The following is a 72,089-nucleotide window of genomic DNA, read 5'->3' on the forward strand; positions in this document are numbered from 1 at the left end:
CTGTGGCTCCACAGTTGGTTAGAACAGTGGTCGGCAAACTCATTAGTCAACAGAGCCAAATATCAACAGTACAACGATTGAAATTTATTTTGAGAGCCAAATTTTCTAAACTTCAACTTCTTCTAACGCCACTTCTTCAAAATAGACTTATCCAGGCTGTGGTATTTTGTGGAAGAGCCACACTCAAGGGGCCAAAGAGCCGCATGTGGCTCGTGAGCCGTGGTTTGCCGACCACTGGTTAGAAGGCTAGATACCATCCTGGCTCTCCTAGTGCTTAGAGGATGTCAGGGGGGGCGGTGGGGGAGTAGACTTGAAAATATAGGCACAAAATATCCAACCAGCAATTGCTCCTGAGTATCCAGCACTCCTCCCTGCAGCTCCAGGCTCTGCTATGGACTCTGCAATGAATGCCTAGAGTTCCCTATTGGAATCCCTGCTTAGGTGAGCATGGGTACTCTCCCCTGCCTGTCTCTATATGTTTGGAACACAGTCACAGAGCCTTTACTGAAAAGCTGGGTTAATTAAAGATCCCACTATAGGTGGGGAAAACTGTACATTGTCAGCTAACATAGTTTTCCCTCCACAGTTCATGGGGAAAAAACCTAATGCATACATTCAACAAATATATGCTAGCTGTTTCATTAGGTGCTCGAGACAGAAAAAAATCTCCTACACTATGGAGCTTTCATTTGAGCGAGGAGATAGAAAATAAGTAAACATATAAAATGACAGAATAATTAGAGATGCATGAGGGAAATAAAGTAGGTGATACTTCTGATAGCTCTTCTCAGAAGGCTCCTCAGTTATATCACTCTGAAGGAAGTGACATGTTGGAGTTGGGACCCTGGGGGTGGGAAGGAGCTGATATGCAAAAAGCTAGAAAAGAGTTGCAGAAAAAGACCATGTGCAAGTCTTCCCAAGGGTCTCCTGCCCTTAGGTCATTGCCTCTCATCACAGGTGTCACCCTCTAATCTCTGCCTGCTCACAACGTGGCCACCTATCTCTCAGGACAACTCAGTCCTATCCGCAGGCTTATTGGGTATCCCCCAAGTAGGGCCTGCTTCTAGGTCACAGGCAACATTTAGTTACATCCTGGGATGGCGAGTCCTGTGTGAATGACTATCACCACCCACTAGTCTGTGATGGCTTCAGGGACCCTGCAGTTCACTGCCAGTGTCTAGAAATTCAACCCTATTTCTGCAAGTATTGAATCGAAGGCTGTTCCTGAATGGCAACGCCTTTTAATGGATTATTAATCCAAAATCTGAAATCCTTTGTTTTCCGTTCCTGTTCTACCCACCCGCCTATTTTTCCGAACCATGGTGCGCTAAGCTTCCATTACATGGAAGTCAGGAGGCCACCGAATACCTTCAGATGCCATCAGCCTGGCGATCCGGGCCATTTCAGGAAGGGCGGTTCCGGGGCTCCCGGGAGCTGCGGGGCCCAGGGCTGAGAGCGCCAGGATGACGTCACTTGAAGGTGGCCGACTCAGCGCGGGGCGTGATGTCACGCGGGCGGGCCGGTCCGCCGTGAGGTCACCTGCGGGGCGCGGCCAGGCCGAGTCCCCAGTGACGTCACGGGCGGGGCGGGGCCAGAGCGTGTCAGCGAAGCCGAATCAAAACAAGCCGGAGACCCGCCTTTTCCCTCCTGCCCGCGAGCGTCTCGCTCGCGCCCCGAACCCGCGGCGCCCGCGCGGCTGCGAGCCTTGGTGCCGCGCGCCGGCTCCTGGAAGCCGGGCAGGGCGCGGCGGCGGGATGGCGCGGCGCGGGCCGCGCGGTTAGACGGGTGCTGGAGGAGCCGCCGGCCCGCGCCCTCCGTTCTCTCCGTCCCGGAGCCGTCAGCGCTCCGGGTCCCGAGCGGCCGCGCCGCGGGGAGCCGCCTTCGCTGGCACCGGGCGCCTGGACGCTCCCGAGATGCCCAACCCCAAAAACAGTAAAGGCGGACGCAAAAACAAACGCGCCAACAGCAGCGGGGACGAGCAGGAAAATGGAGCCGGAGCCCTGGCAGCGGCGGGCGCGGCGGGCGCGGCGGCCGGGGGGGCCCTGGCGGCGGCGGCGGGCTGCGGAGCGGCGGCGGCGGGCTCCCCGGGCACCGGAGGCGCGGCGGGCACCGGAGGCGCGGGGACGGGCGCCGCCAACGCCGCCGCCGCCAACGCCGCCGCCGCCGCCGCGGGAGCTGCAGCCGCGGGCGACTGCAAGAACGGTAAGACGGGGCGACGGGGCGGGCGCCAACTTCCTCCCCGACGGGGACGGCGCGGTGGCGGGGCGGCGGGCGGCGCGGGCGATGCGTGGACAATGCGAGAGTCAGGAAGTGCGCACCCCGCCCCTCCGCCCCGCCGCGGCGGCCCCGGCCCGGACCCCACGCCTGACGGCGGCGGCGGATCTGCGGCCCCGGCTCGCCGTCCGCGCCGCGCCCCGGGTCGCGCGCCCTGGCAGCCTGCGCCCCGGACTGCGTGGGGCGCCCGGGTGCCCGTCCGCGGCAGCGCTACCCTCGGGCCCTGCTCCGTGGTGCCCGCGCTCGCCGAGCCGAGTGTGTGCGCCCGGGCCGGAGGGGGAGAGGGAGGGGGAAGAGCGGCCCAAGTTGAGAAGAAGGACCCGATTGAAAACTTAGGCACCAGTGCGTTCTTCCCCGCGCTCCCCTCGTCCCCCGCCCGAGGGAAGAGCCCTAAAAATCCCAGCAAATCCGGGCTGGCTGTGCCGTGGCCACAGGTGAAGCGGCCACAGAGGCATTTTTACTGTAGGGCGTGCGTGTGTGTGTGTGTGTGTGTGTGTGTGTGTGTGTGGTGCTCTGTAATCCTGTTGCTCGCTTGAGGAAGGAAGAGAATCTGAACTTGACTTCCGTTCTCAGCCCTGAGTTTAAAAAAATATCCACTATGTATTTAATTCTGCTTCGCGTTTTGAGAAGGAAGCCTGCCACTCGGAGGCAGTGCCCGAGTGCACCTTTGGAGGGGCGCAGACAGAACAGGGAAGATGTGGCAGGGCTGCTGATGTCACTGCGCAGACAAGGTCTTGCCGGAGGGTGCGAGCGCTCCACTGACTTGGACAGTTCCTTGGAATGCCTGTGGTCAGCCAGGTTTTCGGGGAAGGGAATATATAGGTAGCTTGGAATGGAAGAAGATGAAGATCTTGATTGCTGGCTTTTGACTTGTAGCTTTCCGGTTTTTGAATCCATTCTTTACGTGTACATCAGTCACTTTTTAAAAAACGGGGCACCTGCCCTTAGAAGAAACCCACAGGGACGTGTTGCGGGTTGGACACAGAACGGTAGGCCTCGTTGGGCTGTGTCTCTGCAATATGGACATAGGAAGTTTCCCCGATTTAACCGCCTATGTGAATGTTTAGATACGACAGCATTTGGCCAGACTGTCTTCTCCATGTCCTGTTGTTTTCCTGGCTCTAAACTTCATTTTGGTTTTGATGTGACAGAGGGGGAGGGAGGCAGACTCCTGGCTCAGCCATTTAGAACTTGGTCATCTTGGGAAGGTCAGTCTTTCTGAACCTCAATTTCCTTGCCTGTAAAATAAAAAAAAAAAAAGAAGTATACTGATTATATTGTCCCCCTCAGAGGCTTATTGTGAGGCTCAAAGTGTCCTTTCTCCACCCCACCCCTAGTTCTTGTCGTTTTAAAGGCTTGTTACTTTGGTAAGAGCTGTAGTCAAGTTCCTCAAGAAAAGTAAGTGATAAACAATGATCGCAGTCATTCATTCATTCATTCATTCATTCAAAAAAGACTAAGCCCTTGCGGTTACAAGTGCAAGGTTAAGTATTAAAGGAGACAGTGGTGATCAAGGGAGAGGGCCTCCTGGTCCTCAGGGAGCTTGCATGCCTATTCTGGGGGTGGTTGTGGCTTGCCTTTTTGCTGTTTTTGTCTTTTTGGAAGCTTCACATTAGCTATTTCCTTTTCTTCTTTGTCCAAAAGATTTAGACCACTTTGTGGTGGTGTGAGGAAATTTTGTTCTTAGGCCGGTGGTATCTCCTCATTTGTAAACCATCTGGTTGTGATGTCCCTATTGACTCTCCTCTGAAATGGCAGAAGCAGGTACATTTAGCAGTTCTGTGTATATCTATGCGAAGGTACGTATTTCTGATTTGGAACTTGTTTCATTAATTGAGTAGGGGGGAAAAGGGAAGAAATGGGCTAAACATTGCCACACTCAGGGTTAGAGAAGCTACAAACTTAACTTGTATTAGAACTGTCTGCTGAATTTTATGACCCCAGATTCTTGGTGCTGACACGGTGTGGGATCTCAGTGAATGATCCACCTTCATTCGAAGAACTCTTACTGCAGTTGATAAGAACTGAACTTGGATGCTGAGACCTGTGTGCAAAATGGATAAATAAGGAAATTGCAGATGCTTTTCATTTTACCATTTAAAGCTGTGCATTACTACGTAGGGGTGGGAGAAGTAGCATTGGTGAATTTTTAAAGGAAGGGGCAAAAAGGTATGTGCCAACTCTCAAAATCAACTGATAAGGCCCAATTATTTTGATTTTTAAAAGGATATTAATGGGACTATTTTTTAAGAGATATATTTTTATTGATTTCAGAGAGGAAGGAAGAGAGCAAGAATCATTCATTGATCGGCAGCTCCCCCACTGGGGATCGAGCTGGCAACCTGTGCCTGTGCCCTGACAGGGAGTTGGAGCATGACCTCCTGGTTCATAGGTTGACGCTCAACCACTGAGCAATACTAGCCGGGCTAATGGGACTATTATGGTATTTCTAAGTAGCAAGTTTTTTTACTTAATTGTGATTTATATTAGATTTTGTGATTATGAATATTACAAATCAAACAATTTTCCCAAGGATGTAGTAAATCTATATTCTATTAAACTTTAGAAGGTTTATTCTCACTGTTTGAGTCCGTTGTGATCTGCATTGCAAGCATACAGACGTAATGACTTCACTAGAAGTTAATAATATTTATTTGTAGTTGTTTAGAGTTTATAGAATGGTTTCATGTCTTCCTGGGCAGTGTGGCCACCAGGGCAGGGTAATATTAGTTACTCACTGTTTGTCAGTAGGTATAAATAACTACTTATCCTAGAAAAGCAGATTATTAGCTAGGGAAAGCTTAGGGAAGTTTGGTCTGGTTGTAGTTGAAGAAGTTGGACTGCTGCAATTTTCCATCTTGGGTAAGTTGAATATTAATAGTAAGGATTTTTGTATCCCAATAAGAAATTTATTAATACATTTGTATATTTATTTATTTTAATCCGCATGGGATGATATGCTTTCATTGATTTCAGAGGGAGAAAAAGGGAGAGAGAGAGAACATCGATATGAGAGAGAAACATCAATTGCCTTCCATATGCACCCCAACTGGGGATAGAGCCCACAACCTGGGTATGTGCCCTAACAGGGAATTGAACCCTCAACCCTTTGGTGTAGTGGGCAACACTTCAACCAATAAGCCAGGGCTATTGGTACATTTTTAGATACTGTTCATTTATGTTTATGAAGCTTTTTGCAGGGATTGTAGTAAAAGATGTGGAAGCACTATCCTCCTACATAGTAAACATCTGTCTGCACATACTTTGATTGTAGGTGGACAAGATTTGCCAATTATCATTTTTAGGATGTAGTAATCACACAGTTGATTATGACTATGCAGTTTCATTCGGGAATTCTAGTTCCATTAGACCTCCATTTTTTATTTATTTTTTTGCTTCAGGCCTAAAATTATATGAACCCTTGATCATAATTTCCCATTTTCAGTGGGCCTGGATCCCAAGTCCTTTTAGAAGTTTCTGTTTTCTGAATGGCCATGATTTACCACTCACTCCTGACTGCCACCATAACCCCTGGCCTGCTGAGTCTGCCTCAACTCATTTAACCACTCTTTCTAGGAAATGGAATTAGTTTATATAGTGATTGGCTTTGCATTGGGTAGACCTAGATTCACATCCCGGCTCCTCAAATTACTTACCACGTGGTCTAGAATAAGTCATTTGTCTTCTGTGAGCCTTAGTTTCTGCATATTTAAACTGGGATTATAGTGCCTATCCATACTTATACAGTAAGATACCTATCTGTATTTACCTACTATGTAAGTAATACATATTACATATTTACATGTAAGTATGTATGTTTATAAACAGTGTCTGAGTTATAAAATGAGCTTACTAAATGTTAGCTGTTTGTCTTAGGTCCTGGAAATAGTCTCTGAGATGGAGATTGACGTGCAGGAGGTTTCCTGCGGCTGCTCTTGGCATCATTACTAATGGCGGAGTGAGGGGAGCAGGGCGGCGGGAGGACTTGAACTGTGATGCAGTGATAATGGAGCTCTGGAGCTGGATGGCCCTGCAGAGCTATCTAACCTGGCGGCATGGGGGCAGGGCCTTCAAACCTCCCCTCCCCTACTGACTGGCTCTTTGGACCTGGGCAGCCCCAGGGAGAGGGTCTGACCTGAAGAGGTCTCTTCGCTGGAGAGCCTCTGTGGAGAGGGACTGAATGGAGAGCCTCTCTTACTCCCTAGCATTATGGGTTTCCTCACTTAGCGCCGTTCGCCGGAAACACAGGTGTGGGGTGGTTCCCACGACTAAATAGGCTTCCTGGGCCAGGTTGGGAGTTACCAACCACCATAACATTGTTCTGATGGGAATATGTGTTCTGAATTCCATCCATCTGTTTACAAATAGATTTTTAGAGCACCACCTGTCCCCTACAGACAATATTTGTGTTTTTGGCCTACGTAGGCCTATATCTATTGAAAGGAAAATGAGGAATGTTTGCTTTCTGTTTATTTTCTAACCAAGGAATATTTATTGAGGGTGTAAAGTATGTAGACCACCATTGTGGTCTTGGAAGACATTTTCTTGCCTTATCTGGAATTTACTTTTGTTGGATCTTGAAAATATCTGCTACTTTTAGATCTTGTCTTTGAAATCCACCTTTGTAATGGGCATTGGTAGAAAATATTGACTAATTCATCAAAGATTCATCTTGTGCACTTTGTTGATTGTAGTAAGAACTATTCTGTGCTTTGCTAATGGTGTTTTATGCACAGCCCTTACTCTTTCTCTCTTTACTTGTTGCAGGACCTGAGCTTAAATTCTAGAAACTAAACCTTTGATGTTAGCTTTCCTTCAAGTCCAAGAATATATATTATCTGTAAAAAACTGAAAACAGGAGATAAAACTGGGAACTCTCTGCAGCTTAATCCTCCTCTGAGCAATTTAAAGGACTTGAAGGTACCGAAAGGAAAATTTTAGGGGGAAAGAACTGTCCTGATTGATTTTGATCAACAACTCTTTAATATTTTTAAGGGATTGATTCAATTAAAGATATTTTGTCATTTCATTATTTTATCATAAAATGGGCATTATAGAAGAAAATTAAAAAAAAATAAAGAAGCTAGGCAAAGTTCTTTTTTACTTTGTAGTCAAACACATAATCCCACCAGTTAGATCACCATTGTTAACGTTTTGATATATATTCTTGTAGCCTTAAAATTTTTGTTCTTACAGTTTTTGAAAAAAGAGGATCATATATTTTACTAGAGGCCTGGTGCACAGGACTCGTGCACTGGTGGGGGCGTGGCCTGCGGGGATCAGCTCACTGTGGAGTGGAGTAGCTGCTCATCCTGGTTAGCTGAGCAGTGCTCCCACTGTGGGAGCGCACTGACCACCAGGAGGCAGCTCCTGTGTTGAGCGTCTGCCCCCTGGTGGTCAGTGTGTGTCATAGTGACTGGTTGACTGGTTGTTCTGGTCGTTCTGCTGTTCGGTCACTGGGCTTTTATTATATAGGATAATCTGCTTTTTACACATACAATGTTTTGTGGGCATTTTAGCAGAGCCAGAAATTTACTGGTGTGTCACCACTTTTTTTTTCTTGTTAATCCTCACCTGAGGATATTTTTTCATTGATTTTTAGAGCGAGTGGAAGGGAGGGGGAGAGACACAGAGAGAGAAACATCGATGTGAGAGAAGCACATCTATTGGTTGCCTCTTGCACTCACCCACATGGAGCCTACAACCGAGGTACATGCATAATGTGTCATCATATGTCTGCATTTGATCATTCTGCTATTGTTTGATCTTTAGGTTCTGCTCTTGTTTGATCTCTGGGCATTATCCAATTACTTCCTTAGGATAAATTCTTACCTGTGGACTTGCTATGTCAAAGGTTATGCATATTGTTAAGACTTTTAAAACATGCTGACAGATTGCCCTATAGAAAGGTTGTACCAGTTTGACCCTGCTGTGGTCAGAGTGCCCTTTGCTCATGGCCGCACCAATCCCTGGTTCTAAAGGCATGCTGGAGAATGCTAGTACCCCAGAATGTCTCAGCAATAGGCGGGCCTCATTGGACTGACAGCCTGGAGCAGCTGCTGCCACACTTAGGGGGATTTTCCAAGCCTTTATTGATTTCTGCTGGGGACTTAAGTGCTCGTTAGTGATTTGGTGGTTAACAGATTCAACAGAATATTTAATAATGCTGAATGATATTTTAGCAGGTGGTCTTAGGTAGTGAAGATAAAAGCATAGGCTTTGAAATCCTGTTTGTACCATTATTCTAATCTTCAGAAGTAAGGCTGAGCATTTTTAAAGTTTTAGTCAAAAAGCATGTGTCTTGAACTGACCTGGGTGTAAACCTTATTTATAAGTGCTACAACTTACTAGCAATGTTACTTTGGGGCAAATTACTTGATCTTTTTTGGTTTCCATTTTCAAATGCAGCCTTTTGGAGTGCTTTTGAAGATTATGAAAAATATATGTGAAAAATCTTGGCACAGGGCCTGAAAGATATGGTTACTGTCAACAATAGCTTTATAAATTTTATGATTTTTTTCAACCTTATTCAATAACAAAAGCTGTTAAACTGTGATGCTCTTGAGAACCGACACTGAGACAATAAGGTGGTGGTGAAGGATCTGTGACTATTAGAGAAAAGGACTGGCATATACAAGTTTTTATTCAAGTACTGATTTAATTACAAATGATCTGTTCTTTCCTCACTATCTTTCTCTGATCATAGTTTACCTGGAAAAATCAGATTTATTTAATTAAGAAAAGAAAAAGTAAAACGCAAAGTGTGAGAATTGTTACATCTTCACTTCTTCATTCAGTCACTTATCCATCTTGTATATGTTGAGTGCCTGCTATTTGTCAGGCACGTGTTAGGCTCTGGGGTTACTAGGACAAAAGAACTGGGCCTGGGGTTTTGGGCATCGTTGGGAGCCTTTATAGCAACAAGTGCAAGTAGGTAATTACATGTACTACACAAGGGCAGCTATGTAATAAAGGCAGGATCTTCTGAGGTGGTAAAATATTGGATTAAATGTGGGGATTGGATTAAGTGTGAAGATGTGGAGAAGTGAAATGAGCACGTGGAGTTGAAAAGTAGCTGAAAGGAGTTAAGGAGCTCTGTGTGTTCCTTAGGGATCCGCCAGAGCTTACTAATGCCCTCTCTTCTCCAGGCAACAGTTAGAATAATTCATTCACTGATTTACTTGTTCCTTTGTTTGCTTATTCATGGTTTTGTTCATCTATGCACTCATCCACTTACTAAACATTTATTTTGTGCTTACTATCTTCTATGACTGGAAGCATAATGTTGAATTGTACTTGTGAGTATCAGAATCTGCACCCCCCGCAGGCTCTTGGTGAAGCTGGGATAGAGACATGTATGTGAACACCGGAGCCACGATAATGTGCTACGGGTGCCCAGTGGGAAAAAATAATTCGTTTCCTGGCGGAGGGACAGTTGAGCTGAGTCTTGCAGGAAGAGAAGCAGTTAGCTCTGAAAACAGAGGAAGGATATTTCAATCAGGAGGGCGATGGGAAAGAGCTTTTGAGTTCTGGTTGCTGCCAGGAGTTTGTGGCTGGTTCAAGGTAGGACCCGAGGATGGAAAGGGAGGGAGCCAGGCAGTCAACTCTGGATGTTCTGTAGCCAGTGCAGAACTACCCCTGAGGTATGTCAGCAGGGACAAGGTCGGTGGAATCCGCAAAAGGAAATAAACATAGATTGTTGGCAAGCTAGTCAAGGATCGGCAGTCCAGCCTGCCATGGGCCCTTGATTGTGGTTTTTCAGTAAAGCAGTAGGCAGGTTGCACATCCTGCTGTTTTTGCACAGCAGGGTGACCGTGTCTCCCAAGGCGGCTGTGTGCAAAGTGTGTCTTAGTTGTGGGCACCAGCACCCCTGTGCTTCCCAGCCATAGGAGGTTAGCTAATTGAGGTTAACTTCAGAGAACCAAGGGCGGGGTTGGGGCCAGGAGCACAGAAAGGCTTTTCTCTGGGGGCGGGTAGGGCTGTCCCTGTGGTTTATTTTTCATACTTGGGTGCAAAGTGTATATCTCTGTGCCAGGTTGGACTAATTATCTTGGTTTGTCATTTTGCTTTTATCATCATCAAATCAGTTTTAAAACAATACACTCTTATGAGGTGGTGGTGGGGGGGATGTTGTTTTGTACAAAGTGACTGTATGTCTGTTTCAATTCTGTGTTTCAGAACGCTTCCGGTTTTCAGTAATTGGTGAAGTAGCAACTGGCTTTATTTAATCAACATGATGTTTTAGCTTGATTGTACTTGAGAGGTTTTTATAAACTGACAAAAAGTGAGTAGCATTTGTATTACTTAATAATGGTATGTTCTGATTTATCAGGAGTAGAAAGGGAAAACAAATGATTTCTGCTAAATTATACTTATGAGGATAATATTTGAAAACAGTTGTAGAAATTAAAGTTAGAAACAAAGATTAAGAGGAAGTTTAAAGAAAAGCGAGGAAAGAGGAAGACATAAAGAGGAAGTGTTAAATGTTAATCATGTAATTGTTTAGACTGTAATCAATAAGAAAGTTAGTATCGTTCTCATATATACTCATAATACAGTGTATTTCACAGGTTTAAATTGTCAGAGAAGAAAAACTTTTTCTCTACCCTTTTAGGTTCAGTATTTGGAGGCCTGTAAATTAAACTGACAAAAGATAGATTGCAGAGAGAAAAGTCACATTTAATCACAGAAAAAAAATGTGACTCATAGGGGCTAGGGGTTAGAATTTGCGGCTTATATACCATCTTCATAGGAGGAGGGGAGGGGAGAAGGGCACTTAACGGGGGAAACAAATGACCTCATAATAGAAGGGGACGGAGAGAAAGGACACCTTTAGGAAAACAAATAACTTTTTGGAAAGACAAATGGTTCTAAGAGAATAGCTGGGAGATATGACAGTTTTGTGACAATGTGCGTTTCAGTGTGGTGTGGAGACTTATCTCTGGTGATAAGAGTCCGTCTCCCCTGGTTGCTTCTACAGAGGGGATTTATGACAATTGAGTTCTTTTGAGAGGCCTTTCTTTTTGGCAGATAGAAGATTTCAGGAACTCAAATGCCTTCAGCTCAAAATAGTTTTTAGGCCACAGTGGCATACTCTGGACCCCATCAAAATATATTGCAACTCAAATCATGTTACCCCTATAATAGCAATTATAGATAGTGAGATAGCAAAAGATAGTATCATAGTTCAGGATTTCTATTTTTCATTTCATTGGAAATTTATTAGAAATAGAGAGCCTTAAGGCATATGACTTTATAAAGCTGATAAAGAGGATGAATTTAGACAAAAGTTAGTAGGATATCCAATTGCTCATATGAGTCAAGGAGATATTTGCTAAATTTAAAATGTATATTTTGCCCTAAGGGTAAGTCCAAGTTTGTTGATGCTTTACCTCATGTCTCTTCAAGTTAAAGCACTCAGGAGAATCTTTTGACATTGATGCTGAAACTGAATCACCATCTATTTTAGGTTTCTAAATCAGCACTCCTAAATGTAATGGTTATTTCAGTATAATTTTTAGTAGAACTCTGTTATAACACAAATTCTTATTATTAAAGTGACATTCTCCTTATTATGCCTGACAAAACTCAATGTCTGGGCAGAAATGGAAACAAACTGGGGAATGTACAGAAGCAAGTTCTGGCTATTTTTGATTGGCAGCAGGTGCAGTTTGTAATCTGAGACTGAGCCTGGGATGGTTGGTGACGGTTGTTAATGAACACATACAACGTGCCAGAAGCCATGGAGAGAGCCTGGCATTGAGAATAGGAAGTGTCCTCCAGTGGTGGAGGCAAGAACGTGCACGCCTAACATGAGGCAGCTCCAAGAGTTCTTCCAGTTGGCTTCCAGCTCCTCAGATCTCTTCTTATCCGGCAGCACTTATACACTGCCGTAACGTATGCCCTGTAGTGATGTGGTCCGACTCTATTAGGCCTTCAGTTTTAGCGGTCCAGGTGAGGTTTTGCTGTACAGAAGCCAAAGAGGTTAGATTCCTGGGTGGTAGGTGTGTTGGAGCTTCACAACCCATAGAATCAAAATAAAGAAGTGACCATTCCCAGTGATAGGAACGATGCTGGTACTACCATTGCCCTTTATTGGGAGCTTACTGAGGCCAGGTGTGACACATAGCAGTCTGCAGTCTAGGTTTGAGGACGAGGACACTAAGCTCCCGAGACGGCCGTCTCTTCTGCAGCGAAGGCCCATTGGGTCAGGGAGATGTGGCCCGATGCCACAGTTGGATCCTCTTTGATGTTGGATTCGTCTTGACTGACACGCACATGTGCATAAAATAAGAAGTTTTTAAGTAGAGGACTTAAATTCAGTGTAAAACAGCCAAGGAAGCAATAGAGCCATTTAAAGTACTTTTGAAAGGTCTCATGCTTATCATTTTGACACTGGAACTGAAATTTAAATTTGTAAAACAAGAAAACACCCGAGCAAGGAAGCACTTTGCCCACACCTTGTATACTCATGATCTGATTCCTTCTCATGATAGGACTTCTGCTCTTGTAAGGGGCACTTTCTGTTCTGAACGGGTCACATTTCATAGCTGAGAACTGATTATCTTCATTAGGCTAAAGTCCTCCAAGTGGGACCGCTGATCACAAGGCCTGTGGTTTTTCAGGCTTGGGTGCACCTGGCCAACCCATTCTCCAGAAGGGGTTTAACCTCTTTATGCCAACACTGGCCCAGCACGGAGTGCTCCTTTCTTCACACTCCTCAGCATGGATTTTAACCGTTTTTGGATGGATGAAAAAATCCCCCTCCTCTTGTTAATTTTATTTGTATCTGTTGGATTTTATGTATACTGCTCATTTGCATTTATTTCTGTTTGTGTTTTTTGCCCATTTCACTAATGGGATATTTGGGTTCTTACTGATCTGCATCGGTCTTTGTATATTCAGGATTCTTTTTGAGGTACATTTCCCCCTGTTTTATGGCTTGTATTTTTGCTGTTTAAGATGTTTTCATTCATTAGAAATGTTACAGTTTTGTATGATCACAGAACATCCACATAGAGAGAGAACTTCCAGAGGAAGATAGGGGAGAGGGCAGCAAGTTGTCTATGAAATTGCTTGTAGGGAAAAGTGGTTGGGCATGGCATACCATTCGTGACTGCGCTCCCTTGGGCATCAGTGCACAGTAATGCTGTTACACTTGTGAGGGTCTGTTTCCTTTTTGTATTTAATTTTAGAGGCTCTTTCACAGAGTTGGTTGCAACTCCTGCCACCCTCTCTGACCTCTTGACCCTCAGCTTCCCTGACCACTACTGACCAATTGACAGCCGAGCTTCAGTGCTCAACACCTATCACTTTCTGTACATTTCTAAAATCCCTTGAAGTTTTTATTCCAGCCAGTTCCAAGGACTTTGAAACTTTTACATAAAGGCCCATTATTTCCTTATCACTTCTTCTCAACAGCCAAGCTGCAAACGGAGGCCTCTTGTAGGCTAACTTGCCCGTGACCTCCTTTTTTTTTTTTTTTTTTTTTTTCCAATTTTTTTTATTAAGGTATTATATGTGTACATATCTTACCATTGCCCTCCCCACACCCCACTCCCATATATGCCCCCACCCCCCAGAGTTTTGCATCCATTGGTTATGCTTATATGCATGCATACAAGTCCTTTGATTGATCTCTTATCTCCCCCACCTCTCCCTAACCTTCCCCTTGTAATTTGACAGTCTGTTTGATGCTTTACTGTCTCTGTATCTATCTTTTTGTTCAAGTTTATAATGTTCTTTATTATCCATAAATGAGTGAGATCATGTGGTATTTTTCTTTCATTGACTGACTTATTTCACTTAACATAATGTTCTCCAATTCCTCCCAGGTTGCTGCAAATGATGAGAATTCCTTCTTTTTTATGGCAGCATAGTATTCCATTGTGTAGATGTACCACAGTTTTCTGATCCAGTCATCTGCTGACGGGCACCTAGGCTGTTTCCAAATCTTAGCTATGGTGAATTGCGCTGCTATGAACATAGGGGTGCATATATCCTTTCTAATTGGTGTTTCTAGTTTCTTCGGATATATTCCCAGGAGTGGGATTACTGGGTCAAATGGGAGTTCCATTTTCAGTTTTTTGAGGAAACTCCATACTGTTCTCCACAGTGGCTGCACCAGTCTGCAATCCCACCAGCAGTGCACGAGGGTTCCTTTTTCTCCGCATCCTCGCCAACACTTGTCGTTTGTTGATTTGTTGATGATAGCCATTCTGACAGGTGTGAGATGGTACCGCATTGTTGTTTTGATTTGCATCTCTCGGATAATTAGTGACGTTGAGCATGTTTTCATGTGTCTCTTGGCCTTCCTTCTGTCTTCTTTTGAAAAGATTCTATTTAGGTCTGTTGCCCATTTTTTTATTGGATCATTTATCTTCCTTTTATTAAGTTGTATAAGCTGCCTGTAGATGTTGGAGATTAAACCTTTATCAGTGATGCCATTTGCAAATATGTTCTCCCATGCAGTGGGCCTTCTTGTTGTTTTGTTGATGGTTTCTTTTGCTGTGAAAAAGCTTTTTATTTTGATGTAGTCCCATTTGTTAATTTTCTCTTTAGCTTCCATTGCCCTAGGGGCAGTGTCAGTGAAGAATTTCTTTTGGCATATGTCTGACATTTTGCTGCCTGTGGATTGCTCTAGTATTTTTATGGTTTCCCGTCTTATGTTTAAGTCCTGTATCCATTTTGAGTTTATTTTTGTGTATGGCGTAAGTTGGTGATCAAGCTTCATTTTTTTGCATGTATCTGTCCAATTTTCCCAACACCGTTTATTGAAGAGACTGTCTTTATTCCATTGTATGTTCATGCCTCCTTTGTCAAATATTAATTGAGCATAGTGGTTTGGGTCAATATCTGGATTCTCTATTCTGTTCCATTGATCTATATGTCTGTTCTTGTGCCAGTACCAGGCTGTTTTGAGAACAGTGGCTTTGTAATACAGCTTGAAATCTGGTATTGAGATCCCTCCTACTTTATTCTTCTTTCTCAGGATTGCTGTGGCTATTCGGGGTCTTTTTTTATTCCAGATGAATTTTTGGAGAGTTCTTTCAAGGTCTGTGAAATATGCCGTTGGTATTTTAATGGGGAGTGCATTGAATCTATAGATTGCTTTGGGTAGTATGGACATTTTAATGATGTTGATTCTACCGATCCATGAACATGGTATGTTCTTCCATCTGTTTACGTCTTCCTCTATCTCTTTTTTCAGTGTCCTGTAGTTTTCCGTGTATAGGTCTTTTACCTCCTTAGTTAAGTTTATTCCTAGGTATCTTAATTTTTTTGGTGCGATGGTAAATGGGATTGCCTTTTTAGTCTCTCTGTCTGTAAGTTCACTATTGGTGTATAGAAAGGCCATAGATTTCTTGGCGTTAATTTTGTATCCTGCTACATTGCCGAATTCATTTATTAAGTCTATGAGTTTTTTGACGGAGTCTTTCGGATTTTTTATGTACAATATCATGTCGTCTGCAAATAAAGACAGCTTTACTTGTTCTTTTCCAATCTGGATGCCTTTTATTTCTTCTTCTTGTCTAATTGCAATGGCTAATACTTCCAGTACTATGTCAAACAGGAGTGGTGAGAGTGGGCATCCCTGTCTTGTTCCTGTTCTTAGGGGAAATGTCTTTAGTTTTTGTCCATTGAGTATGATGTTTGCTGTGGGTTTATCATATATAGCTTTTATTATGTTGAGGTATGAGCCATCTATTCCCACCTTGTTGAGAGCTTTTATCAAGAAAGGGTGTTGGATTTTGTCAAATGCTTTCTCTGCATCAATTGATATGACTATGTGATTTTTATCTTTCAATTTGTTTATGTGATGTATCACGTTTATTGATTTGCGGATATTGTACCATCCTTGCATTCCTGGGATAAATCCTACTTGGTCATGGTGTATGATCTTTCTGATGTACTGCTGGAGCCGATTTGCTAGAATTTTGTTGAGGATTTTGGCATCTATGTTCATGAGGGATATTGGTCTGTAATTCTCTTTCATTGTGTTGTCTTTATCTGGTTTTGGTATTAGGGTGATGCTGGCTTCATAGAAGGAGCTTGGAAGTGTGCCTTCCACTTGAATTTTTTGGAATAGTCTGAGGAGGATAGGTTTAAGTTCTTCCTTGAATGTTTGGTAAAACTCTCCTGTGAAGCCATCTGGCCCCGGGCTTTTGTTTGCGGGAAGCTTTTTGATGACTGCTTCAATTTCGTCCATAGTTATTGGCCTATTGAGCTGTTTAGATTCTTCTTGATTGATTTTTGGAAGGTTATATTTTTCTAGGAATATGTCCATTTCCTCCAGATTGTCCAGTTTGTTGGAATAGAGTTGTTCGTAGTATTTTGTAACAATCCTTTGTATCTCAGCGGGGTCTGTTGTTATTTCACCTCTTTCATTTCTGATTTTGTTTATTTGGGTCCTCTCTCTTTGCTTCTTGGTGAGCCTGGCTAGAGGTCCATCAATCTTGTTTATCCTTTCAAAGAACCAGCTCTTGGTTTTGTTGATCTTATGTATTGTTTCTTTGGTCTCTATGTCATTTATCTCCGCTCTGATCTTTGTTATTTCCTTCCTTCTGGTTACACTGGGCTTTTCTTGCTGCTCTTTTTCTAGCTCTTTGAGTTGTAGGGTTAAGTAATTTATTACCATTGTTTCTTGTTTTTTGCAATAGGCCTGTAGAGCTATGAACTTCCCTCTCAAGACTGCTTTCGCTGTGTCCCATAGATTTTGGATTGTTGTGTTTTCATTGTCATTTGTTGCCATGATGTTTTTTATTTCTTCCTTGATCTCTCTGGTGACCCAGTCCTTGTTTAATAGCATGCTGTTTAGTCTCCATGTGTTTGATTTCTTTGGATTGTTTTTATTGTAGTTGATTTCCAGTTTTATGCCACTGTGATCTGAGAAGATGCTTGATATAATTTCTATCTTCTTGAATTTGAAGAGACTTTGCCTGTGACCCAGCATATGGTCTATCTTTGAAAATGACCCATGTGCACTTGAGAAGAATGTATATTCTGTGGCTTTGGGGTGAAATGTTCTGAAGATGTCAATTAATTCCATCTGGTCTAGTGAGTCATTTAGGATTGCTGTTTCTTTGCTGATTTTTTGTTTAGAGGATTTGTCCAGTGGTGATAGTGGGGTATTAAAGTCTCCTACTATGATTGTGTTGCTATTAATCTCTCCCTTGATATCCTCCAGGAGTTTTTTTATGTATTTGGGTGCTCCTATATTGGGAGCGTATATGTTTACCAGAATTATTTCTTCTTGTTGGATTTCTCCCTTTAGTATTATGAAGTGGCCTTCTTTATCTCTTGTTATGGCATTTACTTTGAGGTCTATTTTGTCAGATATAAGTATTGCTACCCCAGCTTTTTTTTCATTTCCATTTGCCTGAAAGATATTTTTCCATCCCTTCACTTTCAATCTGTGTGAGTCTCTTGTTCTGAGGTGGGTCTCTTGTAGACAGCATATATATGGGTCGTGTTTTTTTATCCATTCAGCTACTCGATGTCTTTTGATTGGAGCATTTAGTCCGTTTACATTTAAAGTTATTACTGAAAGGTATTTGTTTGCAGTCATATCTATTTTTGTGTCTGTATTCCTTCTTACCTGTTTATTTCTTCTTTTTACAGTATTCCCTTTAGCAATTCTTGCATTGCTGGTTTGGTGGTGATAAACTCCCTGAGGCTTTTTTTGTCTGCAAAGCTCCTGATTTCCCCTTCAATTTTGATTGATAGTCTTGCTGGATATAGTATTCTTGGATTCAGTCCTTTGCTTTGCAACACTTTGTATACCTCCTTCCATTCACTTCTAGCTTGTTGTGTTTCTGATGAGTAATCATTTGACAATCTGATGGGTGTTCCTTTGTAGGTAACTCTCTGTCTCTCTCTTGCCGCCTTTAGAATTCTCTCTTTATCATTTATATTTGCCATTGAAATTATGACATGTCTTGGTGTGGGTCTTTTGGGGTTGATTCTGCCTGGGACTCTCTTTACTTGCGTAACTTTTATCTTTCCCATATCCGGGAAGTTTTCTGTCATTATTTCTTCAAATAGATTTTCTAATCCCTGCTGCTCTTCTTGTCCTTCTGGCAGCCCTATTATACGCATGTTACTTCGTTTCATGTTGTCCCGAATCTCCCTTAGGCTTTCCTCCTGCTTTTTAATTTTTTTCTCCAATTGCTGTTCAGCTTGAGCTTGTTTCTGTACCTGATCTTCTAACTCACTAATTCGGTCCTCTGCTTCTTGTAATCTACTGTTGAAACTTTCCATGGTGTTTTTGATTGTAGCTATATCACTTTTCATTTCTTCCTGATTCTTGCATAAGTTGTTGATTTTCTCATCCATCCGATGTATAAATTCCATGACCATTACTCTGAACTCCTTTTCGGTCATGTTGCAAGCTTCATTTTCACTAATTTCCTTTCTTGGCGACTCCACATTTTCTTTCCTCTGTGAGTTATTTCGTTTCCCCATTCTGGCTATTACCAGAAAGCTCAAGCTTCTGTTTGCGTGGACCTGGGCCGTGTGCTGTGGGGACTTCGCTCCACCCGAGTTTCACTGGAGTGCTCTGACTCTAGGACGTGTGGCTGCCTTTGGTTGGTGGGAACCAGACTTGCCCAGGGTCAGTGTCCCCAGTGTTCCGTGTGGTCTCGTGTGCACATTTAGAATCAGGGGCCCTGTCTGCACCACACTGTTGGTATGTGCCGAGAATGAGATCCTTAGCATGTGCCAGGAGTCAGAGTTTCCCTGTGTCTGCACCAAGACTCGAGTGTCAAAGTCTCTGTTGCCTTGTGCGGTTTCTCGTTGAGAATCAGGGTCCCTGTGTGTGCACGCACCAACAATTGGGGTCGCTGGCTCTTAGTGTGAATGCGCTGTGAGTCAGGGATCCCAGGCAGCTGTGTCCAGCGTGCCAAATTCCCTGAAGTGGGGCTGCGTCCTGTGTGTGCTCTCTCTACTGAGCCAATCCGGCTAGAGCGCACATTCTTAAAAACCTGAAGGTGAGCCGGCTCAGTGCACTCTCCCAAAGTCCCAGAAGGGGGGCGGAGTCCGTCCTGCGCGCCAAATTCCCCAAAGGGAAGCCCCTCTGTGCACGCTTTTAAGAATCTCCGAAGGGGGAGCTGTGCCCCGCGAGCCAAATTCCCCCAAATTCCCCGAAGGGGAGCCCTCTGTGCGCACTGACAGATTTCCCCGACGGGGAGCTGCTTCTGTCCCGTGCGCGAGCGCGCGCCAAATTCCCTAAGAGGGAGCGCGTCCCTGCGCAAAGCTCGGCAGCTTGGGCCAGGGGCGGGTCTATCAGTTACTATGACGCTGTCTGTGCGCGCGCCTGTGAGCAGCTTGGGCCAGCGTCTATCAGTTACTATGGCGCTTTCCGCACGCCTGTGGGCGCTCAGCAGCTTGGGGGAGGGGCGGGTCTATCAGTTACTATGGCGCTCGCGCGCCTGCGAGGAGGGGGATAGGCTCTTTGACTCACGGAAATCTGCCGGGAAGTCTGGATTCTTGTTTGTTTGTCTGAAGCTGTGATAGCAGTTCTCTGTCCCCAGTGGCTGCAGGGTCCTGGTTTGTGTCAGAAGCCAGGATCCGAGTCTCGGGCAGCTCTGTTTCTCAAGATGGCGTGGTCTCTGCGTCCGCACCAGCCGCCGAGAAGTGTCCGCTTTGTGCGCGGGGCTCCGCCGTCTAGGGCTGCCCTGTTCGGGAGCCCCTTGGAAGACCTGCAGAATCTAACTGACCCTATCTCATACACACACACACACACCACACACATCTACACTCTCCTCTATGGGTTCCTCACTCACACTCTCTCTCTCCCTACCTTCCTGCCGGTCGCCATCTTTTTCGAAAAAAGGCCCGTGACCTCCTTTTGATAGCAAACTTAAATGCTGAGTCATAAGCAAGTTCCAGTTTTTCTCATTCTGGCATTTGGATTGAAATTACATTTGTATGTTAATAAAATGAGAACATAGCACTCAGTTGAAACAAGAGTGTATTCCCACCCCGTACATCATGTTGATTTGGTAGCCCTTGTGCTTTTTCAGATGTCTGAGATTTGGAGATTCTACAGAGTGAGATTGGAGGTTTGGTTATAGCTTGAGATCTGCCATTTTGCAAGGCCAAGGAACCTTTCTGAGTTTAAATGTTCTTATCTTTAGAAAGTGGGGGTAACATGACATTGTTTGTGACTAAATCTTTACAAACTGTAGAGATGTTCGAAAAAGCAAATAGTCACGTCAAGATTTGGGGTTTTTAGTGTTTTCTGGTTGGGTTTTTGATTTTCAGTTTGTCATGTGGTAGTGTGGCTGCTTCCCACTTTGTAATGAAATGCACACTCTGATTAGCTGCAAGAACCCAGGCAGACCTTTGCTTTCCCCAGTGGAGTTTGCAGCCAGTGCTCTCCTAAAACCCTTATTCGGCTTCCTTGGGGGAGCCTTTAGTTTCTCTTTAAGTTAAGATCTGGGAGTTCTTGCTGTGTGGCTTTTCCCAGAGACTTCAGTGCTTGCCTGCTGGCCTCAGGGTAAGTCCAGCTCCTTGAATGAGTTGAGCTTCTCTGGAGTTTCTGAAAAAGACCTTTCTGTCCCCCGCGTAGGAAAGGACTGTGGCAGCCGAAGCCTTGGGGAGGGTTCTTTTACCAGTGTAAGTATAGCTGACTTGGGGATTTTTTTGTTGTGATCTGTGAATCATTCTGTACCCAGGTTTCACTATAACAGCAGATTCCACTGTGATTGTAACCACTCGATTAACAGAGCCTTGCTTTTTGGTCTATTGTACTACATGATTTTGGAGTAGGTGCCTGCCTGTATTTGTAATCATGACTCAACATAGTTCGCGTTTTGATTCACTTCAGGCCTTTCTGCCTTCTGCTCTTTACCTGCCACAAGGGCCTTATGGAGTGGCAGTTTAAGTATTATTGTAAAAGCATTAAAACGCTTACATATGACTTTAATTTGTTTCCTTACTTCCCTTTTAGATTTTGCATTTTAAATTAGGTTAACGAAAAATGAAAACGGAACAAAGAAGAAAGAAAACAAAACAAAACTAATTTATAGAGGCATACAACAGATTGGTGGTTACCAGAGGGGAAGTGGGTGGAGGGAGGGAGAAGTGAGTAAAGGGGGTCAATTGTATGGTGACAGATGGGAACTAGACTTGGCAGCAGCATGATCTAGTTCATGCAGATGTCAGTTTATAATGTTGCACACCTGAAACTTGAATAATCATGTTATAAACCAATGGTTACTTCAAAAAAATAAATTATCAGAATTGTGAATATATCAAACTATTATGGAGTTATGCATAGTAATTTGTATAGGCATGTGATACTTGGCATGTGTATATATATATCAATGTGTTTATGTTGAATCCTTGTTTTTCTTGGATTTGGTTGATTAAAAACAATTTGTAAGCTTCACCTTTAAGATACTCATATTTGAAAAATTTGAGTTTGGAATAAATCAGTTTTCCTCATAACTTATTTTTTTAACGTTCTATGAGCTATATAATCTAAGGAATACTTGGAAGAAGTTTTAAACTATATATATATTTTAGAGAGAGAGGGAGGGAGAGGAATAGAGAGGTAGAAACATCTATGAGAGAGAAACATAAATTGACTACCTCCTACATGCACATTGCTGGGAATCAAGCCCAAAACCCAGGCATGTGTCCTGACTGGGAATCGAACTGGAGACCTCCTGATTCATGGGTCAGTGCTCAACTGCTGAGCCACATCAGGAAGAATTTTGGAAGAATTTTTAAAGAGTTAATTTGAAATGTTTTTCTCTTGACAGATATAGAAATACTATTTAGAATTCATTTGAAATATAATCATATGTACATTTGTATATATTTACGTATGTTAATATAATTTTATGTGATACTAGTAGCCCATTGCGCGATACCGCACACAGTAGGCCGCCAGCCGCTTCCATGGGAGCAAGCGGGAACCGCAGCGCACCCCCAGGAGCTGAGCTGCTTCCATGGGACCCGGGCGAGACCCCCGCCAATTCCGCAGGAGCCGGGCCCGCCATCTCCTCTCCGGGCCTGTGCTCAGTCGTGGAGGCTGCGGGCTGGCCCCCCCCCGTCCCTGTCCTTGTCTGCTCTGGCTCCGGGGGGCCGGCCCGAGCCAGGCGCAGCGACGAAGCAAGCATTCCGCCAGGCCACTCATGCTGCCCGCTCTCAGCGGCCACCCCCCTGGGACTGCTGAGACTGGGCGCCGCCATCTTGTGAATGTGGGCGCCACTTTCTTTGTGATGGAGTGACGGTTAATTTGCATATTATCCTTTTATTAGATAGGATGGCAAATTCTGTTATGGCCAAATTTCTAGGTATTTCTGCTGTTTTATAAATGATATATTACTTTTTCCCTCTAGTTTAGAAATGAATAGTTTTGAGTCTTTGATGATCATACTGTAAAATTATATCTGTGTTCTGTAAGAGTTAGTAATTGGGAAAGGAATGAATGTCCAGTTAAAAGGACAATACCAGCACGTTGGCCGTTGTTGCTCACATGTTAGAGTGTCAGCCTGCACATGATAGGTCAAAGGTTTGCAGGTTTGGATCCTGGTCAAGGGCAAGTACCTGGGTGGCAGGTTCCAGTCCAGTTGGGTGTATTCGGGAGGCAACCAATCACTGTGTCTCTCTCACATGGATGTTTCTCTCTTTCCCTCCAACCTCCCTTCCATCACTCTAAAAATCAATGGGAAAAACATCCTCTGATGAGGATTAACAAAAAACCCCCACAAAACCAAAAAGCAAACCAAACAAACCAACCCACGACATCGCTGTCTTAATAATATATCTGTGGGATCTAAACTTTGCAGTAGGAGATGTTATGAGATGCTCTCTTGGAAACAAGTCATATCATAACATGCTGTGTGAGTGTACTTAGATGATGCACTGCTAGGCCATGACTTAAGAGGTGACTGGTTTGTGAGTCTAGTTTTCATTTTTACAGAGGTATGTATAAGACTTAGACACGCCTTCTCCTTTGACAAGTCTTTTCCTGTTGCAACAGATTCTGTAACTTGCCGAAGCACTGGCCTGCAGTGTGGCCCCCAGGCAAAAGCTTTGTTTTTCTGTCTAATCCCAGCAGAGTGACTCCTAGGGTGGGAGGGATCGCTATATAGCATTTTCTCAGGTTTATTTTGAAGGGAGGGCAGGGGAGCAGAAAGAGTATATTTTTCAGGGAGTTCAGCAGTGTAGTAAAGGTACATGGAAAACAAAGAGGGAAATGAATTGAGCACTTTGTGCTGGGGTTTTATTGGTTTAAGTACAGTAGTCTTAAAATCATCCTGGGAGTTGGTACATTGACTCAGTTCGTTGACCAAACAGGGTCCAGGAAAGGCAGGCTAAATTTTTGTTTCTCAATGTCAGTGCTTTTTCTGCTGTTCAATTTGATAGTCTCTGTACTGGTAGAATGCTTTTTCTTAATATTTTTTACAAGGAAATTGCTTTATTCTTATTGATTGACAAGTAGACCTTTGCTCATGACTTATTTTTCTTCAGTTTAGCAATTCTATTAGCTTGAGTAGATTTACTTCATTGTCTATCTTTGTTTTTAAAGAGTGCAAAGATTGAGGTCAGGAAATCTTTATATTGTAGTTGGGTTTAAGCACTTGCTTCTTTAACTTGGTTTTCCTTATATCTAGTTTTTAAGTAATTCTGAGGATTCATATGGTATTGAACATTTTGAATAAACTTACTGGTTGAGTGACCTTAGGCAGACCATTAAAGGATCACCTGGAAGTGGCTCAGGAAGAGTTTGTAGAATCTGAACCAAGGGATTGCCTTATTTCTGTTTGTGGAACTTCGGTATTTTTAAGAAACATTCAGGAATAACTATAAACATTATCTTCATCCTGATTTTCAGCCTAAATTAGGTTTATTTTGAGTCCATGTCATTTTGGGTCCTGACATGGCCTCTGTTAGTTAAGAAAAATGTGAATTTCTACTCTATAGTCAACAATGATATATTTATATATCGATATTGATATATTGTTATCAGAGTATTAAGGCCAGAATGGGAATAAAAATTAGGTAAAATAGAAACATAGCTTTCTGCTTAGTTTGAATTTGAGGCTTGGTAGGCTTGTGAATTTTAATTGAAAGTAAGGAAAGAGTGGGTCTAGGACAGTGGTCGGCAAACTGCGGCTCGCGAGCCACATACGGCTCTTTGGCCCCTTGAGTGTGGCTCTTCCACAAGATACCATGTGCGGGCGCGCATGTACAGTGCGATTGAAACTTAGTGGCCCATACGCAGAAGTGGGTTTTCGGCTCTCAAAAGAAATTTCAATCGTTGTACTATTGATATTTGAGTTTGCCGACCACTGGTCTAGGAGAATAAACTAAATGTGTGTGTGTGTGTGTGTGTGTGTGTGTGTGTGTGTGTGTGTGTTATTTTTTAAACATTTAAAAAAATTTTTTTTATTGTTTAAAGTATTATATAAGTAGTACATATCTCTCTCTTTTTTTCCCCATTGTAAACTAAATATATTCAGTGAATGTTAAAAGCTCAAGTTGTTAAATATAATTGAAGGGCTTTTTTTTTTTTAATGTGAAGCTTCCATGTTTATTTTGATAGGGTGGTTTGTCTGAGTAAAAGTCTTGTGTTTAAACCCTACTCTAAGCATAAAAACATGTTTAAGTGATTGTAATCGCCATGTACTCAACTTGCTACCCATTTTGGAGCAGTCTTACAATAACATTAGGGAGGATAAACTAAATCAGAGGTTAAGATAGATATGCTTAAGGAGCTTACTATAGTTCCTATGCTAATTGAAGCAAGTTGAAAAAATATTTTTGTTTTAACTTCCCCTTATATATCAACTTTAGTATCTTTTAAAAAAAATTAGTTGGAGAAGGTGTCTCAAAATATTTGACAACATTTATTTAAAAGCCTCTTTAGTTTTCAGTTTAAAAATATTCACCAGTTACTTAAGAAATGATTTTTAGGCACCTAGTAAATGGTGGTGTGGGGCACCAGTGGGATGCAGTTAGTCTTCTAACCAGTCTGTGTCCACTTCTTCTAACCCGCGTTGTATCACTGCTGAAGCAGAGATTTTGCTTCTGGGCCTGGTGGGCGATCAGGTGGAAGGGAGGAGGCATGATTGTGGAGGTCCTTGGATGTATCCAAAGGATTTGGGACTTTAGTCTGGGGGTTTCTGAAGTGCCTGAATGTGTGTATGAGATAATCATAGTGTAATTTTCAGAAGGCTGATATGAAGGTGGTAGTCAGACATTTTGTTTTTTATCCCCTAAAAGAATTTGAAAACAGAGTCCTTCTTGCACATTTGATGTCACATCAGTTTTTTTAAAGGTTTACATAAATTTAGAGGGTATAGTTTCCACTTAATTGTAAACATTTCCATTTAAATGTATTAAAACAGAGTACAAATACATTAACTTGATAACCATTATCAGCTCTTTAAAAATAATGAGAAATTTTACATTTTTTCTTCATTTTTATTCAGTTTTTCCCCAGAATTTGATCCTAAAATAGAGTATTGTCCTGCTTGAAAGACTTTTATTGATCATCCTATCATGTTTTTCTTTTAAAAACTTAAATTTATATTGAGAAGCACTTCTGGAATGGCAGAATTAGGACTTCTAGAAGTCTGCTTCTCCATAAAGACAATGAGAACACTGTCAAAAATGATCAAAGTAACTTTTTCAACAATCTAGAAATTAACCAGTAATCCCAGGAGTGTTCATTCAAGGGAAATGACTGACTTCTTAAAGAACAGAACAGTGAATTTTGTGTATGTTAACTTGCTCTATTCCCACTCCTCCCCAGCTCCCAGTAGCTTTGAAACAAACAGTATAGTAGTCCTCGGAGGGGGAAGAATAGGTGAGGAGCTCCCCCAAAGCCCTAGACCTAGAGAATTGTCACTGTTTGACCTGCATGGAAGCTCCCAAGCCTCATTCAGAGGCTTTATTTGACCTGACTCAGAGATCACCCAGTGGTGAAAGTCCTATCCTTGGGTGTCTGTTGAAAACAATCAGCAGTCATTGTTTAATATGGCAACTGCCTGCAGCAGTGATACCAGTGGGGGCAAACAAGAGGTGGGCCAAAAACTTAAAGCAGTTAGATTGTGAGTGAGAGATCGTAGGGGCTTTGAAAAGCTCTGATATATTCCTGGTGCTTTGGAAGACCAGTGTGGGTACCCAGGAAAGACCTGAGAAGGCCCTCATTCTCTCTTCTGGCTGACCTTGAGGCTCTGCAGAAGTAGGAAAGTAATGGTTGAAACCGCGTTGTAAACTGTTGAAGCACTGAAGGTGTGCCCCAACACACACACAGAGCCCCTTAGCGAAGTCGGGGTGGGAGACTTACTGGGGTGGAGGTCTGGATGATCAGAGTACTTGATGCACCTAAAAGGCATTTGGATTTACATTTCATGACAAAAAACCTTGTACTGGTTTAATAAGACACACTGCAGGCCAGACTTCCCCACTGGAATCTGATCTAGAGGAGTGTGTGGACATCATCTATGAAATCTTTCTTAAAACTTGTTTCCCTCAGTAGAGCTTTTGGAAAGTATTGAACAGCAGTGAATTAGGGCTTGTATTCTGTGACAGGTACCTGGTCTGCACATGACCCATGTTGCCAGCTAATCATGCAGCCATATGTTTTACCTGTTGGACAGACTAAGGAGGAGGTAGAGTCATTTGTCTTTTGAGCTGAGGCCATTGGGAATCAGAGGTAAGGGGCGGGGCCCACTCCACCATGGCCTTTGGTCTGCAGGTACCGTTTGGGCCCACCAAGAGAGAGGAAGCAGGCCAGTGGTTTGGGGATGCCGTGCTGTAACTCGGGTGGTAAATAGGGATCACATATAAAAATATGATTTAGGAGTTTTTATTATAGCCAAGGCGAGGACGCTGACAAGGGTAATAAATCAAGTTCTGTCTTTTTTGGAGTCTTGAAAAATGGGAGAGTTTAACAATGGTCTGGACAGTTTCTCTGCAGTTACATATATGCACACATACATGCACACACCCATGCACATACACATATATTTAATCTGGAGTACTTTTTCCCATTTTAAGACTCTGAGTTGGTTCTGAGAACTCTGGGTCCTACCCTTCCTTCAGGGTGAGTGCTGTATAGTTCTCTGTGACCCAGCACTCTCACTAAGCTGACTGAGTAGACACTTCAGTGGTTGCCCATGGCTAAATAATACAGACTTTGCAGTATTAGTCTAGTTCAATTACTACATAAACAACAGTACCAATAGTATAGCCAGTGAGTCGAAGGAACTGATTTCCAGAGTTGCCATCTTATGTTATTAAAGTGTCCAGTGTTCAACAAAATGTATAAGATACTCAAGGAAATAGGAACATAGTATGGCTTATGATCTTCGCCACCATTTCCATCCCCTATGCTAAACTCTGCACTCCGCCCTGGGCACGTAACAGGTGTCCAAAAACATCATTTGAATCGTCTCACATTGATTGCTGGCTGTAATTGGCTGATTTTCAGATCCCATGTATTTATTTCTTCTGTAGTAAGTGTTGACAAACCCTGGTGTTTTGTTTTTTTATTTTTTTAAATTCTCACCGAAGGACATGTTTTTATTGGTTTTAGAGAGAGGGAGAGGGAGAGAGAAACAGCAATGTGAGAGTGAAACATTGATTGATTGTCTCCTGCACAGGCTCCGAAGGGATCGTACCCGCAACCTAGGCATGTGCCCTGACCGGGTGGGAATCAAGGTGACCTTTCTGTGTACTGAACAATTCTCCAAACAACGGAGCCACACTGGCCAGGGCTAAACCCTGGTGTCCTTATGTCTCCTAGAACAGGGTTCTGATTAAATAGCTTTTAAAAAAATATATATTTTATTGATTTTTTACAGAGAGGAAGAGAGAGGGATAGAGAGTTAGAAACATCGATGAGAGAGAAACATCGATCAGCTGCCTCTTGCACACCCCCTACTGGGGATGTGCCCGCAACCAAGGTACATGCCCTTGACCGGAATCGAACCTGGGACCTTTCAGTCCGCAGGCCAACGCTCTATCCACTGAGCCAAACCGGTTTCGGCTAAATGATAGCTTTTTAAAAAAGTCATACATTTGCCCACACAAGTTTATTAGTATCCTGGAAAATTCAAAGGCTTTTATTTTTTTAAGGCAATAATTTATAATAATAAAAGCATAATATGCTAATTAGACGGGATAGCCCAGTGACCTTCCTGCCATCCTTCCGGATGAAGCCAGGGCTGCTGGGGCCAAGGGCAGCCACGGGGAGCGGGCCTAAGCCAGCAGTTGGACATCCTCTGAGGGCTCCCGGACTGTGAGAGGGCGCAGGCCAGGCTGAGGCATCCCCCCAAGTGCATGAATCTCGTGCACCGGGCCTCTAGATGCAATAAACCTGCTAAGAAAACTGACTTATTCAGAGACTGGGCCACTTTGAAATGTTTCATGTGTGAAGTTTATATTTATAGTTTAAGTTTTGAGAATGTAACTAGTATATTTTTTTTGCAGGTGTTCAGATCTCTAGTGACCTGCAGTCAAGTACTGCTCACATTATCCCATATATGACTTTTTTATTGTAACAATTCAGAGGATTTTGATGTCTCATACTTAGTAAATTGGTGTTAAGTCTATCAGCACATGCTGATTAAAAAAATCTGGCTCAACTCTATAGTATTTGCAGATGACAAACTTTTGCTATTTTCATGATCAGTTGTGATGATGGAAGAAATTCAGGGTTCTAAGGTACCGTATTGATGTTTCCTGATTCATTCCAGGAACAGAAAAGAGGAAACTGGGGATGCTGGTGTCATCACATCTATGCATAGAGTACTATCAATATTTTCTGTTTCCAAATACTCATTTGTGTGTATTCTTCTATATTTTTTCATCATTCTGTTTACCCCAGTGTTTGAAAAAAGATGAAGCAAACCTGCTAGACTGGCGAGCTTCAGAACCCTGTGTCGCTGCCAGGAGAAGATGCCCTGAATTTGCACTGATGCCAAGCAGGGAGGCAAGGGCTGACTAGTGTCTTAGAGAATGTGGTCAGAATTCCAAATAGTACTGAGCTCGTCAGCATTCAAAGAGTGACCAGAGGAAGGGCAACCCATAAAGTAAACAGTTGTTGACTGGCAATTGTAATCAAGGCAAAAAACGATGGGGGTTCACAAGGGATCATGAGATTAAAATTGAACTGTTAACCTGGTTAGTGAAACCATAACTCGCTTTTGAGGACTAGTTTGGGTTTAAAATAAATTCAAGTCCTTGTCTTTTCTTTTTGTTTCATAGTTTTCTGTTTGCAGAAAGTATAAGAAGATAATAAGCAATTTTCCTGTGAAAGAGCATTTTGGATTTTCTGTATTAAAGCAAATGAAAGTAAAATGCAAGGGTTTTCTTTGTTCACTGTGGAAATAATATTGCATCTAGAGTAGTGCATAATATGTACACATGTACATGTGTATAAAATTTCAGGGATAAGGCTATATCTAGTTTTTCATAGACAAGCTCACATACATAAATGAATATGTGTGCCTTATTTCAATTGACATTTGTTATAAACTTATTTTTCTTACAGTTTTTATATATGAGTATCCTATATAATAAAGATGTAACCGACCATGTAACAACCAGATCACGGATCAGCAGGAGGGTGGGGCAGTGAGCTACAAGTGGGCAGCAGAGAGCTACAGGAGGGGGCAGGGCAGCAAGCTATGAGAGGAGGGTGTGGGGGGGCAGAGGCAGCTATAGGAGGGCGGGGCAGCGGGCGGAGAGCTACAGGAGGGTGGCAGTGAGCTATTGGCTACAAGCAGGTGGTGGAGAGCTACAGGAGGGGGCAGGGCAGCAAGCATTGGGGGGGCAGGGGGAGCGGGGAGCTACAGGAGGGCGGGGCAGTGGGCAGAGAGCTACTGGAGGGTGGCAGCAAGCTACTGGCTCACGGATTCGTTCGCAGGGCTACTAATCCTATCTAATAAAGAGGGAATATGCTAATTGACCCTCATGCTGTTGCAAAGATGGTGGCGACCACAGCCAACAAGGAGGGAATATGCCAATTGGCTGCCCCGCCTTCAAAGATGGTGGCGCCCACAGTCACAAGATAGTGGCGCCCAGTCCTCTCAGCCCCACTGGGGCAGCAGGCACGCGGCATGGCCGGGCCCACCAACCAGCCCCCCAGCTGCCCTGGGCCGGCCTGAGGCTCAGGTAACCAGGGCCAGCGTGAGGCTTGTGCTGCCGGCAGTGGCAGCAGCAGAGGTGTGTTGGGGCGTCGCCTCCTGCCCGAGGGCTCCCAGACTGAGAGAGGGGGCAGGCCGGGCTGAGAGACGCCCCCCCCCCCCCTCCAGTGCATGAATTTTCATGCACCGGGCCTCTAGTACGTATATAATTTTCCTAATTCTTATATTTAAGAATTATATTATTTTCTTGTAATTCTTATATATGACTACATTATAGGATTAATTTACCAATGAATATGACTTTTTATTATTAACCATTTGTATGCCATAGCGTCTATAGACACAAGCGGGCGGAACTTTTTAAATTAAATTAAAAATATTGTGGCAGTTAACTGGTTAAAACAAGTTACTATTATTATTACTAATGCCATTAATAAAGCCCAGATAAGAACAATAGTTTGTTATTTCTCACTATTAAGTTGTTACATTGACATTTCTTTTCAAAAAAAAAAACAAAAAACTTTGCTTTTCAATTGTAATTTACATTGAATATTATTTTGTACTAGTTTCAGGTGTACAGCATAGCGGTTAGAGAATAACATAGTTTATAAGTGTTCTCAGTATTTCTAGTGTTCATCTGGCACCATACATAGTTATTACAATATTATCAACTATGTTCTCTGTGCTGTACTTTACATCCTTGTGCCTATTTTGTAACTACCAAATTTGTGCTTAATCCCTTTACCTTTTTCACCCAGTCCCTCAGACCCCTTCTCCTCTGATACTCATCAGCCTGCTCTCTGTATCTATGAGTCTGTCTTGTTCATTTATTTTGCTTTTTAGATTCCACATATAAGTGAAACCATATGGCATTTGTCTTTCTCTGACTTATTTCACTTAGCATAATACCCTCTAGGTCCATCCATGCTGATGCAAATGGTTAAGATTTCATCTCCTTTTTATGGCTGAGTAACATTCCATTGTCTATATGTACCACAGCTTTTCACACCACTCATCTATTGATGGGTGGTTAGGTTGCTTATATATCTTGGCTATTGTAAATCACACTGCAATGAACATAGGGGTGCATATATTCTTTTGAATTACTGTTTTGGGTTTCTTGAGTTATATATTCAGAAGTGGAATTGCTAGGCCATAAGGCAGTTCCATTTTTAATTTTTTGAGGACCCTCCATACTGTTTTTCATAGTGGCTGCACCAATCGGCATTCCCACCAACAGAGCACGAGGGCTCCCTTTTCTCCACATCCTCTCCAGCACTTGTTTGTTGACTTATTGATGACAGCCATTCTGACAGGTGGGAGGTGATGTCTCATTGTGGTTTTCATTTATATTTCTAAGTTGTTGCATTGACATTTCCTAAGTAGCCATCCTAAGAAGACGGGATCCGTTGGACTCTGCAGTTGTCAATAGTGGTATGACCCAGCAGCAGGTTCCGATTATGTGGTCACCTCTTTATCACTTGTCATTTCTCCATTCATTGCTTTTTCCTCTGCCTCTCCCCATAGATCTAGTCTCACCGGTAAATCTGGGACTCCCCTTTTCATATCTGTTGGAAATGAACTCCCGGATTTGATAGGTGAGGGAGGAGGATAACTTAGAGCCAAGGAGAGGGGACCCCTTGGAAGAAGACGAGGTGGGGTAGATTTGGGAAGAATCCAAGCCTACTTCACTATGTCTTAGTATCACCGGTGAGGCTGGGAGCAGGTGGGGGTTGGGAGGACCTACATGGACCAGGTGTGGCAAGAAGTACTGGAGTGGGGGACTCAGTTGGCTGGCAGAGCACTGAGTGACAGGAGCCAGACTGAGATGTGTGTGAGAGAAGAGCTGAGAAAGAAAGCAGGTGAGATGGAAATAGGCGGAGGCCCAGGAACGAAGGGCAGAGTGGAGCTGAGGGAGCTGAGCCACGGGGAGGTGGGGAGAGGTGTGGGATGGGTGAGGTGAGCGCCTTCAGGACCAGGAGCTCTCGTATGCTCTTGTGCTTGGGCCACAGGTGCTTCTCTGAGGAGCCAGCACGGCGTGGCAGAGAGGGTGGCCATTCAGGAAGGATGCTGTGTTTGTGGGGCTCCTGGCACCAGTGGGTCAGCATTGGCCTCCCCTTTCACTTCTCTCACCCTTTTCTACAGACTTTGGAAAGGGAAGAGGGAGAGGAGAACCTTGGTACCTGTCAAGTTCAGGTTAATATGTAGTAGGCAAAACTGATTTGCAAGTTATGGGAAGAGGTGGCACATGGATTTTTGTTTTGATCATTTGTACCTTCCTTCTTCCAAAAATAAAGTGGCTTTCAAAAATATATGTCATGCTGTAAGATAAATAATAAATGTGAGAATATTAGTAATAGGGGCAATACTATTAGGAAAACAAGTGGATGTCCTGAGTCAATGCAAGAGGTAGGTCACAGATGTGGCTTTCAGATTTCTAGCACACGGACGAGGCAAACAGAAGCAGTGGTATGTTCTGCATTGTCCATCTGATTAAAAAAGCAACACCCATCACTTAGCCATTTCTAAGACATTGTAAAATACTGAGCGATGTCCATGACAATACCCTTTCATAAATAAAACAAATTTATTGGGTTTGCTCACGTCATGAAAAGCAGTCTGTCCAGGGAACGGAACATTGTGGTCCTGGTAACCAGCTCTGTGGCACTTGGCTTCACTGAGGGACAGAGTTTTCCTAGCACAGGAATCACATACCAAGTACCTCTATGGTCCTGGCACATAAATAAATACATGAATGGGGCTCGGGGGCGGGGGAAGGCCTGGATGATCAGAGAGTCCTTGATGCACCTAAAAGGCATTTGGATTTACATTTCATGACAAAAAAACCTTGTACTGGTTTAATAAGACACCACAGGCCAGACTTCCCCACTGGAATCTGATCTAGAGGAGTGTGTGGACATCATCTATGAAATCTTTCTTAAAACTTGTTTCCCTCAGTAGAGCTTTTGGAAAGTATTGAACAGCAGTGAATTATGGCTTGTATTCTGTGACCTGGTCTGCACATGACCCATGTTGCCAGCTAATCATGCAGCCGTATGTTTTACCTGTTGGACAGACTAGGGAGGAGGTAAAGTCATTTGTCTTTTGAGCTGAGGCCATTGGGAATCAGAGGTAAGGGGAGGGGCCCACTCCACCATGGCCTTTGGTCTGCAGGTACCATTTGGGCCCACCAAGAGAGAGGAAGCAGGCTGACGTTTCGGGAATGCTGTGCTATATAACTCAGGTGGTAAATAGGGATCACATATAAAAATATGATTTAGAACTTTTTGTTATGGCCACATTTTGAATATTTGTGCTTGCAGAGGGGAGGACGTTGACAAGGGTAACAAATCAAGTTCTGTGGTGTTTCAGAGGAAGCAAAAAAAAAAAAAATCCTTTACCATTAGAAAATAGTACTGAAGGATGACCCGAGTTTTTTTTGGAGTCTTTGAAAATAGGATGTATCTGAAATTTTGTTGCCATATTAGGAGATTGTGATTTGGTTCTGAGAGCCTCTGCACCTACCTTTCCTTCAGGGTGAGTGCATGCAGTACATGGAATTCAGGGTGCGGTGAGTTCTCCCTGGTCCCGCACCCTCAAGATCATGCTTCGACAAGAGAAAATGCAGCCTGCTAATTTATTTCCTAGTACAGTGTGAGCCCATTTTTTGCAAATTGAATTATGCAAATTTTAACTAATGGCATAAATAATATTAATAGAAGCTTCACATTTTGTGCATCATTTCAACGGACACATTTCCCCAAATTATGCATTAAGCCATCTCATATTTTCAAAGCTAGCAGGTCGACTGAATTATATTCCATAAATGAGTGAGATCATGCGATATTTATCTTTCTCTGCCTGGCTTATTTCACTTAGCATAATGCTCTCCAGCTCCATCCATGTTGTTGCAAATGGTAAGAACTCCTTTTTTACCGCAGCGTAGTATTCCATTGTGTAGATGTACCACAGTTTTTTAATCCACTCATCTGCTGATGGGCATATTTGTTTGCCATTGAGGAGAACATATTTAAGGGGTTAGAAGAAGAGAATTCTGCTTCTGTTTTTTTAAAACGTGTCAGTGAATACTTATTGAATTGTTTTGTGCATGCTTGTTGTGGGGAAGAAATGTATTTCTTGCACCTATTTACGTGTGGAGATAGGATGGTCACTTCCTGATTGTAGCTTTACTCTAAATGCATTCAACGTCATTTGGTTTTAACATCAGGAGATAGGGCTTTTAATAATTGCTTATTTTATGCCAGGCACTGTTCAAACGGCCTTAACTCCTTTAATCCTCACGGGGACCCTTTGAGGTAGATACTGTTCTTCTGCCTTTTACACGTTAGACAACAGAAGCACAGGGAGGTTGACTTGCCAAAATCTGAGAACGAGTAAGTTGCAGAGCTGAGAGTCAGGTCCAGGTTGGCTGGCTCCAGAGTCTGTGTCCTCAGTGCCCAAGCTCTGTGGCCTCTCTGGAAGCTAGAGGTGAAGTTCCTCTTGTCATACTTCATACCCTGAGCAGAACTTGTTCAGCAAGCAAGGAAATGTGTTCCCATGTAACAGGAATTAAAATATGGAAAAGATCTATGTATTCCATTTATGGGACAGCTATTCTTAAGAGCTGGGGGTTTTGCAAAGTTAGAGACAGCTTTCAGGAAGCAATCCAATGTTTCGGTAATACTGCCAATATCTCATGTGTCATTTTGAATGCCACCACTGCTGTTTCTTACAGTTCCAAAGTCTTTTCCTGTATGTTTTGGTTATTTAGGAAATTTTAAAAAAGGCTTGGCATTATTCATTTATTTATTGACTTTCTAAACACCTATTGTGTATCTATCTAAAACATTAGATAGAAAAAGTAAAAATATATTAGAGCAATTTGCATTTAGTTGGGGAGCCAGGAACACAGGTATAAAGTTATGCTGAAGATAGCATAGAAAGGTTTTTATGCAAGTTTACAGTTTACAGTGTGTTTCCACATATACAGGAGTAGGCAAAAGTAGGTTTATAGTTGTGAGTACACGAAACGGAGTTTAATCTTGTATTATTATTTATCACTTACTGTATTATTTGTATCACAACTAGGCACCTTCTAGATGCTTCTGCATTGTAGACAGGGGGAGCGAGAGGGGAACCAGGTGTAGGGAGTTAAGAACCAAACCTCAAAGGAAACCGTGTCTTTGAGGGTAGAGGCCAGCCTACCCCTCGGAAGGCTGTGTGAGATGTAGAAGCCTCGTCAGGAGTTCTCTACTGTTCCCAAGGCCCACCCTGTGACTCACCTAATCCTAGGAGCCTTGCCCTTAGTCTGGAGGTGTGTACCAGGGGGAGGTGTCTGTTGCACATAATATTTGGTATTAAACAAGCCCTTGGCTTTGTCTTTGTTTTTGAGGTCTAGCCACAAGGCCACATCAAAGTGGCTGAGCTGTAAACAAGCAGGGCTGGCAGGTTGGGGTGGGGACTCTTCATTGTGAGTCTTGGAGGGTAGAAAGCAGGGGAGGATGGCTGTGGTGATCACAGACCAGGATGCAGGGACAGAGACTTGGAGCTCTGCCTCCTCTGTGATCCAGGCATAACTTCTGTTAGAGTTCTCAGCAGGATTTGCCATCTTTCCTACTTCTAAGACCTGGTACGCAGGAAGTGCTCAGTATTGGTTTAGTGATACATTTGCAGCTTTTTGGGAAAGATATAAATAGGATTTTTCCCCTGATTAGTCAACCTTTTTTTTTTTTTTTTAAATGTGAGAGTACCTTTTAAAGAAATATCAAGTCAATCTCAACATTTAAATTTTTAAATTTTGGATATTATGAATGCAAAGTATAGTTAGGGCCTTTTAAAATTTGATTTCATTCATCTTGGTTAATATCACTCTGATTACTGCCATTCTATTTCAGAGACATCTCTTCCAAGTCGCTTCCTCTGAAGGACTGAAGATAAAAGCAACTGAACTTTGTTTAATTGACTCATTAACATTTTAAACGACACTGAAGGTCATAGACCTGGAGAGGAGTTAATTTACTCAGTTTGCAAACCACTCTCCTCCTCCTTTTCTGTACATTCAGGTCTTTTCTCTCTGTCTAGGGTTGTAGATCTCTCTTCCTGTGCTTTGCTTGTCACATAGGTTTTCATGTGCCAGTGTCATTTTAATGCAACTATGTTCGGCACCGGATGTGTGTCTGGCCTGGCCAGTGGTACCAGGAACCCAAAGGCGAGTCAGAGATGTCCTCTCCCCTGAGTCATCACCTGGTGGGCACCAGAATGGGGACTCAAGTAAGGTTCAGACAGACTGTGCTGGTCAGGATGTAGGGGAAGAGGGGAGTCCTGGTGACACTGGTGTCTAGAGGTGGACCTTGAAGATTGGAAAGCAGGGGTGAGGTTTATTTGTGCCAGGCCCTGCTCTAAGCACCACCTGTGAATGGGGATATTTCATCTTTATGACCACCATGTCAGGTACATGCATTTTTACACAGAAAACGGACACAAAGAGAAGTTAAGTAACTTTTCCGTGAGCTCACAGCTCATCAGTGGTGCTGTTGGGATTCCAGCTCGGGCAGTCTGGTTGCAGAGCCCATACTGTGAATTGCTACGCTAGGGGAGTGGGATTTGGACGAATGAAGATTCAGGATTGTGGATTTCCAGGAGGTAGATGGGGAGGCCACAGTGGTCACAGGCATGGACGGAAACAAGTTGGTCAGGGCCGTTTTGCTGAGGTCCTGGAATCCCACACGGAAGGGGATGATTGGTGGGATAAATAGTATTTGTGATTCAATGGGCAGTGGTGAGGTTGTGGAGGTTAGTGAGTAGCTTGCTCCCTCTCCTGCATCTTCAAGCTGCCCCGAGTTTTTGGCATTCATTGCCCAGCTGAGGAACGTGCTTATGCCTCAGCCTTTGTGTACCCCGCCCATTCTCTTTCCTTCCTTCTACGGTTATACTTGTGGTTAAGGCCTTTCTGGAGCGTCACCTGTACTGCTGCTGCTTTTTTACCGCACCTGTCCCCCGTCATCCCACCAGGACTGTCCTGTCTACGGTGGCAGTGACCGGCTCGCTGCTCATCCTGGGGAGGACCTCTCCGTCTTTGCCTTACCCAGCAGTTCCCATCCGGGGGTGATTTTGCTCCCAGGGGATATCTGGCAACGACTGGAGACCTTTTGGGGTGTCACAGTTGAGGGGGTGGTGTGACTGGCATCTAGCAGGGGTGCTGCTAAACATCAGCAGTGCACAGGACACTCCCACAACAAAGAATTGTCCAGCCCCAAATGTCCAGAGTGAGAAACACTGATCTTCCCTGGCACCCTGAGACAGTCCAAGCCCCCTGATCTTACACCTTTTCCGACTGCCTTGATAGAATTCTCTCCTGAGTTGTCCAGTGAATTCTCAGTTCATTCCTCACCTGTCTCTGTGGAGAACTCTTCTCTAGCCTTTTAATGTCGCTTCCCAGGATTCTTTCCCACTCTTCACATTCCAGGGATTACACCTCCCTGGCTGCTTGCGTGGCTCCACCTCTGTATCCACAGCTCCAGGTCTCTTGAGCTCCACTCACATCTTTCTCCACCTCGGTGGTGCACAGGCACTTCCAACTCAGCAGGCCCAGGCCAGGCCCGCCCCAAGTCTTCTTCCTAACCTGTCCCTCGCCGTCCATCAGCATCTGCTCATCTTCAACACTGGGAGGCGTCTGCTGCTGTCTAGCCCAGACCCCTGTCATTTCTCACCGGGGTTACTGCACGCCCTGCCCCCTTCCTCTGGCCTCCCTGCTTCCAGCCTCATGGCCCACCCTGCCACCAGGGTGAGATTTCTAAAACAACTCCGCCTGAGGGGCTCTGTGGCTCACAGTCCTCCTTTAGCTTCTCGGCTACCACAGATAACTCTTACCCAAGCATGGCATGTGGAACCTTTGTGATCAAGCTCAGTGGTTCCCAACTGGGAGCAGAATGAGCCCTCAAAGGGGCCTGTTGAAAACATCATGGACGTTGAAATAGCAGGAACCCAGTGGAACCCCAGTCTCCATAAGTCCTGGTGGAAATCTGACACCAGAAAAATTGTACCTTTGGCATGAGTGGGCTACTGCGGGATTTGTTCTCTGACCTGGTGTCAGCTGGGAACCCCTCGTCCTGTGGGCTGAATGTCTCTCCTTTTGTGTTTCTCCCCAGAAGCCCCTTGTGCCACGCCCCTGATCTGCAGCTTCGGGAGGCCGGTGGACCTGGAGAAGGACGACTACCAGAAGGTGGTGTGCAACAACGAGCACTGCCCCCACAGCAGCTGGATGCACCTGCAGTGCTTCTACGAGTGGGAGAGCAGCATCCTGGTCCAGTTCAACTGCATCGGCCGGGCCCGCAGCTGGAACGAGAAGCAGTGCCGCCAGAACATGTGGACCAAGAAGGGCTATGACCTGGCCTTCCGCTTCTGCTCCTGCCGCTGTGGACAGGGCCACTTAAAGAAGGACACGGACTGGTACCAGGTGAAGCGGATGCAGGACGAGAAGAAGAAGAAGTCAGGGTCGGAGAAGAACACAGGGAGGCCTCCCGGCGAGGTGGTGGAGGAGGCTAAGAAGTGCAGGCCCCCGAACAAGCCCCAGAAAGGCCTGAACCATGACCTCCCCCGCCGGCATTCCATGGACCGGCAGCACTCCCAAGAGAAGGCGGTCAGCGCCGGGGCCTACGGGGGCCGCTCCCCCTGTGGCTCCCCCGGCCAGTCCCCGCCCACCGGCTACTCCATCCTCTCCCCTGCCCACTTCAGCGGCCCCCGCTCCTCCAGATACCTGGGGGAATTCTTAAAGAACGCCATCCACCTTGAGCCTCACAAAAAGGCCATGGCCGGGGGCCATGTGTTCCGAAACGCCCACTTTGATTACGGTCCGGCTGGGTTATCAGTTCACAGGGGCGGCCACTTTGACACTCCCGTACAGTTCCTGCGGCGGCTGGACCTCTCAGAGCTCCTCACCCACATCCCCAGGCATAAGTTGAACACTTTCCACGTGCGGATGGAAGACGATGCCCAGATGGGCCAGGGCGAGGACCTGCGCAAGTTCATTCTTGCGGCCCTCAGCGCCAGCCACAGAAACGTCGTAAACTGTGCCCTGTGCCACCGGGCGCTCCCGGTGTTCGAACAGTTCCCACTGGTGGACGGAACTCTGTTCCTAAGCCCATCGAGACACGATGAGATCGAATATGATGTTCCTTGTCACCTTCAAGGTACAGGTGTTCATTCACCTTGCCTGCTTTCTGTCTGTGGAGAGCTGGAAAGCAAACGAGATGGGCCGCCTCTGTTCTGGCTCAGTGTTAACTGATGGTGCTTTCCGGTTCTAGTCAGGGGCTAGGTCACACGTGAATATTTCCGCTGTGCCAGGGAGGTGGTGGAGGTCTGCTTCCTCCAATGTCACTGTGCCCCTAGCACAGTTGTCCTGGTGGGTAATTTCATGTGTTTGTTCTATTGCCGTTTGAAGAGAGGATTCCTGGTGTATAGTTTTTCATCATTGGGAGGAAACTTAAGAGAAGAAATTGCATAAAAATGTCACTCACTGTAAAATAGTTGCCTTTGAAACCTGTGTTAATATGCCCAGCAAGCTATGTATTCTCTTTGATCCTTGTAAGCATATGAAAGTAGGAGTCAGAGAGGGTCAGGGTGTTTTTAGATTATTTGAATTAATCTTGACATTTATGAAAGATGAGTCTTTCTTGATAGCAACAAAAGGAATGTGGAGGATTATTGGAGACTCAGATACTACCTTGGTGGTGAAGGGTGGGAGCTTATTAATGCTGTGGATGACATAAAAAGACTTAGTGACATTTCAACCGTATGTTGAATGGCAGAGGTGAGCAGTCGGTCAATGCATGTAACACTATTGAATTTATGTAAAGATGGGATGCGTGTCACCTATCTTTATAACTTTAAAAAGTGTGTATAAAGGCCTGTAGTGAAAATGACATCCCCACCTGTCTTCTTCCTACCAATCCCTGCTATCTGAGTTCCCAGAGACTTTTAAATCTTATGTGATTCTTCAGGTTTTTACCATCATATTTTAAAACTGTTATCTTCATTCTCCCAATTTTAGATACTACCTATTGACTCTTAAGGTGGATGACTATGCTTTCATGATCTTCCCCTTTCCCTCAGGATAATATATCACAACTAGAGGCCCGGTGCACAAAATTCGTGCACTTGGGAAGGTCCCGCAACCTGGCCTGTGCCCTCTTGCAGTCCGGGAGCCCTTGGGGGATGTCCGACTGGTGGCTTAAGCTGATAGTCGGACGTCCTTAGCACTGCCGCGGAGGCAGGAGAGGCTCCCGCCACCGTCGCTGCGCTTGCAAGCTGTGAGCCTGGCTTCTTATTGAGCGGCGCTCCCCCTGTGGGAGCACAGTGACCACCAGGGGGCAACTCCTGCGTTGAACATCTGCCCCCTGGTGGTTAGTGTGTATCATAGCGACCGGTCGTTCCACTGTTAGGTCGATATGCATATTAGGGTTTTATTATATAGGATTCTTGGATAATCCTTAATTTTTTTTAAACCATTAGTATGGAAATATTTAGTATTGAGCCAAGAAGTATAGGTACTTATATTTCCTATATAGAAGTACCTCTTGTTTTTGTTGAAGTTAATAATTGCTTCACGTTCCATTTACTTAGCCTTTTTTGAATCTTTGGCTGGTTGTTCTCATTCTCCAGCAGCAATGCAGACCACCTTTCAAAAACATTTCCACATACCTCTGACATTTTATGGATTTTTTTTCTAAAAATTTCCCTCATGGAACCTTTCATCTTCTTGCTCCTGTCTGTCCTTACGCACTCAATACCTGTTATACTACATAGTTGCCCTCCTAGGAATTTCTGTAATTCTTTCTTATTTTTTATCTTCTGTTTCCTGGACTCCACATTTTCTTTTTTCCTTGGTTTATTGCCTCAACTTGCTAAACATCCCCTGTGAGCTTTCTGAGAAAGGGAGCATGTAAATAGATGTCTTAAGACTTTGAAAGTCTCATAATATCTTGAGTCTATCTTCAGAATTGCTGTTTGGCTGGTTACAATTTTCCAAGTTATAATTATTTTTCCCTTAGAATTTCTAAGGCATTTCTTCACTGTCTCCTGTCTTCCAGTGTTGCTATTGAGAAGTCTAATATTATTTAATATTACTCTTTTTCCTTTATTCCCCTGAGGGTTTTATGATTTTCTCTTTCTCCCTAGCATTCTGCAGTTTCACCATGATATGGGTCTTTCTATTTTTCATTCATTGGACAGGGTGCTTTCTTGACTTTGTAAACTTATGTTCTTAAGTGTGAGGAAATTATTTTTGGTTTATCTTTACTATATATGTTTTGGCCCTATTGTTCATCTCTTTATTTTAATTCTGCTTTCTGAAAGATTCCTTTGACTTTATATTCCAGTATTTTTACTGAGTTTAAAGATTTTATTCTCATATTTATAATTTCTAAGAGCTCTTTTTAATAGTATTCTGTTCTTGTTTCATGGATGCAATTTCTTTTCCTTCTCAGTGGGGTAAGGAGCTGAAGTTGCAGGGATTGTTCTCAGGCATTTTTTTGAGTTTCACCTAATCCCGTGTGTCGTTTGGCCTTTGTTATAAGGCAAACCACTGCAAAACTTAGTGGTTTAAAACAGTGGTGATTTATAATTTCTCACAGTTCTATGGATGGTGTGGTTAGGATGGCTTCTCCCACACATCTAACAGTTGGCAGGCTAGTTGGCCTCGGGAGCCTCAGCTGGAATTGCTCATCCCCGTTCTGTAATGCCTTTCACCTCCCAGTGGGCTTGCCTGGGCTTTCCACATGGCATTCCCAGGAGGGCGAAAGTTAAGCGTGGACCTGAGTAACATTACATTTTGTTCATCAAAACAAGTTGTAAGACTAGCCCAGGTTCAGGGGATGATGAAATAGACTCTGCTTCTTGATGGAAAAAGCTGTATAGGCTATTGATTACTTGTATACCCCACTCGTTCCCTTTCAGCACTTCTTCCCACTCTCCCTGTGCTCGCTGTCCAGTTTGACAGTAAACCATGTACATTTCCTCCATCCAACTTCTGGCCTCGTAGTCTGGTTTAGGTTTGAGATACCTCTTAGTTTCACAGAAGATGGAGTTTTTGTGTTTTTCTTGTTCTTCATACTGTTTGGGGATAATTTGAGAGGGTAGTAAGTTGAAACACCTTTAGTCTCCATTTTTAGGCTGGAAATTTTCTTTATGAAGATGAATGAGGGTACAAGGGTGGAGGGTACATGAGAGTAGTAGCATTCTTTTTCCATTCATGATGATGGACAAATTCTTTTCATTTAATTCATTCATCAGCCAATCAAACTTATGAATTTCATGAGCTGGGTACTCTTGGTCCTTACCTTTTATCGGTTTATAGCCTTAGGATGTATGATGCTTTGATAAAAATATAACTAATTCCCAGGCCTATGGCTCTAGTGCCACAAGGGGACCTAGTAACATCTGGATATTACGAACATTAAGGGTCCTGTAATTTCCAAGGAACAAGGGGCCCCTTTGGCCTGCATAGTGAGAGGCAATGTGAAGGCATATATCAAAAGGTGGACTGATTGGAAATAGAGGTTCTAGCCACACCAGGTGTTTGTTGCTAAGGAGAGGAAGCAATATGCAAAGGAATAGTGGTTTAAAAAAAATTAGGAGGCAGTGAGAAAGCTGGAGAGAACCATTTGGTTGAGCAGAGGTTCTAGAGTGGAGAAAGAGTAGCGTAGATGGAGAACAGGTTGTAGATGCAGTTTCAAGCTATAATAAAGAGCTCTGTCATGTCTGTCGTGTTCTTTGTGGAGCCTTGACATGTGCCAGTGTTGTTATTGTCACATCTCGGAGAAGTCCATGCAGTCCTTTCTATAGCAAACTAGTGTAAATCATTTCTGCCATCAGAGTCCCGGCCATGTATTCCCCACAGCATTTTCAACTCCAATAGAAAGGCCACATTCCAGGCCACAGATTCCCGGCTGCAGCTGATTATATGCTGCTGAAATAACTTATTTTCAGTGCTGGCTGTATGGATGGTCACCCCCTCTCCATGTCCTCTACCCCTCACTGCCCTCCCCAGCCTCCGGCTCCAGCCTCCATTCACTGACTCTTCCTCTGATTAGGTATTTTTGTTTGACTTGAATATTTATTAAGATTGATCTAATGAAGTTTTTATTGTACTTCTTTTCCACTTAGAACCACAGGTGACTGTCCTCTCAGGAATCTCCACTTTCTGCTTGATCTCACAACCCTAGAGTTCAGAAATGTAAACTTCTCTGTATCTAGGACAATGTATAATAGTAACTGAAACAAATCCAGAGGCTCAGTCCACACCAGGCGTTTGTCTAGAGGTTAAGAGTTAGGCAGATAGGATTTGAAGTCTGGACTTTGCTGCTCATTATCTTTATGAAGGTGGGCAAGCTACTCAAACTCAGTTTCACTTCCTCCTCTCTGAATGGGAATAACAATAATAGCTTCTTTATAGTGTTGCTGTGAGGGTGAAGTGCAGTGCTTCAGGTAGCCTCATAGCACAGTGCCAGACCCTTGGTAAGCCCTCAGCAAAAGCTCGCTGTCAACCTCATCATTAGGGTCTTTGCTACCAACACCTGACCTTTGTCTGTCCCTGCCCCAACCCTTCCTAGCAGCTGCCTGCATGTCTGAATAGTTGAGAATTACAGTAAGTCCAGGAGGGAAAAAGAATGAAGTGTTATCTAGTATCTTTTGGATGCTTGAATTAACATCCTGAAATGTCCCCGGGCCACTCTGAGTGGGAATGGTATGTGTGGCCTTTTATTTTCAGTGCCCTAGAGCCGTGGTCACATGCAGCTCTTTGGCCCCTTGAGTGTGGCTCTTCCACAAAATACCAAGGCCTGGGCGAGTCTATTTTGAAGAAGTGGCGTTAGAAGAAGTTTAAGTTTAAAAAATTTGGCTCTCAAAAGAAATTTCAGTCGTTGTACTGTTGATATTTGGCTCTGTTGACTAATGAGTTTGCCGACCACTGGTCTAGAGCAGAGGTGGACAGTATTGCCCGAAGCTTGCACCATCCTTCCTATTTTTGACATGGAGGCCCTCAAGGTTATATTGTCTTTGGCTATTGGTAAGCCCCATCCATTCATTCAACATACAATTGTGGAGTGCTTTCCACATTTCAGGCACTATGCTAGACTCAGCCTACAAGAATGAGTAAGACCTAGTCCTCAAAGAGGAGACAAAATGATGTAAAAGGTATCTCTGAAGAACTGTATACCCTTCTCCAGTTTAACGAGCACGCTGGTCCTTAGCACCGAGGAGTGATGGGCCATGGTCTGGCTGAAGGCAGCGAACAGCACATCTATACTAATAAAAGGGTAATATGCTAATTAGAGCGGATGTCTTCTGGACGTCCTTCCGGACAAAGCCGCAGCAGCCGCGGATGGTGGCTGCCATGGAGGCAAGCTTCGGATGGTGGCTGCCGCTGCCAAGGCCTGCCCGAGGCTCAGGCAAGCATTGGATGGCGCTGCGAGGGCCTGCCCGAGGCTCAGGCAAGCCGCGGATGGTGGCTGCCATGGAGGCAAGCTTCGGATGGTGGCTGCTGCTGCCAAGGCCTGCCCGAGGCTCAGGCAAGCTGTGGATGGTGGCTGCCACTGCGAGGGCCGGGGTGGCTGCAAGGGCCGAGGCTCAGGCAGCCGCGGTGTGATGGGGGCGTTGCCTTCCCCTGATTGCCCAGTTGCCTCCTGCAGAGGGAGGCCAGACTGTGGCTTGGGCCTGCTCCCAGCAGGACATCCCCTGAGGGCTCCTGGACTGTGAGAGGGGGCAGGCTGGTCTGAGGGACCCCCCCCCCCCCCCAGTGCATGAATTTTCGTGCACCGGGCCTCTAGTTTTGAATAAGAAGCCACTTAGGTAGTTTCTAGCACAGTGGAACTTCCTGATCCCTGCACAGAGAGCAGCATTGTTGCTGTTACTCATCACTCCAGCAGATCCTGTGCATTCTGACTCTTTCCCAATGATTGAACCCTAACCTAAGCCTTCCATATAAACTGGGTGGATTGTTTTTTAGGTGTTAATAACTAATGGAGGGATGGGGATGTGACTTTTCAGAGCCCAGTAAATAACAAGACATTGAACTCATTTTAAAACACCACTTACAAGTAAGATATAATTCTGGTTCCTAAATTAGATGTGGTGATGGCTGAGTAATTTTGGGGACAAGGACAGTTAACATAGCAATTTTGGCCGTGGTATAATTCTGGGCTCCCAATGCCAGGACCGACTTTTGACTTTATCATGGGACTTGTTAACGGATGAGAGAGCCCATGACTACAGACCAGTGTTGCCGGTCCAGTCTCTGTGTGCCACCTGTAGGCTTCTGTGCAGAAAGTCCTGTTGGCCACAGGTTGGTTCTGAGCACCTGAGGCTTGGTCATTCGAGTTTGGATGTCCGTATTGGCAATCTGGCGGCATTTTTTTTGGAAAAGTGAATTGAAGCAATATTTAAGCTTAAATATCGAACTTAAAGTACATGCTCCATTGACAATAGTTGGAATTTATCATTATTCTAAAAGGACAACTTTGGGGACATGTGATATCTACTTTGCTTTTTGTATTTATCCAAATGATAAAATGTTTGCTTATAATTGATAGATGCACCAATTTTTAACCCCCTTTGGAGACAAAAGGGGAATTCCTTGACGGCCGCCTCAGCATTGTGTCTCTGTGCACAGGGAGACTCATGCACCTGTACGCGGTGTGCGTGGACTGCCTGGAAGGGGTTCACAAGATCATCTGCATCAAGTGCAAGTCGCGGTGGGACGGCAGCTGGCACCAGCTGGGCACCATGTATACCTACGACATCCTGGCCGCCTCTCCGTGCTGTCAGGTTGGTATTGACCCCCACAGAACGAGCACTGGTGGTGAACATGGAGGAGTTAGAGTCAGCATTGCCGTTACAGTGGGGAGGCGGACGGCCCGGGGAAGGTGCTTTAGGAGTGAGCGTTTGAGACCTCCCCCAGAGTCCAGCAGTGGTGGTGGATGTGCTGCAGTGTGCTGCAGTGGTCACTGGACTGTGCAGTCACGGACAGGGATATTGTAGAGTAGTGATTAAGTATGTGGGAAATGTTTTCAGTATTTTAAGTTAAAAAATTCTAAGGATTATAAATGTTCCCATTGGTCAAAAATGAACATACAAAGGAATCTGCTATCCAGTTATCATCTGGTTTCTGGATGTGGGATGCTGAGCGGTTCTTTAGTTTTCTTTTTGCTTGCTTCTATTTTCTCATGTTTTATATAGTTAACATGTACTGAGTTTCTAATGAGCAGAGTTTCATTTAAAAGGAAGAAGAAAGCTTCGCTTTTTGTAATAGACAGGATTTCCTTTTGGTCTCCTTCCTGTGAGACCAGTACAGTTACCCAGGACCTGCCTGCCTTGTAAGGTGTTTGAGGTTGACATGAAAGAGGCAGTTAGCACTGCTCAGAGAGCATCTGACATTTAGCTGTCACCAGCAAAACGGGGAAGTAGTAACATGCGGAAACATTAAATAAGTCCATAGAAACACAGGAGATAACAAAATCCTTGGAAATACCTTGGTTTATTTCCAAGTGCTTGGAAAAAACAAGCTCTTGTTGTGTAATTCCTTGATCTTCGTGGGTCGGAGAGATGTTTTCTATCACTCTTCAGTGGCCACGCCTGGCTTTTAATAAAGCGATAAACACTTTATTAGTGTACTACATAGTTTTGTATCGTTAGCAAGCTTTGATTTTTGTGAAGAGAATATCCTGACTATTCGCATTTTATTCAGAAGATACCCTGTGTCGGTTGAATTAAAATGTTGGCAGAGTCGGTATTTCACCTGTACTTTGTCTGTACTAGTGACCTTAAAGGTGAAATAGGGCCATGAGAGACTAAATGGCCATCCATAGCCTGTCATTTAATCCCACAATTGACTACTTTTATGCTATTCTATTCTGTTTAAAACTTGGCCTTAGACATGAGATATTACAGTCTATCGGTTATTCACGGTAGCATTTTATAATACGCACTGTGCCTTAATGCCAGCTCACGAGGTGAGAGAAACAAAAGGAAGTGGCTCCTCTCTCTTCACACACACACACCAGAGAGAAACACCTTGTTTCTCTGTCTTTTAGAGAAACAAGGAAATAAAAGCATGGTTGGGCCTGTAATTCATAGCATGTTATCGCTTGGAAGGACCTGGGGGATCTCGTCCAGCCTCCTTGTTTCCCACATATAATGGAGGCCTAGAAAAGGAGAAGGTTTACACAAATGTGTCACAGTGATGAGTAAAACCCGTACCTCCCAGGCTGGCGCTCTTTCTAGTGCACCCCTGACAGGCAGTGGGGTTATTTCCTTACCTTGGAGAAAAGCAGGATGGCCTTCTGCACACCCAACCTGTTGGACTTACTGTATCTTTCTTCCGTAAAACAATTTAAGCCCAGACTTTTATTTTCTGCCCGCCTGCCTACCGAAATGGAAAACACATTTGATGGCTGTTTGGCTTTAAAAAAATCAAGTAACTGTAGTCACCGTGAAGGTGTAAGTGTTAGACATGACTAAGGAATCAAGGGAAGTGTTCCAGTCAGACTTTGAGCCAAACATAAGCAACGATTAGTTATTAGAAAGGAATAACAAGTTAAAGGAAGATGTGCCCGGCACCTCACCAGTACTTACTGTTGCTCAAAGAGATTAGTCAGTTAAAAGGGAGGTTATCTCAGGTTAGAGAAAGGTAGTCCACCTAGTGGCTCGGAGTAGGGGGCTCTGATTTAAGCTGCTTGGGTTCAAATCTCAGCCTTTCTGCTTCCTAACTGTATGGTCTTGGGCGTGCCACTTTACCCCTGCGTACCTCAGTTTCATCTAAAAATTCACAGAATTCTACCCACCTCACCAGGAGTGTTTCAGGGACAAAATGAGGTTATACTTTTCTATGACATTTTTGGAATGAATCTAAATTGAGAGCCTGTTGTATTTATCATTTCTGGTTATTCACTTAAGGCCTGTTGCTGAAAACCTCTAGTATTTGCCGTGAGAGAGGCCTGGGCGTGAATGAAGATATACTTACTGTGCCTGGTGGGTTCCAGAAGCCTTAGGATAAATCCAGCACTGCTTCTTGGATTGTTTCTTCTACTTTAGCGTTTTAGCGAAATCTTATTTTTATACAGAGAAAATGCAAATATAGCCAGGAGTAGAGTGAAACGTGTATATGAATTTTAAAAATAAACTTAGAATCTTCAAAGAAGTTTACGCAGTTTTGGGTGGGGGAAGTCAGCCTCAGCCACTCCTTGAAATCGCGGGGGAAGAAGGCATGTCCTGTGGTTGGAGACTTTAATGGAGAAATTTAGGGCAGTACAAGTTTACATTTTCTTGTAAGCGGTGGACATATGGGGAGAGAAATCAGAGTTAATCTTTCAGACTAATGAGTACCTGAATACACGTAGGTCTTATGCTTATCTCATGCTTTGCCTCTCCTGTTTTTGGTAATAGAAAGGATTCGGCACTAAACTCAGGGTCAGTTTCGCAGCTGTTAACAGTCTTGCCTTTGGGGTCAGATGACTTGGGCAGGTGTGGGAGGCAGAAGGGTGTGGCGGCTCACGTGCCTGTGTTTCCCCCCAGGCCCGGCTGAACTGTAAGCACTGCGGGAAGCCCGTGATCGACGTGCGGATCGGGATGCAGTACTTCTCCGAGTACAGCAACGTCCAGCAGTGTCCACACTGTGGCAACCTGGACTACCATTTTGTGAAGCCATTTTCCTCCTTTAAAGTTCTGGAAGCTTATTGATGAAAGCTTTGCTTTGGTAATAGCTCTTTTATCGACACTATTACTTTATTACATATCTTTTCTAGGGAAACATTCTGTGATGTTAATTTCTTTTCTAACTTAAAGGCAAGTTCCTTTGTGTACGTGGTCACTAAAATGGGCTTCTCCTGCCCTCCCCTGACTCCCGAGTGCCGGTCTGTGGTCCTGGCCAGAGCCCCGTGCGCAGTCCTGTGAGTTGGGGTATTGGTTCCCTATCACAAAGAGTCTCCCTTGCAGCTTTTAAGGTGGTGGGGAGGATGGGCTGAGTTTAAGAAAGGAATTAGGTGGTTCTAAACCAAGAGTTTGGTAGGACTTGGGAGTGTACTCTTACTCAAAGTCAACCGTTTAAAGACCCGCTTTAGATCTTCTCTGGGCCGTGGGAAAACATGTGACAGGTGAATGTAAGTCTGCCTGGAGCTGATGGTGTGTCAGTCCCTCATGTTTAGCTTCTGCAGCGCACTTTGACGTGCAGTTTACACTCATTGACAGATTATCTGAAAGTTAACATGAGGGCTATTTCCATCACTCTTTGAGTTTCATAGTCAGTTTTCATACTGAAAATAATATCCAAATTATGAGACATATGAGAGCTATTGGTATTGCACATATTTTTAGGTAAAGCTGACCTATAGCAGTGAGAATATACTAAATGAATTTGATGCACATGGATTTAAGAGGGCAAAAAGGTAGAAAACTGTAATTTGAATTTGGTCACATTAGCTCCCAAGGAGAATGCATGAATAATAACATGATTTGGGCAGCACTGATATATGAAGGTTGTACTGTCGAAGTGCCATTTCATGCCAGACCCTTCTCACAGGTAAATCTCACAGCCACAGACCTTACTGGTAATTCTGGGAACCACTCATGGCCACATTTCTCTTCCCCCAAATTGCTGACAGTGACGTTTTACCCATTTAATGCTGAGTTTGCAAAATCAAAAATTTGGCCCTAGGAAGGAAAGGAAAACATTATTTGTGAGGGTATGAGGAAAAGAATAATTTTAACATTTCTATTTTGAGTGTATTTCATTTTGGAAAAATCACTGAATTTAAGGGATAACAATATGTTTGAAAATAGATCATTCGGAAGATCTCTATGATACCTTTCCGTTGGTGAAAAAGAGATGATACTCTACTAGTATGTCTTTATTTTGTCCCCTCAGATAAACAGTTGTTTTTCCTCTCAGAAGTGTTCAGGCATTATTGCAAGTGAGCTTCAGTTCTACATGCAACATTTGATGTTTTGTTTGAAACAACGCAGCCTTAAAAAGAACCCACATGTTAATAGTCTCCATCTTTCAGTTTGGATGATTGTAATTCAGTTTACTGCATCTGGTTTGGTCTTTGATGATCTGAAAAGTGTTTCACAGTGGGGGAACTGCTCAATGCCAATAAGAAGCAGAAAATCATCCTTGGTCTGAGAGCATTTGATGCAACTGAAACAGGTCTATAGGACATAACCTTTGCAAATTTGTCTGTAATACACAGATCTGTAATTGTGGGTTAACTGTTTCCCTGTCGATTCTCATGTACCCAAGTACAAAAGTTTCTCTTGTCTTTCGAGCACCATTTGGCTTTTACCTCTGAATTTAAAACAAATAGTAAAGTATTTGTAATGCTGTTCTTTAACCCACCTAAATTTTTGTAGAGAAATCTGCTAGTATTGTTCTCAAACTTAACGTTTATGTATAGATTCCATTAAGCAAGTTCCTCAGTGTAAAACTGCTCTGAGCGTAGTGTCTACTGCATTCGTTATTTTCTCCTTATATTGTTTTCTACTCCCTAAAACATAAGTATGACATAATTAGGTAAAACTTGCTTTTGACCTTTATTTATTTTTTAAAATTTTTAAAAATATATTTTATTGATTTTTTACAGAGAGGAAGGGAGAGGGATAGAGAGTTAGAAACATCGATGAGAGAGAAACATCGACCAGCTGCCTCCTGCACACGCAGCACCAGGGATGTGCCCGCAACCAATGTACATGCCCTTGACCGGAATCGAACCTGGGACCCCTCAGTACGCAGACCTACGCTCTATCCACTAAGCCAAACCGGTTTCGGCTTGACCTTTATTTTGATGAAAAAGTTAGGACCCTATGGACACTGCAGTTACACAAAAGGAGAGGCATAGATAGGTATCCTATCTGAGGATATCTTTGGCCTTCAAGGCATTGCATTCCTGTCTAAAATGGAAAATTTTGTTGATTTGAGAATAAAATATAATTAATTATACAATAATATAGAGAATAAAACTTAATTTGCAAACCTGCTGACCTTAATATTTTCCCCATGCTTTCTCAAACTACTTTGCTCTGAGTACCTTGATGGAAATTGGAATATGTCAAAAAGATGATTATTTTTGTTGTGGTTTGGATATTAAAAGGTATTAGTCACCCAAGAGATCCATCTTCTGTTTTTCTGATGAATAGTGCTCAATAGTCTGGATCACTCACAGTGACTTATAATTTCAAAGCAATTTGTCATCTGCTCTAACTTTTTTATCACTTATTTTTAAGAGTTATACACCTTGAACAAACACAATTATCTACTTTAGTTTAGTGAGAAAACTATTTCTGATGGTCTCATCATTTTCTCTTCAGACCAGCTCAGTTCTCCACTTTCTTCTGGTTGCATCTGAAGCACTTAATATACTGGGTTTTTACCTGAAAAGAGACATTGGCATGAAACTGGGGAGTGGGGTCAGTTATTCCATTCTAATTAAGAAAGAGCTTTCCCCCAGTCTTTATTTTATAGTTTTTATTAAAAAAAAGTTCATTTTCAGAGTAAAAAGTATTTTCATATCTGTTTTGGGGAAGTTAATTAATCAGAAAAGAATATTATTAGTTGTTTAAACCCTAAAACTAATAGATAAACTGATACATAACTGACTAGACCACCAAAACTAACCTGCTGAAATCTTTCATTTTTTCCTATAAGACCACTTCTTAACTTCCCCTCTGTTCTCCTGTGCCAGGTCAGTAACTTTAGATTGCTTTTTTCATTAGACTCATGGTAGCAGCTGTGGAGTAATTTTAGTTGGAGATTTGGTTATAACCTGATGCTGCCTAACTCAGCTCATCTCCATGTCTTGTTGACTTTATTACCCTTCCAGGTAATTGAAAGAAAACATAATGGATGGACATCTTTAAAACCAGCTAAAATGTTTTCTTGTCAAGATGTCTTAGATTGCACTTTTGTGGAGGGAAGACAGTGTAAATAGTTCAAGAAAGTTGGTAAAATTGGAATATTTGGCTATGGAATTGTATGTGATGGTAGAAGGTTTCTGTTTGTGAAATGTATGTAATAAAAATAATAAAGCTTTAGAAACTTACACTGTGTCACTTTATTTTTTGAGCTTGGAATTGTTAACAGAAAAAGTAGTGGAGAAGACTTTCTGAGGTTTTGTTCACCATTCAGGTAACCATTTCACAGTCACTACTGCGGCTAATAAAAACTGACCTTTTTATGCTGTTTGAAAGTGGTTTGTCACAACGTGGTAAGCTCCCTTTGCAATAAAATAAGCATTCTGTATAACAGTTGATTCCCTATGCATAAACTAAAATTATTGTTCTGGTTATAGGGAATTCTATTGAATAGATAGGTAATCCTATTCTACAGATGTTTTCCTTGGTTCCTAGGCCTGTAACATTTTTCGTAATGAAAAGATTTGGTCATATGCTTTTTCATGATAAGAAAATGCAAACTGAATTGTAATTAAACTTCTTGCTGACTTTATGCACTTTGATCAAGTGTAGTTTATCTTTCAAATCTCCTTGACTCCTCACTTCTTTTTTGAGCCCTAACCAGTTACTGAAACATTCAGTAACATTCAGCAAGTATATTTTAAAGCCTAGATATATGCTCAGAAAGTTTTTGTTTGTTTTCCTTTTCAGACAGCCCTCTACAGCCCCATCCCCTTTGCAACCATTAGCCTTATATCTGTATCTGTGGGTCTGTTTCATTTTCTTTATTCATTTGTTGTTGTTGTTGTTGTTGTTGTGGTGTGTGTGTGTGTGTGTGTGTGTGTGTGTGTGTGTGTGTGTGTGTGTGTGTTTTAGATTCCACACATAAGTGAAATCATATGTTATTTGTCTTTCTCTGGCTGACTTATTTCACTTCCACAATAATATCTAGGTTCATCCATGTTGTTGCCCTTCATTTAAAATATTCTCAGCCAATGGGTTGAAATGCACACAATCATTAGAACACAGGATAAGATGTGGAAATGTGGGTGAGGAAATAGCCCAGTCTGCCAGTGAATTCAAAGCCTGTCTTACCACTTACTTGCTTCTGACATCTGAGGCATGCATTTTGTTTCATTTAAGGGCTCATAGACTTGGGATGTTGTGATTTCTGCTAGTATAATTTATGCCAACAAAATTCCCTTGCAGTTGCAAGGAAAGAATAATTCTTACTGTAGTAGAGAGAAAAAACAAAGTTAAACAGTAATTGTTAAGAAGTTTAATGGAAGAAAAATCTGATTTGTTGTCAGTAGTTTCCATTTCTTAAAATCTTGCTAATATTGTTTTGACTTAAATTTGGCAGCAATTAGATCACTAATTATGTAGACCACACTGTTTCTTTAGTAATAAGGAGTTAAATTTTGGAAGGAAAAAAGCTTACCTTGAGCTTTGGTTTGTTTCATGTTCTCTCAGCTGTCCATACCTGAGATAAACCTTACCTAATAAGTGTGAAATATCTTTGAAGATAGTAAAGTGCTATACAGTGGTACTGTACAGTGGAAATAATGTATTTTTAAGGCATATTTTTCTTCTAATGACAGCCTGTAGGATTGTGATAATTACTTTATATAAGCTTGATCTGCTATTGGTATGCCTCAGGGAGAGTAAAAATGAAAATCAACAAAGCACTTTGTCTCACAGAGTTCAGTTTAACAACACTGACTACATTTGTCAGGGTTCAAATGGGATCGGCCACCACAGCACCATTTCCTGGTGATGGACCCCATGCCAAGTGTGTCTGATACACCTGATTGAACATGTAGATCATATCTTAAAATCAGATTTAGAACAACCTAATTACATTCCTCATAAACCTAATAGTGGGAAAGTCATAGCCATAATCGCCACAGAATTTAGAGATGCCAGAATTTAGAGCAACAGCTATGTTTTTGTTGTATTCAGAATAATATATGTTTGTTAAATTTCATTAACGAACTCATTTTAGAGAGAAACTAAGGCCCAGAGAACTTAAATCTAAATAATAAGTTCATGAAGTTAATGGCTAGCTGGGAATTAAGTCTGGATTTCCCCTCCTAGTCCTTCCTCAAAATGAGATCAACGAATGGGTACATTGTTTTCAATTGAGAGATGACTTTGGGCTTGTTTTGACAAGGCAGTAAACTTAAAAGGTATAGCAGCCCAGGTGCTAAAATGGAAGTAATTCTGAGAATGCTTGCTGGGGCCCCTGCATGAGGGTGACATGCACATTTGAAAGCAACCCTTATTTTTAAGAGAAACAACAAAACAAAAGAAAAATCATATTTGAAATCAATAATTGTGTCTATCCTTTTTCGCGCATTAATTTGTTGACATCTCTTCCCTTTTGTGAAGATCATTGTTTGTTTGAGAACTGTGGCTGCAAGGTGACATTTCAACAGTCTACATTAAGAATCCATTTTATTCACCTTGGGATCTGACTTTGAGATGTTTTTAGATTCAGATATGTCAAGCCGTCATATTTGATAGCATTAATCTATCTAATTTGTACAGGGTTTTCCTTTTTGACTAACTTTTCATATAGCTTGGAGTGTTTCATTTTCAGTTTCTTACTATCTTGTCTAAAGGTCTGGTATCCCAGACTTTTTTGAGTTGTTAAACCTGGTTAGTGTTTATTTGAAATTCCACACAACCTTAGGGGAAAAAAGTGCTGGTTATAGGTTTCTTTTAGAGAATTAAATTTTTTTTCTTCATGGTTTTTAGGGGTTATCTTTTGGGCTAATGATTAGTGATATTCCGAGTTATTTCAAAACCATGGATTGGCAATCAGTGCTTTACATCTTCTTATTATTTTCATCATGTTAACAATTCATATATTTTTCTGAAGTTCTGATGACACAGCAAGTGGTTGATGAAGGAAGAAAAGTCGGGTTAAGCCCCTCGGCTGGGGTTTATCTCCCATGGCTATAAAAAGAGAGTGGGTTGGGCAGGAGCGGATGTTGGGAGTCGTGGGGGCTGTTGTGAATATTTCAAAAAGCTTAATAGAGATCACATAACATTGCCCACCACAAGGCTGCACAGGGTATCTAAAAGGTCAGTTTATTTTTGGCAGAAGTTAAAGCTACCTTGGTTATCTCATACTGCTCAGAAACACTGGCAGTAGCATATGCCTTTGATGAATAATATATGAGAACACAAATGAATTATGACCTAATAAATGCTATTTATTTTATAGACATAACCTTTCAAAACTGGTTAGGGTCATCTTAGGTGGGGGAGGTGGTCTTTGGTGATGACAGAGTTGGGAAGTGCCATTTTTTAAAAAGTGCCTACTTTTTCTAATCCTTTTCCTGTGTGATACTTTTGCTTTCTCTTTTCTGTACCTGGCCATCTCTCTTTCCTACTTTGTCCTCCTGCCTTTCCTGTTGCATCAAGTTTCTTAACCACTAGAATGCAGTAAAAGTCTCCTGACAAACCCAGACATGAGTTGGTCAGTAAATTTAAAAAGTTAGTTAAAAAAATAGATGCCTACAGTTGGCACAGAGATGGATAAGTTGATCAACAGCAAGATAGAGACCAGAAGTAGATCCACACTTACATATATGGTCAATTGATATTTGACAAAAGTGTAAATAGAATTCATAAGAACAAATGACCTGCTTAACAAATGGGCAAAATATTCGAAGAGATTTCACCACCACCCCAAAATAAGACAAATGAACACAACACATGATAAGATACTCAACATCATTAGTCGTTAGGGAAATGTAAATTAAAACCACAATGCAATACCACTATACACCTGTTAGAAGGATTAATGTTTAAAAAAGACAATACCAATTGCTAGCAAAGATGTGAAGTAATGAACTCTCATACATTGCCACTGGAAATCAGGTGGCAGCTTCACAAAAACATGTATCAGATGACCCAGCCATGCCACCTCTCTGTATTTACCTGGGAAAAAACGAAAACATGTTTCAGGAAGACTTGTTCATGAAAGTTTGTAGCAGCTTTATCTTGTTATAGCCCAAAATGGAAACAACCCTCATGTCCATCAACAGGACAATGGATGAACAAAAAAGAAAAAAGGAATATCTGTACAGTAGAATACTACTGAGCAATAAAAAACACACTATTGATACTGGCAACAACATGGATGAATCTCAAAACAATGACACTGAAGTGAAAAGAGCCCGAGGGGAAAAAAGAGTATATACTGTATGATTTCATTTAGGTAAAATGCTTATGAATCTATGGTGACACCCTTCCCCCGGGATGATTTATATACCATAAACATTTTATTTAAATTTAACTCAGGAATTCACATATATTGGACAGTTTGGTTCTTTTGTTTGTTTTAATGTGTGATACCTGCAGTTGTAGGACCATGTACCTTTATTGCAAACCCCCTTTTGTAATGCATTCTTCAACAATACTTTCCGATTCTCTTTAAAACAAACAGAACTTAAAGATGCACGAGAAATTATATATATATATATATCTTATATAATAAAAGGCTAATATGCAAATTGACCAAATGGCGGAACGACCAGTCGCTATGACATGCACTGACCACCAGGAGGCAGATGCTCAATGCAGGAGCTGCCCCCTGGTGCTTAGCCAGAAGCCGGGCTTGCCAGTGGGCTCACGCCGTGCTGAGGGACCTTCCCCCACCAGTGTACGAATGTCGTGCACCAGGCCTCTAGTATATATATAAACTCTAGAATTTTGGGAAAAACAATATGCATATAAAAATTTCTAGAATTTTGGGATTTTTGTCCCCTAATTGTTTACTCTTATATCCCCTATGTTTCAGTCAACAATATTTTTATGTGTGTATAATTAGCCTTATCTTTTGAAAACATCCTCCTGAGTTATTGAAATAGTGTTGTCTTTTTATAATTATATTTTATCGGTTTAATGTGCTATTCTTATTAGATTTCATCATTGCAGTGACAAGTGTAACTGGCATAAACAAGTTTGGGAACGAACAATTAATTTTGGTAAGCACACAAACTTTGCTGGGGAAAACTGAATGCAGACAGACCCTGCCCAATAATGAGGCCACTAGCCACCAGAATTCGCGCACTGAGGTCATTCATCACACTGCAGTTTTACAAAACGAATTAGAGTCAGTGCATGTGCTGGATTGGGTATGCAAAGGTCAATTGAGGGAGATTGCCACTGCTCGAGCTCTCTAACGATCACTTTCCTCATCTGTAAATATTAAGACTATCTACCTGTGGGTATTGGTATTATTAAGGTATAAGTGAAGTAATGTAAGTAAAGTGCTTAGTACAATCCCTGGCATGGAGTAGGCGCTGAAAATGTGCCTGGTTATGATCATGTATTTTATTTCAGAAAGCACTCTTATAAAGTTAGGGCAGAAAGGACCTTAGATATTGTCTGACAACACATTTGTTTCACAGATGGGGAGGGGAAAATGGCTCAGCAGCACACACATCAGCAGCTAGGGCTCAAGGTCTGGAGCCTCACCCAGTGGGTAATCCTGAGGCAGCTCTCCTGGGGGCTTCTTACTAAAGGCTCCTGAAAACCTGCAGCGTCTCTAATACTAGGGGAGGAATTGTGGGTCTTATGTCACTCTTCAGAAAGCTGACCATCTAATAGCTGTGGACATTTTTTAAAAATATTGTTATTAGAAAGAAAGGGAGAGGGGGGGGAGAGAGAGAGAGAGAGAGAGAGAGAGAGAGAGAGAGAGAGAGAGAGAGAGAGAGAGAGAGAGAGATGCCTTGATCAGGAATCGAAAAGGCAACCTGTGGTGCATAGGACGACACCCAATCAACTGAGCCACACCGGCCAGGGCCATTTTTTTTTTTTTAAAGAGAAATCTGTGCTTTTCTTGGCTACATGAGGGGGATGAAGCAGAAGGAGAGGGCTGGCTCTGTTTGCCCAGCTGGCCAAGCTTCACCGGCTTGTAGGTGATGGAGAAGTCGCCAAGGTAGTGGCCAATCATCTCAGACTTGATTGCCACCTGGTCCATTGTAGACGCCACCATCCATCGGCCCACCATCTCTGGCAGGACGTTCCTGCCCCGCAGGTGCATCTTCCCCACCCCGGGCTGCTCCGTGGGCGGTGCCTCCCCCGTCCCGCCCCGCTCCTTGGCCTCGCGCAGGCGCTGGCAGCCAGTGCGGCTTCCCCCGCAGGCCCAGGCCCGGTTCGGTCCCACCACCGCCCCGTGGGCCAGCCCAGCAGCTGGGGAAGACCCACGCTCGGCAGGTGAGTATGCGAAAGGTCCGCTGCTTCTCCACTCCCACCAGCTCCTCGGTTCTTCGGAAAGCGCTGTGAGCATCTTCTAAACCCATCTGTCGAATTCTGCTTTCCAATCGTCGGCTTCCTCCACATTCCTCCTCAGTGGGCCTGCGAAGCCAGGTGGAACCAGGACGCAGTGCGGCGCTCAGGTGAGGAGGGTTGAGGAGGCTGGGAGAAGGCCAAGCAGGTGCAATCGCACTCAGGAGGGCGGCTTGGAAATGTTGTGAAGGATGATCCATCTCTTCCCCTTGGTGGCCCAAACAAGCGGCTGCCCACAAGTTGCGTGATAGTGGCTGGGTTTTTGTTTTGTGTGTATGTGTTGTCGTTGTTGTGTTTTTACCCTGAAGAATGCACATGAAGGATGGCAGCCGCATTCCTGACATAGTGCCGTGAATGTCACAAGGGCTAACACGTGGAATGCGATGGAAATGCCATCTCACTCTCCGCTGGCCAGGAGGAGGCCCTTGAGTTGTTAGTGTGTGCTGCTTCTGGCCAGAACCAGCCGGGAGGGGGGGGGGGGGGGCGGGCGGGGGGCGGTCTAGGTGGCAAGCTGTACCTGCTGAAATGCTTCAGGGCCAGGAAGCCCTGGAAGGCATCTGAACTCAGCAGCCAACCAGGGCCCAGAACCTGGCAAGAGTGCTGGTCCCAGGTAGGAGGCCTGGGTTTCCACTGTGCCTCTGACCCACTCAGGGAAATCACTTAACCCGTAGGTCATGCTTTCGTTATGGCATGAAAACACAAATACAACTTTCTAATAGTCTTAAGTGAGGTTTAATGAATTAATAGGCTAAGTGTATTTATATACTGTCCAGTGAGAAATAGACACGCGAGTTGATTGAAGTGAGCAAATCAGTGATGATTCCATTTATTTCCAAATTTAAAAAATAGCAGCTATCCCAGATGCCTTTGCTCTTTGGTGTGAGGCAGCTGTGACTGTCTGTCACATGTCAGGCTTGATGTGGTAAATGCTCTTCAGTTTAGCATTTATTGAGCACATACTATGTGCAGGGATAGGAGCTAAAGGGGGCCATGATGATTTGTTCAAAGGGCTGATCATCTTCAGTTGCTGAGAACATCTTTTAAAATGTTGCCAGATTCTACTTTTGAGGTGTCAGCATTCCATGAGAGGTGACAAGTCTGCTTGAGGTATATGCACCTAAAATAGTTCTTGCTGAGAATTACTGTGTTCATCTGTGATCTTCTATCCTAGCACTGAAATGAAATTTTAAATGTAGATTATTTTTTAAAAGAACTAATTGGAATTATAACAAAGCCTTTGACTATAAGGTTTGCGTTTTTAGGTTAAGAAGAATTGTATTAGATTGAAAAAGTTCAGAAGAGAAATTTCACTCCTGGCATGGCTCTCATTTACATTTTTGTCAGGTTTACTAATGCATATGTGGTACTTGTGCAGGGGAGCAAGAGCTTTTTGAAGAATTGAATTGGAATCTCCATCATTTTCTAGATGTCTTTAATCTGGTGTCTATGTAGGCGGGATATGGGCTGTGGTTCTGACTCTCAAAATTGGGATTTCTACATTAAGCATTTACAATGATGCTTATTCTAAGATGTACTAATGTTTTATTATAACTTTTGGGGTAAAAACACTGCAAAGGAGGTAATAGGAATATTCTGTTTCTGTTGCTAAAAACTATGATTTCTCTTCAAGCTGATGTGCAAATTTTAAGAAAATATCTCTAGCAAATCATCTAAGCTGTGCAAGAAAGCTTATTCAGAATTGCTAAGTTCAAAAATTCAAAAGAGATGATTTTATCTAAGAAGGATTCTGTTTAAAATAGTCAAGTTGAAGGCGTTTGTTACTAGAATTGCCTCTGTTAAGGTTGGAGCAAGTACTTTGGCACTTAGTTTTCTTGCTTTATACATAATTTTAGTTAACAAGATATTAATTATGAGTCTAAAGATTTCAAAATTTATTATTAAACCCCAAAGAAAGGAAATCAGGTCTTGAAGTACATGTTCTCTGCTGTGGAGATGTACGCAGTTTGAAAGTATATACTTCTGAGTCAGATTTCTAGTTGTCCAAGGAAGTAAGCTCTCAACTCTTCAAAGATAATACTGACTTTGCAGCTGTGGGAGGTACAGGTGGGGCAATGGCAGAGCCAGATGAAAACAGAGGTTTTCAGGATTGCAATGTCAGCATGTAGCAAGGATGATCTTGTTGGGCATGAAGTTGCTCAGATGTGAGGGACTCAGAAGTTGCTAGGCTGTTGTGCTCTGGAAGCCACATGATGGGATTCCATGCAAACACCAGATTATCCTCTCCTCAAGGGCAGGGACTATGTTTTTGACATCCTGTATTCATAATGCCAAATCCAGGGCCTTACCCATTAGCAACCCGTTCAGAGAATGGACTGGCAGCTCTGCACACCAGAGACTCAAATAAGCTAGTTGTGGGAGAATTCGGAGAGTTTTTCTTGTCACCTCTTGTGCTATGGTGTACATTATACTGTGCTTCCTGGTTTTACTCTCCGATGCCTGCTCCTCTGAGGATTCCTTTCAGAATGTCAACAACCAAAATATTAAAAGTAAAGAAGATACCTGGATTATAAGAACTAACCTCTGTTCTGGGACTTTGGTAAAAACCACTTTATCTCTCACATGTTTAGCACAAAGGTGATCATGTTTAAGATTGTTTAAGTAGTTGAGATTGAAACATTAGAATGAGAGAATGTCAGAAATAGAAGGCACCTTAAAATCCTCTTTCTCAATCCCCTTAGAGAAAGGAAAACAGGCACAAGGATTGCTTAGAACTGAGGCCTCTAGCGCTGGTCCACCCAATACAGCAGCCGCTGGCCAAATGTGGCCATTCAAATTAAATTTTAAACATTTAAATTAAAAGCCACATTTCTAGTTTTCAATAGCTGCACATTAATAGGATTAAGGTACCAAAGGAAATCAAATGCTTCCTACTCAGCACCAGCTAACCTTTTTGGTGTGTGATGGCCCACCACTTCCCTTAGTACACAACCCATAACCACTGCTTTCTCTCCCAATAGTGATAAGTATTCTTAACTTAATTATTTTCTGTTGATTGAAATAACACTATATAAAGTGTTCATTTCAAAGTTTCTTAATTGTATGTGGTTACATTAGCACAATTTAGAAACCCGTTTGAGACTGACTTTATCAGTAATCTAACCAACAAAGATCATATCTGTATGTCTGTGGTTATACATTAAATTTTATTGAATTAACCAAGGGCCATTTAAATGATGCAAATTGTTTGGCCTCTGGTTTAGCTGATACAGTCCTGGACTTCTCAGAAACCTTGATGAAGTCTTCCACAGTTGCATACTAGTAAATCAGATATTTTAGGAATTTCAAATTCTAACTGATCAATTGGTTCCTTTTCTATTTTATTTTACTTTTTGTTAAGCAAGACTTGAACAAATGAACTTTGACCTTTATTTTAAAGATTATTTAAAAAATTATGTGTATATACATATAGTACTTCAAGACCCATTGTTTCACTACACTCCAGGATATGGTCTCCATGTAGTACATATAGAGTTGCAGGTTTATTTTCCTTAAGCATTTTAACTGTTGACTTAAAATCTTCAATGTTCTTCTCTGGAATTTACATTTAACTTCAGTGACTTGTCTTTCTCTCTCTCCTGTTTCACAGCCTAATTTGAAGAATTGTCTGGATTTTCTGGCTGATATTTTACCTATTGCAATCTCAATTTTACCCTTACTAGTCTAAAGAAATTGCTCTAATCAAAAAAGCCAATGTCCCATTATTGCTAAATACAATAAATGCTTTCATTCCTTAGCTTAACCTCTCAGCAGCACTTGAGAAAGCTGCCCACTCCCTTTTTTCTTGAAACACTTCCCTTGGTTTCCATGACAATGCACTCACCTGGTTTTCTTTCTATCTCTCTGGATGCTTAGCAGTCATTCTCTATCCATCTCTTTAGTCTTCTCTTACTACACACCCTCTGGTAGAGAGGAGACAGGAATTGTACAGCAGTCTGACAGCTCTCTGCAAAGACATCCTCACCCACCAATGTGCCCTTTATCATTCTAATTTTCTCAAATATAGGCTATAGGTAGTTGACAGATGGTGGTTTGAGGCCACCTCCTGAGCAAGTCCTGCAAAGACAGTCCAGCTTCACCCTTTAGAATGTGAGGGTGCTTTGTCACGTGTATTCCATCTTGGGACTTGAGTTTAAGTTGGGGCAACAGACAAAAAAATTCCTGTTAGCATGTGTATCTTTAAAAAATGTTTCTCATTTTAAGTCTTGCTTTTTATTACAAACTGTTCTTTGTTCTAAATGTTAAATGCATCTCTCTACCCTGTTTGACAAGCTAGACAGCTTGTTGAAATAACATTTTTGTTAATGTCTTAGTTTTTTACATTTTTCTTGATGGACATGTGAATGTGCCCTTGACCAACTGAGTTACTAAGCAAGGAATACATATTGAATATTTCCAACGGTCAGAAGGAATTCAAGAACAAATCAGGGTAAATGGATCTAATTATATTTCTGAAATTGTACTGGCATTGGGACTCTTGGGTTCCCCAAAATAGAAATTGAGAGGGAGCCCCAGAGAAATTTCCAGGCAGATTTTATTAAGCGTATGCTCGAGCACAAGGGAGGCAGCACAGAGGAAAGGAAGGTCCTCTTGGCTGCTTTTATAAGCTGGGAACAAAGTGGGTGAGCTTTTTGAAAAAGGCAGGCTTGTGGAATTTTCCATTTAGGGCTTGGGTGACTTCCTTTTCCAGCTGTGTTGCTTGGTAACTATGTTCATGTGCCTGGGATGTGGACGTAAGATGAAGGCTGCTCATTACCACCACCCTAGGAAGATCTTATAGCGGTAAAACATTGGTCAACTATGACTGCAGGTCAGTAGTTTCAACATAGGCAACCTGAAGGGAGATGGTATCAGCTCCCTCTGTATTTTTGAGTAGGGAGTGGAAGGGTCACTCCATGCTTGAGGTCAGTTTATCTAACATTCCTTCTGGCTACCTAGTCTTAACTTGGCTTCTTGGAATTCTCCTTTTCCAGGCCTAAGTTCCTATGCTGTCTCCAGAAGGTTCTTATGTAGTTCAGGGTAGTGCTTAGAGACATTCTGAATATGTGCTTCAATAAGATGTTTGATGAGGATTCTCAATAAATTCTTATGAATGTGATATTGTCTGGGATGCAAGGAAATTGTGATTGAATGATGGTGTGCAAAATGTAGATTAATAACTGATGTCTAAGTGGAAGAAAGTTTCTAGTGTTGTTCTCTGTGTGTGTATGTGTGTGTAAGCATGCGTATGCATGGATGTTTCCTCATTGTGGAAGGCAGCCTCGTTGGTAGGGTATGAATGTGAGTGGTGGAGCCAGACCATCCTGGGTTTAGATGAGGAGATGTATATAGAGTACATAGCACAGCTCTGAACTCTAATAAATGTTACATACATTTATTACTATTACATCATTAACTGTATTCTGTAAAGATGTATCAAGTGTACTTAGGCAACTTGCAGGTGGCCTATAAAGCCTGAGAGATCCTAAATACGTTGAATGACAAAATCACATTGGGAATGATCTTAATAGGTTGGAATGATCATGAGGTGGCACTTGTCAAAGATAAATGTAAAATATGCTCAGAGGTCCCCAAAGCTGGCTCCATGTTATAGGATGAGGATGACATACTTATTGAGAACTTTTCATTCAACAAGGGATCAGGATGTGATATAGAAATATAGGATCTAGAAGGACACTCTCCACTATGTAGCCACTAAACATATGTGGCTCTGTAAAATGAAATTAGGTAAATAAAATAAAAATTTAGTTCCTCAGTTTCATAGTCACATTTCAAGCACTCAATAGCCATGAGTGGCCTGTGGCTACTGAGTAGGACAGCATAAGAATAGAACATTTCCATTACTGCAGAAAGTTGTATTGGACAGTGCCAATCTGGAATGCAGGTGGCTGTCATATCTTTCTACAGTGCACTGGTGAGGCATATGGTTATGTTAGAATTTGAATAACACATTTTAGAGGGTCATAGACCAAATGGAACATGTCAGAATAGAGGGCCTGGAAAGTGAGAGAACTAAAAACCATGTCATATAGCACATGTTGAAGGACCAGGGTGATTAGCAAGGAGAAGAGACAGCACCTCCTATCTGCTAAGTACCACGGCTATCTAACGGAAGGGGCATTAGAGGCCCTCATGGCCCATGGGGTTGACCAAAGACTACTCCGTGGATGTTAGAGGAAGCAGGAATCATTATGCTATGCAAACCCAATATTTTAGAGAGGTTCTGGAGTCAGACAGCCTGGGCTCAAATTCTACACTGTCTCCTATTTGTTGGATGACCCTGGGCAGGTTCATCTCAAAGCCTCAGCTCCCTCATCTGTAGAACAGGATAATATTAGTATCTTCCCACAGCATTTTGAGGAGAATAAACAATATTACATATAAAACATAGAATATCTAACAAATGATAGCTATTATTATTATGTCATATTTTGGCTGATATGCAAAAGAATCATCAGAGTATCAAATGAGCTGTTGGGGAGTTAGTAATTCCCATCGCTAGAGGTGTTTAATGTGCTGATGACTCTTGGGCAGGAAATGTAGAGGGCACTGAAGCTCTGAGTAAGAGATTGAATTGGAGGAGTTTATTTGCGTGTTGTTGTTGTTGTTGTTTAGTGTTTTGGTGTCTGCACTTCTGTAAGCTTAACAGTTTTAACTTCTAAAAAATATTTGGTTCTCTTATCATCAAGGAAAGGGTACTCTGTTGGGATCACATAGAACTTTACTTTTTTGTGTTTTTCTACATTTTATTGTTGTATAAATCTTCATAATAACCTAATACAGTTTATTTAAATTTTTTATTGTTGACAGTATTACAGATGTCCCCCATTCCTCACCCCCTTTGCCCACCTCCACTCAGCCCCCACCCCACCCCAGGCCTTCACTGCATTATTGTCTCTGTCCATGGGCTATGCATATATGTTCTTTGGGTAATCTCTTTCTGTCCCATCCCTCTAAAATCTATCAGTCTTTTCCATGCATCCATGTCTCTGGACCTATTTTGTTTGTCAGCTTATTTTGTTCATTATATTCCACATATGAGTGAGATCATGTGATATTTGTCTTTCTCTGACTGGTTTATTTAGCTTAGCAAAATAATCTCCAGGTCCATCCATGCTGTCATAAAGGATAAGAGAATAAGAGATCCTCCTTTTTTTTCCAGCTGCATAGTGTTTCTTCCATTGTGTAAATTATTGCAGCTTTTATGTCCACTCATCTGAAGGGCACTTGGTTTTAAGTTTCCTTCCTATATCAGCATCTATGGTTATGTTAATTTATCTTGTTTCATTTCATGTTTGTTTTTTACCAAGGCTATCCACAAGCCTTGAGCATTTTTGCCTTGGTCAGGTGGCAGTTCCTTGCTGACCTTCAAGGATGGAGCAGGAGGGAGAGGAATGGAGGGAAGGAGAGATGAATGAAAGTTGAGACTCAGCCTCTGTGTTCTGCCCAGTACTTACCAGTCTGTATACTCAAAAAGAGACTAGATAAGCCATAAGGCCTATTCTCAGAATACTGCTGATGTTTTGGCAAGAATGAGAGCTGGAGTGGCCTTGGTCTTTTGTGGAAGGTACTGAGAAATATCCAGCATGGTGCATGCCTGTTCTCTCAGCAGCTCACCGAATTGCTGAATGTGGATTTGTAGCCCCTGACAGCACCTTGAAGTGCCCCCTTTGAGCTAAATTATGGGAATTACAGAATAAGGCATATAAGAAAACTCTGTCAGTAAGTATCTGAACGATTGAATGGAGACATCTTTCAAAACTACTTCTTGCAAAAAGAAGGGGGTAGGGATGGATGGGAAACATGATGGTTGTATGTTTATGTGTGAAAATATAAATAATGCATAATCCTTAAGTTTCCACCGACCAGGACTGTATTCAAGATAAAATCATAACAAAACACCAGAAACTTTAGCAGGGCCTCAAATATAATTCTCACAGTAGTACCTAAAATAGTTTAGTTTGGTTTGTGAATTTGCTTTCTCCTTTAAGTCTATAAATCTTGCATCCAATATGATACTTCTTCGCCCATTTCCTATCATTTGTTCTTACCTGGTCTCCTCTGAGAGGAGGAGGCACCCCTGTACAGCTCATTAGAATATGCTTGGGTGGTGGCCATGCACAGTGGCTAAAGCACCAGGGTTTCTCAGTAGGGAAGGGGCCCCCTCGGGGTGTTCAGGTTCTGTCACCCAGCTGCAAATGTGTGAGCACATCACATTGTGCTGGGGTCTTGACTTGATAGGGTGTTTACTTACTAACTCCTGTAAGTATGTGTGTACATACTGTAAGATTTTCTGGTGTCATTAGACACTAAAAATATTTAAAAAGGTGATTTATTGGTCATGGTCAGAAATTGGCTATTTGCACTGTAGAGGAGTTCGTGAATCCAGGGAAAGGACTTAGCACTTTGAGAGTTGTCCTGGCAACATTTTCTGAGAGGCAGGCTGAAAGGATGCTTTGGGCACCTGCAAAGCAGCTATTTTGAGCACAAAATTCCATACGTTATTTGTTCATTGGTGACTCAAAAAAAATTAAAGAATCCATCATGACTTCTTAATGTAAGCTTAGTGACAGTGGTGATAGAACCCAGGGAAAAATGGAAAATCCAGATCCCCAGTTCTATACTTTGAGACATGTTTCCTGTGCAATAAATTGTGGCTGGGTTCCTTGAGTGTATTTTGTCAGTTGTGGAATACAGATGGAGATGTATCATTTTCCTATTGTTTCTCTAGTGTCGGTCCATTCCCACTTTCAGCTCTAGAGTCTACCCGGTGTCTGATACAGGATAAGTACTTAATAACTGTGCTCTGTGTTAAGCTGCATTCGCTGCTTGCCCACTTCTTGCTTGAGTGGAATACAGCCGGGATCCCAATTGCAATTGGGTTTCGTTTGTTCAGAGCTGAATTAACTTCCTTGAGACTTTTCCAGCCTAACCGTGGTAAACAATCACCGAAGTTGGCAGAAGATGAGGCCTACTTAATTGCTATACAAAGGTGGTTTTCAGTCCTGTTGCTGGGTGACAAGCCGGCCTGGGCTGGCCGAGACGCTGGCTGCACCTCTAGTGCTTCAGTAGGTGGCACTCCTGTTCCGTGCTGAAGCTGTTCTGTGATGCCGAGGCTGTGGGTTTGGGCAGGCAGGAAAGCAAATCGTCAATTCATGGCAGTTTTTGGGGGCAAGCAGCAGCACAAGCCCATCATCCGTGCGGTGACAGCTGCTGTTGTCTGTCCCTACTTGTAGGCAGTTTCAGAGTAGAGGCTTTTGGATTCTGACTGTGAGAGTGGAGATGTCAAGAAGTGAAGCTGCTGGTCCAAATTAAGCTGGTTAGGAGTCAGTTATCTGGTTCCCTGTAGACACATATGGGAGCAGCGTGGAGGCTGGGACCAGAGCGCAGGCTGGTCCTTCCCTTCTGTTACTCTGGTTTGAAACGATCTTATCAAAAAGCCTAACTCTCTGAAGCCCCACCCTGGAATCAAGTTAGTAAAAATCTAGAATATCTTGAACTAGTGACAGAATTGTGTTTATTTATACCTAAATGCTGGCTTCCCCTGGTCAGTCTTGATTTCTAGCGTTCTGTCTTGTTACTCATATAAGAACATTAGCCCTTGTCAGATGGTGCCTCTACTTGGGATTTAGAAAATATGGTCACTACACTTACCCTCCATCTCCTGACAGCTGAGTCTCAACCAATGCTATGGCCTGGATGTTTGTGTCTTCCCAAAAGTCATATGTGAAGTCCTAACCTCCAGTGTGATGGTATTAGGAGATGGGGCCTTTGGGAGATGATAAGGTCACGAGGGTGGAGCTCCCATGAATGGGATTAGGGCCCTATAAAAGAGTTCCCCCAAGAGCTTTCTTGCCCCTTTTGACATGTGAGGATACAAGCGAGAAGATGGCCATGTATGAAGCAGGGCGCAGGTGCTCACCAAACATTGAATCTGTAGGCACCTTGCTCTTGGACTTCCCAGCCTCCAGAACTGTGAGAAATAAATTTCTGTTGTTTATAAACCATCTAGTCTATGGTACGTGTTGTAGCAGCCCAAATGCACTAAGACAACCAACAGTGTGCCTCCTCTCTCTATCTAATTCAAACTCATAAACTCTTATACAAAGTGATGGGAAACCTTCAGCCATTGGGATTTAGTTTTGCTAGTCTTTTAGTTTGTGGGATGACTATCTGACATGTTATCAAATTTGTCCACATTCAAGAGAGAGGCAATAGCTGTGTCTTTCTAAAATTTAAGACGATAGAAAGGAACTCCTTAGAGAGATGAATTCACCTGTAGGTCATCTCATATGTGTCTGGTAAACACCTGACAAGGATGCTGCACCACCCCTCTTGCGAAGGTAGGATTATTAATTTATCACAGCACATTCTCCTGCTGGGCCATCAGACTTGGCACATGGATAAAACTTATTTGTCTGGTTTGATATTTAATATTTTTATTATATTAGACTAGAGGCCCGGTGCATGAAATTCATGCACTGGTGGGGGGGGGGGGGGGCGGTTGTCCCTCAGCCCAGCCTGCAACCTCTCCAATCTGGGACCCCTCGAGGGATGTCCAACTGCCCGGTAAGGCCCAATCCCACCGGGCAGTTGGACATCCCTCTCACAATCCAGGACTGCTGGCTCCCAACCGCTCGCCTGCCTACCTGCCTGATTGCCCCTAACTGCTTCTGCCTGCTAGCCTGATCACCCCCTAATCACTCCCCTGCCAGCCTGATCGATGCCTAACTGCTCCCCTGCCGGCCCGATTGCCCCTAACTGCCCTCCCCTGCCAACCTGGTCACCCTTAACTGTCCTTCCCTGCAGGCCTGGTCCCCCCTAACTGCCTTCCCTTGCAGGCCTGGTTCCCCCCAACTGCCCTCCCCTGCAGGCCTGGTCCCCCCAACTGCCCTTCCCTACAGGCCTGGTCCCCCCAACTGCCCTCCTCTGCAGGCCTGGTCCCCTCCAATTGCCCTCCCTTGCAGGCCTGGGTCCCCCCAACTGCCCTCCCCTGCAGGCCTGGTCCCCCCTAACTGCCCTCCCCTGCAGGCCTGGTCCCCCCTAACTGCCCTCCCCTGCTGGCCTGATCACCCACAACTGCCCTCCCCTGCTGGCCTGATCACCCACAACTGTCCTCCCCTGCCAGCCTGATCGATGCCTAACTGCTCCCCTGCCGGCCCGATTGCCCCTAACTGCCCTCCCCTGCCAACCTGGTCACCCTTAACTGTCCTTCCCTGCAGGCCTGGTTCCCCCCAACTGCCTTCCCTTGCAGGCCTGGTCCCCTCCAACTGCCCTACCCTGCAGGCCTGGTCTCCCCTAACTGCCTTCCCCTGCAAGCCTGGTCCCCCCCAATTGCCCTCCCTTGCAGGCCTGGGTCCCCCCAACTGCCCTCCCTTGCAGGCCTGGGTCCCCCCAACTGCCCTCCCTTGCAGGCCTGGGTCCCCCCAACTGCCCTCCCCTGCAGGCCTGGTCGCCCACAACTGCCCTCCCCTGCTGGTCTGATCACCCACAACTGCCCTCCCCTGTTGGCCTGATCGCCCACAACTGCCCTCCCCTGCCAGCCATCTTGTGGTGGCCATCTTGTGTCCACATAGGGATGGCCATCTTGTGTGTTAGAGTGATGGTCAATTTGCATATTACCTCTTCATTATATAGGAGGATAATAATAAAGGTCAAAATATTAGCTGAAACAACAAAACAGGTCCTTTATAGTTGATTCTTAAAAGAAACAGCAACATTAAGGAGACGGAGTCACAGGGGATCATTTAATTTTAGAGCTCAAGGGAAACATGAAGAATCTCTGGAATCTTAAAATGATGGAGTTGATGCCCCTCATCACCTGCACCTGGGTGGGTGGCTCCCCCTGCCCCTCCCCACTTTCTTTTGAATTGCTTGTCTTATGGCTTTGTAGGATTTCTGTTTGTATTATGAACACTTATGCTTTGTTGTATTTATGGTGACTGTCTTCTCCCTTCTGGTCTTGTCTTTTAATTTTACTTATGTTTAGTTGTTTTGTTCCCTTTAACTTTCTAAGATCATCAGTTTACTTGTATGGCAGGTAATTAATTTGTTATAAAAAGCTCTCACTCTCCTTCCTTTGGGTATTGCTTTAAATTACTCCCAGAATGAATCAGAGGACTTCTGGATCAGTTTCCTAATACCAGGCAAGGCAGCAGCCAGATGGTCCAGCTATGACAGCACAGCTAGTCAATAGTAGATATTTTTGGGAGATGAATTGTATCACAGAAACAAAAATCTCTCTGCGCAAAGAATGAGTCATCAGCGTGCTGGTTGGCTGGTAGCATCTGCAATCAACTCTCGTTTGCTATCTCTGACTTAATTAAATCATAAGTGGATTGGACACTTCTCTTTGGCTTTAAAAAATATATATTTATTGTTGAAAGTTTACAGATGTCCCTTTTTTTCCCTTCTAGCTTACACCTGCCCCTCCGCCCCAGGCCTTCACCACACTGTGTCCATGGGTTATGCATTTTATATATAATCTCTTCCCACCCATTCCCACCATCCCTAATTCAGGGAAATGTTCTCGATATTCAGGGGTTTGATTTCAGCTGGATGATAGCAGCGGAGATAAAGCCGACTATAACTCTGCCTCCAAGGCTGCCAACTTTGTTAGAAATAGTGGCCACCTGAGGAGCTCTTCTCATTTAGAATAACCAGAATCAAGTTAACCTGGTTGCTACCACTTCTTGTATTCCCTGCTCAAGCCATGGCTGGTCTGTGTGAAGAAAAGCACCGAGAGTTTATCCAGACATACCCAGAGCCTTGCCCGAGGGTGGGAGCTGTGAGCCAGTGGTGGCTGTCACCTGGGACCGGTGGTAGGTGCAATTATTTCATGAGTCGCTGCCACTACACTTGTAGCCTCACCCACCTGCCTGCTTGTTCAGAAGCCAGTTTGTCAGCCAAAAAGGAATGAGCCCGTGACACTGTAAGCGAAAGAGGATTCGTTGTGCAAACAAAAGTCTGTAACAAGACATGATCCTATAAAAAACAAGCTAGTCACAGGACTAAAACCACATCTGCAGTGTTTCAGCTTTTCAGTTCCCAGCCCCATCACACACATGCCATAAACTCACACACAACTATACACACATAGGCTTGTGCCAAGTTATCATGCATAATCCAGTCACATATAATTATAAACATTCACATAGAACTACATGCATAGAACACACTTTCACAAAACTATATAAATATATATGCACATATTACACACAAGTACTCATTCATACTCTCACATACAGGCATGCCCTCACACACATTTATGGTCACAGACAGATAACCACACAGACACATTTTATAAAACCCTCCTCTGCAGGAACGCAAACTTTTCCACTTAGAGATCTGGGTATCATTTGTAATAAAGGGCTCATAGAAGTTTCCTTTCTGCTTTTTGGTTGCGGAACATTGTGATTTAGTGGAACCTCTTGGCGTCTCTTG

General features: G+C 43.2%; 1 protein-coding gene across 3 annotated transcripts; it reads left to right on the plus strand.

Moving 5' to 3' along the window:
* Positions 1–1,615: 1,615 nt before the first annotated feature.
* Positions 1,616–52,471, plus strand: HECA (hdc homolog, cell cycle regulator). 3 transcript variants are annotated; one of them, XM_079780242.1, is made up of 4 exons: positions 1,616–2,202; positions 38,537–39,577; positions 46,054–46,208; positions 48,954–52,471. In XM_079780242.1, the coding sequence occupies exons 1-4, from the start codon at positions 1,914–1,916 to the stop codon at positions 49,116–49,118; spliced, it is 1,650 nt and encodes a 549-aa protein (XP_079636368.1). In that variant the 5' UTR covers positions 1,616–1,913; the 3' UTR covers positions 49,119–52,471. The 3 variants fall into 3 exon arrangements, with proteins under 3 accessions (XP_079636368.1, XP_079636369.1, XP_079636370.1); XM_079780243.1 differs by lacking the exon at positions 1,616–2,202 and adding an exon at positions 3,024–3,263; XM_079780244.1 differs by lacking the exon at positions 1,616–2,202 and adding an exon at positions 31,672–31,705.
* The last annotated feature ends 19,618 nt before the right edge of the window (positions 52,472–72,089 follow it).

The sequence above is a fragment of the Cnephaeus nilssonii genome (genome assembly GCF_951640355.1).
Source record: "Cnephaeus nilssonii genome assembly, chromosome: 9".
Classification (NCBI taxonomy): Eukaryota; Metazoa; Chordata; class Mammalia; order Chiroptera; family Vespertilionidae; genus Cnephaeus; species Cnephaeus nilssonii.

Excerpts from the sequence above, each read along its gene's own strand:
- HECA (XM_079780242.1), top strand. The coding sequence starts at position 1,914 with ATGCCCAACCCCAAAAACAGTAAAGGCGGACGCAAAAACAAACGCGCC. Across the intron at positions 39,578-46,053 it reads TGTTCCTTGTCACCTTCAAG|GGAGACTCATGCACCTGTAC; the intron begins GTACAGGTGTTC and ends CTCTGTGCACAG. Across the intron at positions 46,209-48,953 it reads CCGCCTCTCCGTGCTGTCAG|GCCCGGCTGAACTGTAAGCA; the intron begins GTTGGTATTGAC and ends GTTTCCCCCCAG.